Raw genomic sequence first — 72,089 nt, forward strand, 5'->3', positions numbered from 1 at the left:
CAGAGACTTCAAATAGGATTTTAGGGTCAATACACTTCTAGATTTACCATTTCTACCAGAGTGGGCTATCACAAAGGTTCCAAGTGAAATGCAGAGGATGCATAATTGGTACCTGAGGGCATGTAGGCTTGGGCTCGGTACCCTATGCACTCTGTACCATCCGCAAGTATTCGGACTTCAAAGTAATGGCATCTTGGATGTCATGTTCAATTTTAAAGACATCCACAATATTTTCTGCCTCAATGAACTCAACATTGAAATGGTTAGACTCTGGTGCATGTAAGTGCCTCATCGATACTAATGTCTTGTATGCTATGGCCTTAATTACTATATATGCAAATCTAATTAATTGTCATGCATTCAATTCTACAAGATGCAAGCAAATGATGCCATTTTTTTATGTGGAAAGAGGAGATATATTGATCCTACAACTATTTGCGAGACCAAGCACGCTGGGCCAAGTAAGTTAGCGGATGATGATGACATGCTAGATGGGTGTAAAACATCCGAGGAGAAGAATGAGAAATGAATGTCATATCAGAGAGATGCCATGAAGAGGGTTACGGTCTACATAGGGGTTATGATGGTAAACTTGCAAGCCGTGGCCGATACCATATATGTGCCATACCACATCGGGTAAGTCTAATTTTAATGTTTTGTTACAATATATACTTGCTCTGATCAATGGCTAAAAATTGTATACAATAATTTTGCAGGGGTCACTCGATTGCTTTTTTGATACAGCCAAAGCTTGGAAGAGCCCTTGTATTGAACTTCTTGGATTGGCCAAAGTGTAGACACAATGATTTCTTATTCATCCTCAAAACGTTAGCGAATTTCTTATCTTCTATACGTACATCATTCTAATTTTTCCATCAAAGTAAATATTTATAAACTAACTTCTCATTTCTTTCTTTTTAAAACAGGACTTACGGGCACTACATTAAAAAAGAAGGTGCTCATCCCGCAGATAAAGATTCAGCAACGACTCTACGCACAAACTTCCCGTGCCACAAGCAACCTGCAAATTCCGTGTATCGTGGGTATTACATGTGCGAGCATGTGAGGGTGCAAGAGAGATACACAATAGATCCTGAACGTGTAAGGGACTACTCTTTATTAGGGATAGATGTATATGTGTATATTATTTTTGCATCTATCTAACATTTGCTTAATCTTTTCATGGATTCATTAATTGTAGATTCATCCAAGAAGGAATATGGGGGCACTGCATGAGAAATAACTCCTAGAAGTAGTAGCCAATTTATATCGTTTCATTATGCATGAAGTGATCCATCCAGAAGGCATATTTTTTCAAAAAGACCATGAATTAGCAACGGACTCTAAATACATTAGTCTTTGTGACTGGGCGAACCAGCAGCACCGTGCTGCCTCAAGTAGCGTTGGAAAATAGAAGAAAAACATGTATTCAAGTAGCACTTTTATTGATGTGCTCTAATGATGCACTGTAATGATATACATATGCTTTATTACTTTACGATTTAATTTTGTATGTGCAATTATTTATATTCATAAAACACATTCCATGTCGATCACTATGACATTCGATCGTGCACTAGGTTGATAGGTCAAAATTGGCGGGAAACAAAATTTTTAAAGGTGGTGGGAAACAGATTTGAAAAATTTAAATTCAAATTAGTGAAATTTTTGGTGGGAAGGATGTTTCAAGGGGGTGGCTCATGCACTAACCCGCCCCTAGAAATCAGTTTTCAGGGGCGGGTCACAGGTCCAGCCGACCCTGAAACCCATGACCCGTCCATAAAAATCGATTTCCAAGGGCGGGTTAGGGCAGTACGCGCCCCTACAAGGGGTACTTTTAGCTGCGAGAAATAGGAGCGGGTACCGCACCCGCCCCTGTCGGTGTTTTACCGGCTGCCCACCAAGGGGTATACCCGAGGTGGTAAGTTTAGGTGAGGAGACGCCGAGATCAGGAACTCAAAGGTGCAAGAAATACAAGATTTAGACAGGTTCAGGCTGCGAGGTGCGTAATACCCTACATCCTGTATGGTGGTTTGTATTGCCTTGGGTGTTGATGTTGTGTTTTGAAGGGGGTCCCTGCCCCCGTTATATATCCGGGAGGACAGGGTTACATGAATCCTAGTCCAATACTAGCCAAGGAATCGTACTTGAGTACAACTCGAGTAGTTTCCTTCTGTACCGACTAGTCCTACCCTCATACGAGTAGAGAACAACATAAATAAGAGATAAGACAAGCCTTATCTCTTAATCCTGTTTGAACTATGTTATGTACATAGTCCCATAGCCTCGGGTCTGACAAGCCCCCGAGCTCTTCGTAGCTGAGTACTGCAGGCTTCTCGAGTACTTTCGAAGTAGTCTTCGGCTTCTTTTGAAGCTCTGTCTTGAAGTTCTTCTTCGAGTACTTTCTTGGCTGCATCGAAGCTATGAGTGCTCATGCCCCGAATTACTTCTTTGGTATGGTGTGCAATTGAAAAATTGCACTCCATATGGAATAGCCCCCAAGCCTTAGGTTGAATCGGAGAATCAGGCTGAAGGTCACATTAGTCTTGAATCTTTCTTACTTTTCAAATAAATTTAAAAAAATAAGTAGCCGATGCCACGTATCCGCCAGCCCCCGAGCCTTGAATCCAAATCTCTCAGGTTTGGAAATAAGGATCCAAAGGTCGTGTTATACAGTGAAAAAATGTTTCCATGATAAATAACTAGTGCGATGGTACGAATGATGGAAGTTAGACCTGAAACTCGAAAAACCCCTTTTTTCGGGACAATGAACCCTGAAAAAATGATTAATCGAATATTTTATCTAAATAATCCATCAAACGACCCCTAAACTTCTGAAACGACTCTTCAACTTCGAAATAGTAAACCTATACCCGGCTGCTGGTTATTTAACCCTGTGGTAACGCCAGGTAAAATCCGCGCTTCCAATCTGCAATCTGCTAAGAAATTTTCGAATCCCCCAATCAGAGCCGCACTCCGCCTTCACCCCCTTGAAAAAGCCCCAATCTAGCCAAATCTCTCCGCCCCTTTCTCCGTAGCCCCCGAGCAACTCATGGCGAGTGGATCAAGAAATGGCACCCAAAAGATCCAACGAGAAGGATGGGAAGGGGAAGGAGTTGCAGCCGCCGTCTGGGGAATGGACTCACAGTAAGTGCTCCAACAATGATCTCATGAAACTTGTTTCCGAGGGTTTGCTTCAAGAAAAAAGTCTTGTCAACTGGCGCTCCTCTTTTCGCGAACCTCTTCGCATGGAAAATGTAGACGAAATTGTCATATTTTACCATTTTGCCGAACAGGGTTTGGCCCTCCCCTCTTGCTCTTTCTTCCGAGGCCTTCTTTATTTCTACAGGCTTGAGCTCCATCACCTCGACCCGAATTCCATTTGCCACATTGCCATCTTCATCCATTTTTGCGAAGCTTTCCTTGGAATTGAACCCCACTGGGATCTTTTTCGCTTCCTTTTCTAAGTAAAGCCGCAACCCACAGCCAAAAATCCATCCGTCGTAGGGGGCGCCGACATCCAACTTAGGCAACAAGCCGGTGATAGGTACATTTCCTGCAAGTTCCCCTCCAATATTCCCGGATGGAAAAACCATTGGTTCTACATCGGGAACCATGCCCCCAGCTACCTGAAAAATCCGGGAAACCCCCTGTCATTAGGCCAGAGTGGAACACCAAACTCTCCAGAGGAGACCTGGACCAAGTCGACAAGTTGCTAGCCATCATAGCAACTCACAAAGAAATAGGAGTGACCGGAGCATCTACGATGTTTTCCTTCTTCAAACACCGGATCCAGCCAATCCAACAACGCCACACACTAGGCTTCGAGTATATAGGCGCTGAAGATCCCTCTTGGATGTGCGTAGAGGAGTTGACTGACGACGCCGCACTCATCTAGGTCAGGCGAGTGCTGCTAGACATGGACGCAGTTCCCTACATCCCGCAGTTGTTTTCTGCGCAAAATCCTCTGAAACCGGTAAGTATTCGACTACTTTTTAGAACAAGTTATGCTGTTCTGCCACTGCTAACTGAAAATCTTCTGCAGGGACACACAGAGTTGTACTGGAGCTATCCACCACAACCCGACATCCCCCGACCAGACCACCTTCTTTCCAGCGCCGCGGCAGAAGCAAAGAAGGCTCAAGCATCAAAAGCTCAACCAAGCGACGATACAACCGAAAGCGAGAGCCCCCTGGCGGAAAGGGAAGCTGAAGGGAAAGCAAGAAGGAACAACTCCCCCGGACCATCCGTGGAGTTGGCCGAAACTCTGCCTTCGGTCCCGCAGGGTTGTCGGGTTGTGCACAAACGGAAAGTACATGTAGTCGAATCCTCCAGGTATGAAGTTGCTACCTTGTTGAATTGTGAAATATCGGAATTGTTGCATGCTAACACTATCTTTTTTGCAGTCCCTCTGCTTCTTCTCCCGATCCCAAGCGCCAAGAGGTGGCCGAGACCAGACTCGCTGGGAATGATGTCCCAACAGATGAAGCCGCAGAAACTACTGGGACAGACCCGTTGACTACTTCCGCAAGAGTACTAACCATTGCCATGGCGGGCACCATGCAACTAGCTGGTGTGACCCCACTGCCAGCAACGAGGACCGTGGTTGAAATACCACGGGTTTTAAGAGTAAAGAAAGCTGACTTTTTCATGAAGAAATCTTCACTGTAAGAGTAGATCTTTTCTTGCATAATGTAGATCCTATTCTTTTCGACTTGTGTAGTAACATAACTAATTCTGCTTCATCAGGCCTGTAACTAACATGAGGTATAGGCCAAAGCTCACCGCGGCTACTCCAGCCCCCTCGCCGCCGGCTCCTGAGGACCCAGCCCCCGAAGAACCAGCCCCGAAGGACCCAACACTGCCCGACCCAACATCCCCCGAGCCCCAGCAACTCGAAGCCAGAGCTGGTGGTGAAGAACAAGTCGAGGCCACTGATGCCGCTCCTGCAGATGGTACAAGTAAGTGTCTGACCACCCACGGCTAGCTGCTTAGACCACAGACATTAAGTACTGAATGCATCCTGACTTGCAGGTACCCAACAACCATCAACTGAAGATGCTGCAAGGACCACAAGGAGCACTAACAAGCTGCTGGTGTCTGGGAGCGGATACCAGAACATCATCACCATAGATCTAGTGGATGATCCGATCCTGACGGACAACAACATACGATACTTCAAGAAGATCTCCAAAGAGATGTACAATTTTACCCTGGTAAGGCATGATTACTTTGCTGCCAGTATACGTTGTCGAGTTGCTTGTCTTAATCTTCCCCCTTATGCAGGATGTGATCAAACACTCGCAAAAGAAAACCGATAAACTGAAGGCAGTCATGAGTGGCCACCAGGAGCTCGTTGCAAAAGAAAAACGCATATCTGAAGAGCTGATGAAGAACATATATCTTCAGAGAGTGCTCGACAAGCTGAAGCTGGAGTGGACGCGAGAAACGTGGCTCCTCAAGAACAATCTCCATAATCTTGAGAAGGCCAATTCCGAGCTCCAGGAACAACTCAAAGCACAGAAGAAGGCGCACCAAGGCAAGCCCTTTCTTCCCTCGAGTACTTTCAATTGACAATTTATCTTGAATTCTGAAAATATCTTCACCGCAGAGCTTAGGAAAGTCTTAACATATAAAGAAGAGCTGCTTACTGACATGAAGAATATGCTGTATCGCTGTACAGATGATGTCGAGAGGCAGCAGAAGGTAATCACCGATACTGAACAATAGTTCGCCGACTGCCTTCAGCAGATCAAGACGCTGGGCGAAGAGGAGCAGCAGCAAAAGAAGGAGCTGGAGGACCTCAAGGGAGCCGCCCAAAAGCTTGTGGACATGGTGGACCCACAAGAAGACGACGAAGCAGACGAGCGGCCCTTGCTGGAGCGACTTCTCAGAGCGCCGCAGAAGGTCCTCAGTTTCCTCACTAAAGCCCCCATTGCGTGTGTCAGCCATGCTCTGAGCTTTGTAAAATCCTTTTAGCCAGAGGCTCGGCTAGAGGCGTTCACGCAGGGTGTGGCTGCGGAGTGCTCTGAACAACAATTCAACGAGTACCTCCAAGAAGCCCAACCTGTAGCAGAAATGATAGTAGAAAGTGTACTACAGGATTGAGATGTAAAAACAAGTACTCGTTTCCTTGTAAATATTTTTCTTTGATGTCTCCACTTGTATGTGCCTTATGACTGAATTGTCATCCAAGTTCAAAGGCTAAGTAGTAGACACTACCCCGGGTGCAGCGACCCTGAAAGTAGTCAAAGTAGCTCCGAGTAGGAACCCATCCAACAAGTTAGGTATAACCTGAACGAGCAGGTCTAACCAGTTAGGAAAGAATGCAAGCATCATCGCGTGACTGCCGTGCTTATGGCAAGAAATCGAGACTACCCTGAGTGCAACGACACTGGGCGTAGTTGAAATAGCTCCTGATGTGAGCCCGTCCAACAAGTTAGGTATAAACCGATCGAACGGATCTAACTTGTTGGGAAAAATGTGATCGTCATCACGAACGACCATCAAAGTTCATGGCAAGAAGTCGATTCTTATAAAGCATGGACGTAGCCGCAGCCTCCATCATAACTCATGACAAGAAGTCGATTTATGTGGCAGAACCGCCTGAATTAATCCGGCTCAAGTGCGCTAGTCATCGCTATACAGCTGATACTACTCAACGCACTTCAAACGGAACAACTCATTGGTCTGTCGAGTCTCCGCCCGATGCAACCACGGTTCAATAGAATCGAAGCAGGTTTACCTCGCAGAAGGTGAGTTTACAGTCGCACAATAGCTCATCAACTTTTAATTCACAGAGTATTAAACATTATTACAAACCGGTTCAAACTTAAGTAATAGACAAACATTGTTTAAAATGATAAGCTAAACATGCTTGTCAAGTTTACAGTGGAAGAGAAATCAACACGCGACTACACACGTCGCGAAGGTTAAAACCACACTCAGCTCGAAGTATGGCATCACTCAGGAGGGTCATTGCCAGCTCGGGGCGGATCCCACTCCACGGACTAGCCAAACGGAACAGAGGTTGGCCATGCAGGACTATCCGTTAACCATTCTAGGTAAGCACCTATTCTAGACAAAACAAGGTAGAGATTAACATCCATCCAGAGTATTTCATAACGGTTACTGTTCTTACTCTATGTGGCAGAAGGAATAAGCAGTCTCAATCTCCGCGAGAAACGAACGATTCTGAATCGTATTTTCAAACCTTGCAAGGGTAAACCTAACTCACACGCTTGGAACATCCAAAGGTCGTTCTGAAGCAACCGTTTCCCTCATATTCCGGGTTATGGATCAGGGCCACCACAAGCGACTGCAGGACCGTATGCACACCAATTGTGCAGGACATACGTCTGTAGCGCGACTACATGATCGTACTCCTGTCTGCTATGCAGAACATACTCCCACATGTCAGTGCGTGTGTACAACAGAAACCAAATAATCGAGTGGTGGAGACATGTCCATTTGCCGGGCCAATCAGGTACTAGGCTTACCGCTTTACCATATTTCGCGGCATGTGGCTAGTACTTTCAAATGCTTAGCCACCACTACCACACACTGCGACCTTATCAACTTTTATCAACACAGACGGGGTAACCTTCCGAGTCATGATACTGCACATGATCCCGTCCATGATCCTTATAGTGACTGCAGAATAGTAAACATTCAACTCCTATATCGCGCGAGTGACAGGAAATCACCCGACTTCTACTGGTCCTATTAGCAAAGAATTTATGCGATAAGGACTCAGGTACAATACATAGGTTTCTAGTATCAATGCATCTAGGGTTTCATTTCAACTCCTAAACTTAATGCAAGGTAACATATACATATAAGATTGCATAAATGTAGTAATTTGAAATACTGGGTTAAGCACCGGGGCTTGCCTTCTTGAGCGGGGCTAGGGTCAGGGGTGTCAGAGATTTCCGAACTTTGGTTCGAGGCTTCAGTTATAGTCTCGACGACGTTTGCAGGATCTTCAGAAGATCCTAGCTCGTTCTCCGGGACTAGCTTGTAGTCTCCGTCGTCGAGTGTCGTTGATTCTACATGATATGCAAGGATTTGATTAGTTGGTTCTTGAGTTAAGGATTTTACTTCACAATAAAGTTGCAATCCAATAAATTAAGAAACATAAACTCATGAAATAAGGGGGTGGATCCAATTCTATTATTTGTATTTAATTCCCTATCATAATAATGGAATTACTTTGAAGTAATTAGACAAGTTTGATTTTTATTTCGAAAACCATCAAGGTTCTGACTTTGAAATTTTGTGGATAAGCTTATTTTCAACAAATAAGCTTATTGTGAATTTTTCATTATTTTTCTGAAATAGAAACCAAAGCATTTGAATTTGAATTCAAATTTCAAGTTTAAATTCAAATCCTAAGTAAACAGAACTATAAATTCTTGAAAATTTAATTATGAACTAATTATCAACCAATGAGGTTATGGTAAAAAGATCTAAACAGAAAACCTTAGGAATATGTTCAAATAAATTTAAACCACTCCCAATTTGATTTGCAAAACTTTAAAGGAACTTATACTGCAAAGTAGTGCTAAGCATGAAATTTTTACACAAGTTTAGTCTTGACCTAACTAGGCTACACACCAAAAATCACAAGAAAATAAGCTTGGATGCAAAAGTTATGCATAAGATACCCTTTTACTTAAGTTTAAAATAAATCAAAAAGTATTTAGTTTCAAACCAGACTTTATTAAAAAAGGTTGTAGAGTTATATTTCTAGATTCCAACAAAACTGGTTTGGTAATTTGTGGATTTTTCTACTCATTCCTATGGATTTTACAAGTTGACAGCTAACACTATCTAAGAGTCTTGCAGAGAGGTCCTTGGGTTCTTGCACATGGGACCTTAAAACAGAAAGTTAAATCGCAATTGGGTCCTTGACAGCCCACGACGGCGGTCGGCGTGTCTGTACGAGGTGTTCTCGCTGGCAGTGAGGTTCTTGGCAGGGAGGAATAGGTCCTATACGGCCTACAGGACCTGCCGATCTCAATGGTAGGTGATGTGCACTAGGAGAAGTGGTGGAGCATGGCCGGCGGCGAGGAATGGCGGCGGTTGTGGCGGCGTGCACTTGTTCCCGGCGAGGGGCCGGCGAACGTGGATAGATAAAACATGCATGAGTACCATGGGGATGTGGGGATGCGATTACAGTACCTAATTTGGTCGGAGATGGGGCGAAAGGGGGTCATCGACGGTGGGGCGGCTCGGGTTTTCACCGGCGGCGATGGCGGCACGGTGTTATGCTGGCTGGGGTGTTGGAGGTTAGTGAAGAAGCTGCTAGGAAGCTTCTACGGGTTGATGTGGTGCTGCTGGTGCCCTTGGCTGGGTTGAAAAGGCTCTGTATCGGTGGGTCGACAGCGAGGCCGAGTGGCGGCGGAGCGTTGAGCTCACCGGCGCTGCGGAAGACGATGTTTGGGTGCGGGAGAATGAAATTGGATGGGATGGGAAGCACCAGTGGGTCACGGCGGTGCTCTAACAGCACTGGATCAGGGCTCGGAGGCGGTGTGGGCGGCTAACGACGGCGACCCGAGGCTGTGGTAGAGGTCCGGCGAGGGGTGGTGCTCGGGAGAGGAAAAGGTCGTGGAAATGTAGTCGCGTGAAGGCAAGAAGGGATGCGTGGGTAGCTCCAGGCGGTGCTCGGGGTCCAGAAGAAGGCGTGGTCGCGCGGAAGCAGGAGCTGGCGGCCGGCAGGAGTCATGGCGGCTCGGGCGACGGCGGCGCGACGTGGAGAGGGCAGGAGCGTCCAGCGCGAGCCGGGGAAGCGGCGGCGCGGGCGCCAGGGCGGCACGTGGCACGGTTTAGAGCGGCGCGGGGCGGCCGGTGCTCGGCGCATGGCCGGCAAAGCGGTGGCGGCACGTTGGGCAGAGTGAAATAGGGCAGAGCAGAGCGGGGGGGGGGGGGGGCTGGAGGTAGACGAAGGGACTGACTCGTAATTTCCAATAATGCAGGGACTCCACTGTAAAGTCTAGCTAACTTTCGAACCATAGCTCAAATGAAAATATGCCCAAAAGCAAAAGTGTAGAATTCGTCAAGATCTACAACTTTGCTTTAAGGCCCAATTGCAAAAGAGCTAAGGATTTGAAGCTAAAATAAAACTTGGCAAAGCTTTAAACTTTAAGTAAATCCCCTTTAAATTTCTACACCACACTTACATCCTAGGTGTAATTTCATTTCCACTTGGGTTTAAAAGTAAGTTCTTGCTTTCTACACATCTACCTTCATATATATTTTTGATTTCACCTCCCATTCTCACCCATTTATCACTAAAGGACCTATATTTTTCAGAATTACATAAATGTCCTTTTCCCTTTTGCATTTAAATTTTAAACACACATACACATGATCAACATGCACACTTTATACTAGAATTTAGTGGGTTTATAATTCTAATACCTGAATGTCACAGCCTTCCCCCCTAAAAAGAATCTAGTCCCGAGATTCTGGAACAGAATGGAATTGGGCGATTGGATTTAGGAATTGGCTTGAAGGAAGTCTGGGAAATTTCGTTGAAGATAGGATTCGGTTTCCCAAGTCGCTTCTTCTTCAGTGTGATGAGCCCATTGAATTTTGAACATCTTGATAGTTTCTCTTCTAGTGCTTCTCTCTTTACTGTCTAGCACTCTGATTGGATGTTCTGCATAGGTTAGATCAGATTCGATTTTGATGGCTTGGGGATCAATGATCTCGGTAGGAACTTTAACACATTTCCTAAGTTGAGATACATGGAAGATATCATGGATGGCCGCTAATTGTGGAGGAAGTTGGAGACGGTAGGCTACGGGTCCACAGATTTTGAGAACTTCAAAGGGTCCGATGTATCGAGGAGCAAGCTTTCCTTTTACGCCGAACCGTTGAATACCTCGGGTGGGAGATACTCGAAGATATACGAAGTCTCCAATCTGGAATTGTAATGGTCTTCTTCGTATGTTAGCGTAGCTCTTCTGTCGAGATTGGGCGGCCTTGAGATTATTTTGAATAGTCTTCACCTTTTCTTCGGCTTCAGTGACAAGGTTCGGTCCAAAGATTTTACGTTCACCGGTTTGCGACCAACTCAAAGGAGTTCAGCATCGAAGCCCGTACAATGCTTCGAACGGGGCCATTTTGAGACTTGTCTGATAGCTGTTGTTGTACGAAAATTCTGCCAATGACAAACATTTGTTCCAATTCTTGTCGTACTGAAGTACACAGGCTCTAAGCATATCTTCCAGAATCTGATTTATCCTTTCTGTTTGTCCGTCTGTCTGTGGGTGATATGTGGAGCTTCGGATTAACTTAGTTCCAAGAACATATTGAAGTTGCTCCCAGAACCGAGCGATGAATTATGCTCCATGATCAAAAATGATCGTCTTGGGCACTCCATGAAGACGGATGATTTGATCCAGATAGATCTCGGCATACTTTTTGGCATTATATGTATTATGCACGGGAAGGAAATGGGCGATCTTGGTTAATCGATCAACGATTACCCAGATGCAGTCATGTCTTTGAGAGGTGTTGGGTAAGCCGACGATAAAGTCCATACTGATATCCTCCCACTTCTAAGAAGGAATGGGTAAAGGTTGAAGAATACCAGCAATTTTGAGATGACTGGCTTTAACCCTTTGACAGATGTCACACTCCGAGACATACTTTGCAATTTCTCGTTTCATACGAGTCCACCAAAAGTTTCGTTTCAGATCCTGGTACATCTTAGTACTACCAGGGTGCATGGAGAATTTGGACAAGTGGGCCTCATCCAATATTTGCTTATGGAGCTTATGGTCCTTAGGTACAACGACACGTTCGTTGAACCATAGAACTCCTTCGTGATCTATTCGGAAGCATTTGTACTTTCCTTCTCCTTTGGCTAACTTCTATTTAATGATTCTGGCCCCTTTGTTACGCTGTTGTGCCAGAATGATGTTATCCCAAAGTGTGGCTTCAATTGAAAGATGATTTAGGTTGCCTTGAGGAATGATCTCAAGATTGAGTTTTCTCATCTCCCAACAAAGTGTCTCATTGAAAGCCTTTACTGATAAGCAAGAGCAATGTGCCTTGCGACTAAGTGCATCCGCAACGATGTTGGCCTTACCTGGATGATAGTGTACTTCTAGATCATAGTCCTTGATAAGCTCTAGCCAGCGTATTTGCCTCATATTTAGATCTGCTTGTGTAAAGATGTACTTGAGGCTTTTGTGATCAGTATAGATATGGCACTTTGTACCCATCAGATGATGTCTTCAAATTTTGAGTGCATGGATGATAGCTGCGAGTTCAAGATCATGGGTAGGATAGTTCTGTTCATGAGTCCTGAGTGCTCGCGATACATAAGCAATCACTCGGTTGTCCTGCATAAGTACACAACCAAGCCCGATTCTCGAAGCATCACAATAGATGTCGAAGGGTTTTGAGACATCAGGTTGAGCTAGAACTGGGGCAGTGGTAAGATATGCTCTAAGGGTATGAAATGCATCTTCGCATTTCTGATTCCAGGAGAATTTAACTACTTTCTTTAATCTTTCAGTCATAGGCTTGGCTATTTTTGAGAAGTCAGGAATGAAACGACGATAATAGCTAGCGAGACCAAGAAAACTTCGGATTTGATGGACTGATGTTGGAGGTTTCCAATCCATCATTTCTTGTATTTTATTAGGGTCAACGGATATACCGTCACTAGAAATGGTATGGCCCAGAAATTTCACGGTATCCAGCCAAAACTCACATTTAGAGAATTTGGTGTACAGGTGGTGATCTCTCAATTTTTGAAGAACCACATGGAGATGTTTCGCATGATCTTCCGAATTCTTGGAGTAGATCAGAATGTTATCGATGAAGACCACAACAAATTTGTCGAGTTCTTGCATGAAGACAGAGTTCATGAGATACATGAAATATGCTGGGGCATTGGTAAGACCAAATGACATAACCAGATATTCGTAGAGTCCATATCTGGTGGAAAAGGCTGTTTTTGGAATGTCACTTGACCTGATCTTGATTTGATGATAGCTGGAACGAAGATCAATCTTAGAGAATACCTTGGCTCCGGCTAACTGATCGAATAGAATGTCAATGCGGGGCAGAGGATACTTGTTTTTGATGGTTACCGCATTGAGGGGACGATAATCTACACATAGCCTTAGACTATTATCTTTCTTCTTCATGAATAGGGCTGGACAACCCCATGGTGAAGCACTTGGACGAATGTAACCCTTATCAAGAAGGTCCTGGAGTTGGATTTTTAACTCGGCCAGTTCATTGGGTGGCATACGATAGGGCCTCTTAGATATGGGGGCTGTGCCGGGTTGTAGTTCTATGACAAATTCAATATCCCGGTCCGGGGGCATTCTAGGCAAATCATCTGGAAAGACGTCTGGATATTCGCAGATAATAGGGATGTCCTTTAACTTGATTCCCTCTATGGCATAGGCATAAGGGTTACTGCATTCCGGTGGTGGAAGATAGAGAATAGTAGGCTCATGATCGGGTGAATCTATTTCCACAGCTCGGGAAGGGATATCTAATGATACTCGGTGCCTAGTCATCCAATCCATGCCTAGGAGAACATCCATTCCTTCTAGGTCTAATAACAGTAAATCTGTTCTCACCAGATTTCCACCCATTTGAATTGGCACGCTTCTACAAACTTGGTTTGAGGAAATTTTACCGCAGGAGTTGCTATCATATAGGCCCCACTAGTGGAATAAAGATCCAAGCCTAATTTTGTTCCACATTTTGAACTGATAAAACTATGGGTGGCACCGGAATCAAAAAGTATAATTACGGGTTGATGATTGATAGAGAAAGTACCCGTCATTATTGGCGCACCCTTAGGGAGTTCGGAGAGAGTGGTGAGGTTCACCCTTCCCTGGCGGACTTGTACCATCTGCTTCTTGCCCTTGCCCTTGCTGTTCGGGTTGGAGGTTTGCCCTTGGAAGGATCTTCTTGGTTGAGGGCAGTCCTTAATGAAATGGGACGGGCTACCGCAATTGAAACAATGATAATTGTTGTTTCCTTGGTTGGATGGCGGGAAGCTCGGCCGCGGGCCTTGCTGCTGTTGCTGCTGGGGTTGCGGTGTCGGTGATCGATTGAATCGAGCCTGCTGGGGCGGTCTGGCTGCCCATCTGCCTGGTTGATTGTTACGGGGTGGGACTCGGGTAGCAGTGTTTTGGACTAACCGATACCTTGGCGGTTGCGCCGTTGAGGGTCCTGTGGGTGTCTTCCTTTTCTTTTCTGCCCTGTGGGCTGAGATGCAGTCTTCTTGAGTGATGGCCATATTGACCAATTCATTGAAGTTATCGGCCCTTACCAAATTCAGTCGTTCTTTAAGTTTGGTGTTCAGGCCTCGATGAAAACGATCTTGTTTGCGGGCATCAGTGTCTGCATGATAACTCGCGTACTGGCACAAGTGGTTGAAGACTTGTGCATATTGCATGACGGTGCGGTTTCCCTGAACCAAATTCGGAAATTCATTGAGCTTCTGCTCAATGAGTCCTTCGGGAATGTGATGCACTCTGAAAGCAGTCCGGAACTCATCCCAGGTGACGACATGACCAGCCGGCTGCATGGCATGGTAATGGTCCCACCATATGCGGGCAGTGCCGCGAAGTTGTTGGGCTGCGAAGAGTGCCTTGTTCTCATCTGAACATGGGGCAGATAACAGTGCAAACTTAGACTCGACAGTGCGGAGCCAAGCATCAGCATCGAGGGGCTCGTCTGCCTTATAGAACAATAGAGGCTGGGTGCTGAGAAAGTCTTGATAATTAGCCGATGGGTGTTCATCATGACCTCGGGATTGGTGATGAAATTGGCCCATCTGAGCCTGCACTAGCTGGTTGAGGAGTTCTGTCTGCCGGGCCATGACCTCTGCTAGATTTGGCGGGGATGGTGGCGGTTGTTGGGAACCGCTAGCTTGCTCTGGCCGGAAACCTTCCGGGGTTCCACGAGTAGCTTGAACCATATGAAACAAAGGAGATATCCATTATCAACCACATTCTTACTCCTATTTCCAGATGATTACTGTTGCTAAACAGATATGTAGTTTACATGTTCCATTCAACCAACTCATTTCAGATGCAAAGATATTAATCAAGATAACAGAACACGAGGCTTAGATTACATCACAGTGGTCCTTAATGTCTTACATCAAGGTGGTTCAACTACCACGGGTCAAACTATATGTACACATGCCGCATATATTACAACAAGCGACTCTAAGTCTAGGTAATCTACTCACGACCTATATCACACCACTATTTAAAACTAAGATATCGATGATTTGGATATACTAAAAATCGTCGAGGTTGCCCAAGGAGGATTGGCTGCTAGAAGAGGAATGATCTGGCTGAGGATTGGGTTCTGGGTCTCCATGCTCGGAGTCGAGATTGGAAACTCCTTCGATTTCCTCCGGGTCTTCTTCTCCACCTTCCAAGGCTACAAGTAGAGCAGGAGGTACTAGCTGCTCCTGGAGTTCGTCAGTGTGAGCATGGGCATTATCGACCTCAAAGATAAGGTCATGAATTTGCTCCTGGAGGAACTCAATGATCATGTTGCGCTGAGTGATGATTGCATCACTCTCATTGATCTGATCCTCCCGGTGAAGAATAGCCTCCTCCCGTGGTGTGATAATCTCCTCCTTCTCCGTGACCAAGGCTTGAAGCTCCACTATCTGGGTGACCTGTCGATCGGCATTTCGATAGTGACCTTGAGCTATGCCAATCAACTGACCCACACCACGGCGTAGCAGAATCTGATAGTGGTGCTGAACATTCATAAACCTGATAAGAACACGGAGCATTTCTTCGGCTGGATCTCCCAACAAGTGGCCATAATGGCCTATCCTGAAATTCCACTCAGGATCACCAGAATCTATTGCAGGGAATAGGCTGATAGGATACCCTGCAACTTCCATGGGATGCTGGTTGCAAAAGAGATGGATAGCTTCCAGAGATGCAGTCTCAATGGTGTCAACTAGACGGTAGCCCACCACATCAACCTCGATGGGCTGCCACTGGGAGCGGAAAGGATGTTGAGGGATAGTCATCTTGACTCGGCATCGACGGACACCTTCTTCCCGATACTCCACTCCGTCGTACTGTGGAGGCTCGGTATAGAAGAACAAACTTAGTGATTCCCATAGAAGACGGGGAAAACCCTCCCAGTGCAAGGCATCGATATGGAGGTGCCCTGCATGATCCCAATAGAGGTTTGATGGAGCCGCCATCTGAAACAAGAATTCAGATGGTGAAATTTGGAAGAATACTGAAAATCCAATTAAGGCTGTCACAAGAATTCTATTAGAACATACTAAAGGTAAACAACACTCTACTTGTCCTTAAAAGAACAACATATTCAAGCATTCCTTTTGTTTATTAATAGATTATGCATGCACGTACTATTTGACCTCACAACCAAAACAACTGCCGAATATCTTCGGACTTACGGGGTTAATTTCGGTGGCATAACACATACATCTCTCTCTAATAACTAGTCGATAAATCCTATCCGTCCTAGCTTCCTAATCGTGGTTAGTGTACCTGCAAAAGACCATATATATATATATATATATAACATGAACCTTTCATGGCAGCATGACATGAAAGCGTCACCAAACAGTACTGTTCACTATAGAAACAGCATCCGTACCATTACCGCCCTACAGACGACGTTAACATACGTTATCGAAACAACGTATTCACGGGGTACCACAAAATGCGGGGGTATGAACAGCGATCGCTATTACCCTGCGCCGAACCATATACTCCCAACATAATCGACTAAAGTTGGTATATTGGCAGCATTTCAAGTAGGCCACTGCTTGAGAAACAGCATTCGGTTCGCATCACCGACGGGAAGGCTAACTCCCCAGTTAGCTGAGGATCCTTACCTTCTTACCTCACCATCGATGGCGTCGTTACAACTAGTAAAGTTGGGTTATGCATGAATTTAAGTTTTGACCGAAAGTAGTGCTGCGACTTAGAGCGGGACTATATATATATTTATATTAGCAGCCACCTGATAATTCCCATATAATTCCCTAGGGCTTTGCGTTCCAAGCACCAACCTTAACTTATCCAACGTACTTCATAAATTCATTTGTTAAGCAAGTTTTTATCTTAAAAACATTTTTAAGAGCTGCAGCAGTTGTAAAAGTAAACCTACAGCTCTGATACCAGCTCTAGCAGAACCGCCCCAATTGTTTCGGCTCAAGTGCGCTAGTCATCACTATACAGCTGATACTACTCAACGCACTTCAAACAGAACAACTCATTGGTCTGTCGGGTCTCCGCCCGATGCAACCACGGTTCAACAGGATCGAAGCAGGTTTACCTCGCACAAAGGCGAGTTTACAGTCGCACAACAGCTCATCAACTTTTAATTCACAGAGTATTAAACATTATTACAAACCGGTTCAAACTTGAGTAATAGACAAACATTGTTTAAAACAACAAGCTAAACATGCTTGTCAAGTTTACAGTGGAAGAGAAATCAACACGCGACTACACACGTCGCCAAGGTTAACACCACACTTAGCCCGAAGTATGGCATCATTCAGGAGGGTCATTGCCAGCCGGGGATGGATCCCACTCCATGGACCAGCCAAACGGAACAGAGGTCGGCCATGCAGGACTATCCGTGGGGTTCTCAAGGGTCATACCTGAAAAATTCACTAGCAATACTGAGTATGCTAATACTCAGCAAGGCTTACCCGGGATTAGGGTATACTTTGCCCATAACTAAATCATGAAGGCTTGAAATGGTTCTGGGTTTAACTTCAGCTGAAAAGTAATAAATAGTATGATCTACTTTCATATTTTAGCTTTCAGATTCTAGTCTCATTAACCATTCTAGGTAAGCACCTATTCTAGACAAACAAGGTAGAGATTAACATTCATCCAGAGTATTCCATAACGGTTAGTGTTCTTACTCTATGTGGCAGAAGGAATAAGCAGTCTCAATCTCCGCGAGAAAAGGACGATTCTGAATCGTATTTCCAAACCTTGCAAGGGTAGACCTAACTCACACGCTTGGAACATCCAAAGGTCGTTCCGAAGCAACCGTTTCCCTCATATTCCGGGTTATGGATCAAGGCCACCACAAGCGACTGTAGGACCGTACGCACACCAATTGTGCAGGACATACGTCTGTAGCACGACTACATGATCGTACTCCTGTCTGCTATGTAGAATGTACTCCCACACGTTGGTGCGTGTGTACAACAGAAACCAAATAATCGAGTGGTGGAGACATGTCCATTTGCCGGGCCAATCAGGTATTAGGCTTACCGCTTTACCATATTTCGTGGCATGTGGCTTGTACTTTCAAATGCTTAGCCACCACTACCACACACTGCGACCTTATCAACTTTTATCAACACAGACGGGGTAACCTTCCGAGTCATGATACTGCACATGATCCCGTCCATGATCCTTATAGTGACTGCAGAATAGTAAACATTCAACTACTATATCGCGCGAGTGACAGGAAATCACCCGACTTCTACCAGTCCTATTAGCAGAGCATTTATGCGATAAGGACTCAGGTACAATATATAGATTCCTAGTATCAATGCATCTAGGGTTTCATTTCAACTCCTAAACTTAATGCAAGGTAACATATAAATATAAGATTGCGTAAATGTAGTAATTTGAAATACTTGGTTATGCACCGGGGCTTGCCTTCTTGAGCGAGGCTAGGGTCAGGGGTGTCAGAGATTTCCGAACTTTAGTTTCGGGCTTCAGTTATAGTCTCGACGACGTTCGTAGGATCTTCAGAAGATCCTAGCTCGTTCTCCGGGATTAGCTCGTAGTCTCCGTCGTCGAGTGTCGTTGATTCTACATGATATGCAAGGATTTGATTAGTTGGTTCTTGAGTTAAGGATTTTACTTCACAATAAAGTTGCAATCCAATAAATTAAGAAACATAAACTCATGAAACAAGGGGGTGGATCCAATTCTATTATTTGTATTTAATTCCCTGTCATAATAATGGAATTACTTTGAAGTAATTAGACAAGTTTGATTTTTATTTTGAAAACCATCAAGGTTCTGACTATGAACTTTTGTGGATAAGCTTATTTTCAACAAATAAGCTTATTGTGAATTTTTCATAATTTTTCTAAAATAGAAACCAAAGCATTTGAATTTGAATTCAAATTTCAAGTTTAAATTCAAATCCTGAGTAAACAGAACTATAAATTCTTGAAAATTTAATTATGAACTAATTATCAACCAATGAGGTTATGGTAAAAAGATCTAAACAGAAAACCGTAGGAATATGTTCAAATAAATTTAAACCACTCCCAATTTGATTTGCAAAAGTTTAAAGGAACTTATACTACAAAGCAGTGCTAAGTATGAAATTTTTACACAAGTTTACTCATGACCTAAACAGGCTACACACCAAAAATCACAAGAAAATAAGCTTGGATGCAAAAGTTATGCATAAGATACCCTTTTACTTAAGTTCAAAATAAATAAAAACGTATTTAGTTTCAAACCAGACTTTATTAACAAACATTGTAGAGTTATATTTCTAGATTCCAACAAAACTAGTTTGGTAATTTTTGGATTTTTCTACTCATTCCTATGGATTTTACAAATTGACAGCTAACACTATCTAAGAGTCTTGCACAGAGGTCCTCTGGTTCATGCACATGGGACCTTAAAACAGAAAGTTAAATCGCAGTTGGGTCCTTGACAGCCCACGACGGCGGCCGGCGTGTCTGTCCGAGGTGTTCTCGCCGGCGGCGAGGTTCTTGGCAGGGAGGAATAGGTCCTATATGGCCTACAGGACCTGCCGATCTCAATGGTAGGTGATGTGCACTAGGAGAAGTGGTGGAGCATGGCCGGCGGCGAGGAATGGCGGCGGCCGTGGCGGCGTGCACATGTTCCCGGCGAGGGTCCGGCGAACGTGGATAGATAAAACGCGCATGAGCACCGTGGGGATGTGGGGATGCGATTACAGTACCTAATTTGGCTGGAGATGGGGCGAAAGGGGGTCGTCGACGGTGGGGCGGCTCGGGTTTTCACCGGCGGTGATGGCGGCACGGCGTTCTGCAGGCTGGGGTGTCGGAGGGTAGTGAAGAAGCTGCTAGGAAGCTTCTACGGGTTGATATGGTGCTGTTGGTGCCCTTGGCTTGGGTGAAAAGGCTCTGTATCGGCAGGTCGACGGCGAGGCCGAGTGGCGGCGGAGCGTTGAGCTCACCTGCGCTGCGGAAGACGATGTTTGGGTGCAGGAGAATGAAATTGGATGGGCTAGGGAGCACCAGTTGGTCGTAGCGGTGCTCTAACAGCACTGGATCAAGGCTCGAAGGCGGTGTGGGCGGCTGATGATGGCGACCCGAGGCTGTGGCGGAGGTCTGGTGAGGGGTGGTGCTCGGGAGAGGAAAAGGTCGTGGAAATGTAGTCGCGTGAAGGCAAGAAAGGATGCGTGGGTAGCTCCAGGAGGTGCTCGGGGTCCAGAAGAAGGCGTGGTCACGCAGAAGCAGGAGCTGGCGGCCGGCGGGAGTCGTGGCGGCTCGGGCGACGGCGGCGCGACGTGGAGAGGGCAAGAGCGGCCAGCGCAGCCGGGGAAGCGGCGGCGTAGGCGCCAGGGCGGCACGTGGCACGGTTTAGAGCGGCGCGGGGCGGCCGGTGCTTGGCACATGGCCGGTTAAGCGGCGGCGGCGCGTCGGGCAGAGCGAAACAGGGCAGAGCAGAGCAGGGGGGGCTGGAGGTAGATGAAGGGACTGACTCGTAATTTCCAAAAATGCAGGAACTCCACTGTAAAGTCCAGCTAACTTTCAACCCATAGCTCAAATGAAAATGTGCCCAAAAGCAAAAGTGTAGAATTCGTCAAGATTTACAACTTTGCTTTAAGGCCCAATTGCAAAAGAGCTAAGGATTTGAAACTGAAATAAAACTTGTCAAAGCTTTAAACTTTAAGTAAATCCCCTTTAAATTTCTACACCACACTTACATCCTAGGTGTAATTTCATTTCCACTTGGGTTTAAAAGTAAGTTCTTGCTTTCTACACATCTACCTTCATATATATTTTTGATTTCACCTCCCATTCTCACCCATTTATCACTAAAGCACCTATACTTTTCAGAATTACATAAATGTCCTTTTCCCTTTTGCATTTAAATTTTAAACACGCATACACATGATCAACATGCACACTTTATACTAGAATTTAGTGGATTTATAATTCTAATACCTGAATGTCACAATTTATATAAAACATGAACATGGCTACAGCCTCCGTATGTTAACAGAAGAAATTTACATTCCAAATTTTATGACACGAAGCCTCCAAATTGATTCGGAAGAAAAAGGCCGCCTGGACGCCCGGAGAACAGCTGTCCCCGCACATTTTCTCATGGGTAGAACTTGCGCAGGTTCTGAACGTTCCAAGAATTTGGGACATCATGGCCCTCGGGGTATTGTAGCCGATATGACCCCAGTCTTGTAATCTGCTTGACGATGAACGGCCCTTCCCACCTCGAGTTGAGCTTGTGTAAGCCGGATTCGTCTTGGATGCGGCGTACGACCAAATCGCCTATATTGAACAACCGTTCCCTCATGTTACGATCGTGATATCGCCGGATCCCCTGCAGGTATCGTGGTGACTGAACAAGAGCGGTGCAGCAAGCCTCTTCGACAGAGTCGAGCTCTAACTGCCTTGCTTCGTCCGCCTCGCCTTCATTGTACATTTCAACCCTTAGGGATTTCCACATGATGTCGGCCGGTAAGATAGCTTCGGAGCCGTAGACAAGAAAAGAACGGTGTTTGTCCTGTGGCTTTGGATGGATGAGTCCTGAGCCCCCAGACAACATGTGGCAACTCGTGTATCCACTTTCCTTCTTTCTTGCTGTTTTCATCATAGATTCTTTTCTTGAGGCCATCAATTATCATGCCGTTCACCCTCTCGACTTGACCATTGGCCCTTGGGTGTGCAATAGAGACATATTTGACCTCGATGCATGTATTTTCACAGAACTCCCAGAACTGGTTGTCCGTGAAGTTTGATCCCAGGTCTATGATGATGGCATTTGGGAAGCCGAAGCAATGCAAGATATCGGAGATGAAATCAACAACTCGATCTGGTGTGAGCTTGGCTATCAGCTTGTACTCGATCCACTTGGTAAACTTGTCGATAGCCACCAATACATGGGTGAAACCGCGTGGCGCCGTTGTGAAGGGCCTAATCATATCAAGGCTCCAGCAAGCAAACGGCCAGGATGGCGGTATGGTGATGAGAGTGTGAGCTGGGACGTGAGATTGCTTTCCAAAGAATTGGCAATTTTGGCATCTCTGCAGGAGGTCCTCAGCATCGGACACTGCGGTGGGCCACCAGAAACCAGCTCTGTATGCTTTCCCCACCAGCGTTCTTGAAGCTGCGTGGTTGCCGCAAATGCCCTCATGTATCTCCCGCAGTATGTCATAGCCGTCTTCTATCGTGACGCACTTCATGAGCACACCTGATCGTGCGCCACGCCGGTAGAGCTTATTGTTGAGTAGAACGAAACCTTTGCTTCTGCGTATGACACGAGCTGCCTCTGCGCTTCTTGCGTCCACCCCCGCTGGTAGTCTTTGATCCCGGATGAAGTCGATATAAGCCCCTCTCTAGTCCTTTCCAAGCGTCATAACCTCCCGATCAGGCTGATGAAGGCCAGCATCAGTGGTTACCTGAGGTGAGGACTTGATGGATGGCTGTTTCAGCTCCTGGACAAAAACTCCTGCTGGAACCTGTGCGCGGGTGGATCCTAACTTGGACAGTATATCTGCACCAACATTATGCTCCCGTACCACATGATGAACCTCCAGGCTGGAAAATTTATTTTCCAGCTTGCGCACTTCTTGTACACAAGCGTCCATCGTCTCCTTATTGCAGTCCCACTCTTTGTTGACTTGCTAAACGATAAGAAGTGAATCGCCATATACAAGTAGTCGCTTGATGCCTAGTGATATCGCCAAACGTAGCCCGTGAAGCAATGCTTCATACTCGGCTTCATTATTGGATACCTCCCAAAGGATCTGGAGGACATACTTCAGTTGTTCGCCTCTTGGAGAAATAAATAGGACTCCAGCGCTGCCGCCGTCGAGCTTGAGAGATCCATCGAAGTACATGGTCCAGTGCTCTGGCTTGACGACTGGACTTGGAATTTGTCACACCCGATTTATAAGAACATAAATCGAGCAATCATATATGCGCCAGGATCAAGTCACGCATATATACAACAGAATCATCAAGATATCACAACACGTATCTCGAAATAAAAGCGTATAAATTATAAACAAATATCTTTATTACAACTGAATCAAGAATCAGTTCAAGGAATGCGGAAGCGTAAAAATAAATACATGAAGAATAGGGCGCCACAGAGACGTCGGCTGGGAGACAAACGCCTAGAAATAGTCAAGTCCGCTGATGTAGTTCTCCACGTCGCCTGGTACTGAGCAGCAGTCGAAGATATCCCAAGAGAACAGAAGAGCAGAGAAGGCAAGTGTGAGTACACAACTTGTACTCAACAAGTATAACACGAATTATGAGGCTCTAAGGTTAGCTGACTCAACTGCATTAGCTTTTAATCTTGGCAAATTTTATTGAAGCTATTTACTACAAGTGGATGAATTACCATAGCCCAAGTTACATAATAATTAACCAAAATTTACCATGAGTCTACTAAGAACCAAGCCAAACCACCCAAGGTAAACTCCCACTAATCAGACGGAGGATCTGGGCCACTCATGACCGTGAGCACGGCTAGTATACCAGTTTTACACTCTCGAGAGGTTGCACAACTTTACCCACAAGTCGTGAGCTACGCTAGTTGCTCATCGCACTTCCTTAGGTGAGATGACTAGCAAGCGCACTACGAGACCGTTACAAAGGATCACGTTAGTAAGGTGTAACCACTAAGGTTTCTGGATCAGCAACGATGGGGCCCACCTCACGGGGGTACAAGCACACAGCACAGACCAAGCCGGAGGAGCAGGGACCATTGAAGCTTACCACCCCTCTTGCCCCGCAGGTAAGTCACTCCCGAACCAAAATGACCTAATTAGTAAGTCAAGACCGTCCCATTCCAGTCTTGTGGTTGCGCGGTTGTCCCAGTTTGTCACTCTATGAACCGGTCCTTATGGAGAGTGACCAACCAAGCACTAAGCACCGTGCTGCCCCCCTAAACCATGTTTCTATCAAGAACATATTTTAAGAAGACGTGAGCCACTCAAGCACACAGCACAGAGGGCCACTCTCAGAATTAAGTTACATATAACCATTAATCAAACTTAACTAAAAAGGGACCGAGGTGTGTGAGAGCGCAGCACCTAGCACAACTAACCAAAATGCAACCCAAGGTATTTACAAAGGATAAAAGTGGCTAGGAAATCCTTATAGGCATACAGAATTAAAATGCAGTATGAAAAATGTATTTAAAAGTGATAGGAGGTTCATGTTATACTTGCCTTCCTCAAAGTTCTCCTGCTGCTGCTCAAACTGCTCTACAGAAAGGGGCTCCTTGTACTCGTCCAAAGGCTCAGCGTCTAGTCACGATCGCAACGCCAAAACATGGTCCAGCACATACGCATACATGCAAATAAGGACAAAAGATAAGAAACAGTACAACATTATATGAAAATAGCACACAAAACTATGGTAGAACTATTCTACGCGTTACAACGATCGCTTGAGTGCGAGAATCACCTAAAACGGAGCTGAGACGCTAAATCTAGGGCTAAACCAAGGTCCAGGGACCTTTCTGCGAGAAATCAGAACTTCCAGGGACGTCCTGTGTAAAAACTAGGGACCTAAACATAATTAAAGGGTGGATCCAGGGTCTAACTCATCTAAACATTGGGCATGGACGGCGGACCCAATTTCCAGAAAGCTCAGGGAGCTCCAGCGCTAAAAACAGGACCTAGATGGAATTTCTTTTGAACGGCGCCAGACTGCGGGTTGATTCCGGGAAAACAGAGGGACTGGTATCTTCTAATCAGGATCATTGGATCGCGATCTGGTGGCTCTGATCTACGGCCCGGGCAAACGGGCGCTCGGAGCGGCGGAGTTGTCGCCGGAGTCCGATCTTCGCGACGGCGCCTCGCCGGCGTAGGCCGATCTCGGTCGTCCGGGGATCAAAACAACTCGAGCCTGGGTCTAGGAGGTTCAGCGCGACATGGGTAAACCACCTACGGCTAAGGCGGGGCTCGGGAAGGCTCGGGGAGAAAGAATCGACGGCGGGGCGGATCTGCACGACGGCGCATCACCGGCGCGCGCGTTCCGGTCTAAGAGGGGGCTAAAGGTCTACGACATCTAGCGCAAAAGGATCAAGGTGACATGCTGAGGCTCACCGAGGGCCTGAACGGATCGGAGGAGCGGGACAAGCTGGTCGGCGACGAGGGCCGAGCGGCGGAAACGGCTGCGCTCGCGGGGAGAGCTGCTGCAGGGGTCTTCCGGGCTTCGGATCTCCACGGATCAGCTCGGGGTGTACCTACGGAGGAGCCATGGGGGTCACGGGGGTTCGGGGATTACCGGCGGCGAGGAATCGTGAGGGCGGAGCATCTCACCGGCGGCGGCTTCGGGTTCAATTCCGGCACGAGCAGGGCTCGGGGTCGAGGCAGAAGCTTCGGAAAGCTTCCTGGAGGCGAGGCGGAGCTACTGCGAGCCTTGGCCGGAGCTGAGATGCACTGGAGCAATGGGTCCACGGCGGAGCAGGAGGTGCGGTGCGGTGGAGCAGGCGGCAGGGGTGCTAGGGGTTCAACGGCGCCGGGGGGTTTAGGGTTAAGGTTCCCAGGGGTTCGGGTGCCTCTATTTGTAGGGCGGCGGAACGGCCTCGGCGTGCGGGCCAGGCGCGGGGCTCGCCGAGATTCTCGGGCGGCTGGTGTGCGGGGAAGAAGAAAGAGGAAATGGGGAAGGAGGCGCTGACTTGCGGGCCCGGGGCGTCAGCGGGAGAAAGAAAGAGAGGGGAATGGGAGATGGGCCGCCGATGGAAAGCGGGGAGCGACCGATGGGAGGCGGAGGCGGGGGCGGCTGATGCGGGGCGGCCGATGTGGAGCGGCCGATGGAAAGCGGCCGATGTGGACACGCTGGATCGGCGAAGCAGAAGCAGTGCCCGAGGAAAGAGAGGGTTCGGTTCAGGGGAGCGGCCGATGGAAGCAGGGCGCGATCGATGGGGACGAACTGGGAATCGGCCGCAGGGGAAAGGAAAAGAAAAGGGGCTGCAGGTGGGCTGCTGGCTGACTTCTCTTTTCTCTCTCTCCTTTTCTTCTCTTTTTCAAACTAACTCAATTCTATTTGAATTCAAATGAGATTCGAATTCAAACTTAACCATTCAAACAAACAAAAGAGATGCACCAGCATGAATGCACAAACATGTTGACCCTAAAATAAATTTTAGTTACTTGTGGTATAAAATTAATTTAAATGCAAGATAAGTCAAAGAAAACCTTAGAAATTTTATTTAAGCCAAAATAAATTCATTAAAAATTAGGAAATTTACATTAGGGTGTTACAGAATTTGATTCTCTCTCCGCTCAGCCATAAAATCGACTAGAGCTTGAGACTTGATTGAAGTGCGTGGCTTGAAGACGATTGACAAAGCCCCTAGTTCCACTGCCCACTTTGATATACGCCCCGTGGCATCTTGATTGTGAAGAATATCCGCCAACGGAAAATCCGTAATTATAGTGATCGTGTACTCGTCGAAGTAATGGCGCAACTTTCTTGATGTAATCAGTATAGCATATAAAAGTTTTTGAACTGCCGGGTATCGTACCTTAGATTCGGAGAGTACCTCGCTGACGAAGTACACGGGCCTCTGCACTCCAAACGCATGGCCCTCCTCGCTGCGCTCGACTACAATGGCACTGCTGACAACATGAGTTGTCGCTGCAATAAAGAGTAGTAGATCTTCTCCCGACAGTGGAGCTGTAAGGACCGGGGGAGACTGAAGGTGGTGTTTCAGATCTTGCAGGGCCCGCTCGGCCTCCTCCGTCCACTGAAACTTGTCTTGGCATTTCAGGAGCTTGAAGAAGGGTAGTCCTCTCTCTCAAGTCGGGAGATCAATCTGTTCAGGGCTGCCATACATCCTGTTAGTTTCTGCAAATCTTTAATTATGGCCGGAGCCCCCATATCAGTGATGGCCGTAATTCATAGGATTGGCTTCAATTCCCCGGTTGCTGACGATGAACCCGAGCAATTTCCCTGATGGTACTCCAAAAATGCATTTAGTTGGGTTGAGCTTCCACCAAATCCTACGTAGGCTGCTGAACGTCTCTTCCAAGTCTGCAATCAGGTCATCAGGATTCCTGGTCTTGATGACCACATCATCCACGTAGGCTTCAACGTTCCGATGCAGCTGATCAGCAAAGCACATCTGAATCGCGCGCTGATAAGTTGCTCCTACGTTTTTCAACCCGAAAGACATAGTTTTCTAAGCGTATGTCCCGAACGGGGTGATGAACGTGGTTTTGATTTGATCTTTCTCCTTGAGCGCAATCTGGTGATATCCTGACTAGCAATCAAGGAAGCAGAGGAATACACAACCCGCCGTCGAGTCGACAACTTGATCAATGCGTGGCAGACCGAAGTGATCCTTTGGGCAATGCTTGTTGAGATCGGTGTAATCAACGCACATTCTCCATTCATTATTCTTTTTCCTTACAAGGACGGGATTAGCTACCCACTCTGGATGGATTACTTCTTTAATGAAACCAGCCGCGAGGAGTTTAGCTATTTCCCACTTAATTGCCTCATGCTTGTCGTGAGCAAACCTTCGAAGGCGTTGCTTTTTGGGCGCAACCTGTGGGTGTACATTCAGACTATGCTCAATCAGTTCCCTGGGCACCCCTGGCATATCCGCTGGTTGCCACGCGAATGTGCCTCGGTTGGCTCGAAGGAAACTGACGAGCGCGAGTTCCTATTTCTCATCTAAGCCTGCGCCGATGACAGCGGTCTTGGATGAGTCACCCTCCTGGAGCTGGATCGACTTGAGGGCCACATCGCCAGTCAACTGGATGCTCGACCTGCTGGCCTTTCTCGAAGGGATCTCCAGCCCAACCTGGGAGAGCTGCTGCGCAACCGCGAGTACTTCCCTTGAAGCATCTGGCACACGCATAGTTGAAGCGTACTGGATCACCTCCTGGTTGTAGTCATATGACTTTTTCAAGTCACCTCGGAGAGTGAGTACTCCACTTTGTCCTGGCATCTTGAGAAGCAGATAAATATAATGCGGCACTGCCATAAATTTAGCGAGTGCCGGTTAGCCTAGTATGGCATGATAAGAAGATTCCAAGTTAGCAATTTCGAATTTAATGAACTCGATGCGTTAGTTCTCCCTCGTGCCAAAGGTGACTGGAAGAACCACCGTGCTAAGCGGGTGCGCTGCATTACCTGGGACAATGCCATAGAAAGGAGACTTGCTTGGAACCAGCATGTCCATGAAGCTCAGACCCATCTTTCTCAAAGTGCTGGCGAAGATGAGGTTGAGACCACTCCCGCCGTCGATGAGCACCTTGGTGAGCCTGACTTCTGCCACCACTGGATCCAGGACCAGGGGGAACTTATCGGGCTCCAAGAAGCTTGTCCACTGGTCGTTGCAGGAGAACGAGATGGGGACCTCTGACCAACAGAGTGGTCGCAGTGCCGCCAGCTCGACGGACATGATCTCCCGGAGAAGCAGTTTTTGTTCCCGCCTGGAACCGAAGTCTCCATCCCCCCCAAAGATGACGTTGACGGTCTTTGAGGCATCCTGGAACTTCGCGTTGTGCGTTTGGTCCCCTTGGTCGTCGTCTTCAGGTTCTTTGTCCACTGGCTTCTTGTTCTTCTTGCGCTACCTGGATTGCTAAATATCCTCCGGAGGTGGTAGCAACCAATTGCCGCATGATTGGCACCTGGATGTCATGGGCATTTCTTCTGCAGGAGCTTCTCGAACTCTTCCTGCGTTGTTGTCTTCTTGCCTCGCGAGGGATGATCCACAGCCGCGATGAGATCATCTGGCTTGCGCTTTCGGTATGGACCCGAGTAGTCCCGCTGGCTCTTGTCGTTGCGGTTGTCATTTGGACGCCTCGGGTTGCTATCATTGCGCCTTGGGAACCGCTCCCGCATCTTTTCCTCCTGCTCGGACCAGTCGTGCATCATGTCATGAAGCCCCGCAACAGTTTTCGGTCTGTTCCGCCCAAAGTCCCTGTAGATGCCTGGGTCGGTGATGCCGTTGTAGAAGCAGTCGATGATGTCTTCCTCCGAGATATTCACAATAGTAGCACGGACGTCGAAGAAACGGCGTGTATAGGACCGTAGGAGCTCGTTACGTTCCTGTTTACATTGAGCAAGACCGTGACGAGTACTTGCGCGAGTGATCGCCCCCTGGAAGTTATCGATGAAGACCTTCTTGAGCCGCTCCCAGGAGTCGATCGAGTTGTTGCTGAGGCTCTCCAACCACGTGAGCAGCGCAGGGTCCAAAGCCATCGGGAAGTAAACGACCTTGGTGATGTTGGAGCCCACTGCGACTTCAATGGCGGTGGAGTAGCAACGTAGCCATTGCTGAGCAGCTTGCTTGCCATCATACTTGGTGATGCCAATCGGCTTGAAGCCCTCAGGGTACTTGTAACTGCTAAACTGTGTAGAGAAAGCTGGGAAATGGTCGCTGTAGTCAGTACCCTCTATCTTGGCTACTTCGCGCTCTCTGCGCCTGGAATCGATTATGGACCGCGCATCGCGTCCTTCATTGATTCGCTGGCGCAGGTCTTCTGGAGGAGGTCGATGAGTGGCTTGTCGCGCGTTACCCCCTAGAGGTGGCTGCTGCCTCCCGCCAGGGGCTTGAATCCCGCGGGCGTTGTCGTTGTTGTTGCTGCACTGAGGTCGAGGACGGCCGCCTGCTGTTCGACGGTGAGCCTGACTTCGGCTTTCGCCCACGCGTTCCTCCCTAACGGTAGACGCCGGGTTTTATTGATCAAGCTGAATCCAAGCCCTCTGTGCATAACGAAGTGCTTGACGCACGTTTGGGTCATTACTGCGCTCGAGTATAGCAGTTACCCTGGCAATGTTGGCCACCGGAGTCCTGAAGCCCCGCTCGCTTATGGCAACGAATTCGGCGTCTAGCTCGCGATGCATAGATCGCATGCGCTCATTGACCCTCCTTCGACGGGCTGCGCGAGCTCTGCTCCTGACCCTCCGTGCCTCACGATCAGCGTCATTTTTGTCGCCGGTGTTGGCTGTGGCTTCATCTTCAGATACCGCATCAAATTCGACAATGGGCAGGTCGCCATCATCCTCGCCTTCTTCCGCCATCACCACCTGGCGTGAGATGAGCTCATCAGAGCTCGCGTTGACTAGCTCGGTCGACTCCTCTACCACGGTGGCTAATGGCCTGCCCTCCTGAAAAGGCAAGGGCTCAAGGTGTGCCACAAGCTGGTCTTCGGCCTCGAGTAGATCAGAAAGTTCCATACCCTTCCAATGCATGAAATGCCCCTCTGGAGAGGAGGTGATCATCAGGCTGTTGGCACCAAAACAACCCACGGCCCCCCAACGTGCGGTGGCTTCGGGCTTTCCGAGTTGGAGTAAAGAGTCCAAGTCCTTCTCCAATGTGGAGAGGGACTCGGAGATGTTGGCCTCCTGAAGATCAGTGGCCGAATTGTGTAGACCGAGTCGTGATCGGCTACACGAGACCTCAGATTGGAACGAGTCCAACTCAAGCAAGGTTGTTGCAGCGCTGGATGGAGTCGCGCCGAAAGCAGACTCCTCGGTCCTCGTAGCGGATCCATGGATTGACAAGTCATCAAGATTATCGATGAACTTGTCGAGGTCGAAAAACCCGCCGCAGGAGTTTTTGGCTTCATGTCGACGAGGAATCGACGGAAACTGCCCACCATCTGCGATGTAGACCCACGAGCCAAAAACAAATGTCGTGCCCTGAGAGGGTATTGACCTGGTGAACTGGAAAGATGCCATCGAGTTCGCCGGTGGATCTTCGATGCGCTCCCCTACCTGGCGCGCCAGCTGTCGGTGTTTTACCGGCTGCCCACCGAGGGGTATACCCGAGGTGGTAAGTTTAGGTGAGGAGACGCTGAGATCAGGAACTCGAAGGTGCAAGGAACAAGATTTAGATAGGTTCGGGCCGCGAGGTGCGTAATATTCTACGTCCTGTATGGTGGTTTGTATTGCTTTGGGTGTTGATGTTGTGTTTTGAAGGGAGTCCCTGCCCCCCTTATATATCCGGGAGGACAGGGTTACATGAATCCTAGTCCAATACTAGCCAAGGAATCGTACTCGAGTACAACTCGAGTAGTTTCCTTCTGTACCGACTAGTCCTACCCTCATACGAGTAGAGAACAACATAAATAAGAGATAAGGCAAGCCTTATCCCTTAATCCTGTTTGAACTACGTTATGTACACAGTCCCGTAGCCCCGGGTCTGATAGCCCCTGGAAATGCTGTTTTACCTGACCCTAAAAACATTTTCTGTAGTAGTGAAAACCATTTTTTCTATGGCTTGATCATAGGAAATTTGAACTTGACCATGGAAACTATAGTGATATAGAGAAGAGTAGTGATGATAAGGTAAAGTATAAATTTAAAATTTATGACAAAGTCCGGACGATAGAATGGTACATGCACACTTAGATTCTTGATACTAGCCACGTAATTACATGAGTTACCCTGCTAGTTAACTAGTGTAGAGCATCTAATCACTGTTGTTACCTAGGGTTCGTAAATAATGGTTCTCGCGGACCCACCCTTGGCGTGTGCGGCAATATAGTCATCATATATAATCCAGGTTTGTGGACTTGGCGAGGCTGGACAAGTCATCATAGAATATGATCTTTCATGACGACAACCAATTAGGTCATTGAAGCTCAAGTTTTATATAGTGACATAGTGGGAGACTCATAAAATTTGTTAACTAAATTATGTCTTCACCTAGACTTGGATGAAAAAGAGGTGGTCATGAATCTTTTCCTTGAACAACTCTCCTCTCTGATAACAAGCACTTGTTACCAACTCCTAGATAATGTTTTTGCGGACCACCCCTAGGCCTATGGACTTTTATGACAATGTGATCATCATAATCAATATATTTGTAATAATCATAGAGTTGGTAGGGTGTCAAGACTTGGAGAGGCAGGGCAAGTCATCACAGAATATGGTCTTTCATAAAAGAGTGGATATTATGAGCATATGGTCAGCTGCTCACCCTATGGCATGGTGCACTCACACCAGTCCGATCACGGCACCGAAGGGCTGAGATTAAAGGGGTGTTTGGTTTGGAGTGGCTTGTTACAAGCCCATAAGCCCATCATATGGAGGGGCTTATTATAAGCTTAAAGTGGTGTTTGATTGTACCGGCTTATAAAAAGGCTCTGTAGTTGGTAATTTTATTAATACCTCTGTAGGTGAGGGAGACAAGGGTAGTGAGAGGAAAGTGGGGATGTTTTGGTGGGACCCATATAAAATAAGCTCCATAAGTATTTCTTGGAGGGGTTTATGGGGCTTATGAGCATAAGCCTCACTATAAGTCTTCATGTTTGAATAAAAATAGACTTATTAGGAGCTTATTGGTGGGGCTTATAATAAGCCACTCCAAATCAAACACCGCCTAAGCCACATCATATTTTTTCGCTTTATAATGACAACAATATTATCAATTATGTCCCTGAAGCTTAGATTTTATATAATGACCATGCGACGACCCATAAACCTTGCAAACTCAATTATGCCTTTACCTAGACTTAGACGAATTATGAGTCTTTTCTTTGAACAAACATTGAAACAGGCTTCCTAGTAGAAACCACGCAAAATGCATTTTATATTCATGAACAAAATTCCTCCATTATTATTGTGAAAAAAGAGAGAAATCTTATAGAACCTAGGATGTGCTGTAGGCTCTCTTAATCAAACGTGACATGAACTTATCTTTTTTTCAATGGGATCAGATAAGGTTTATATTTTCATTTACGTAGCTTTTGATTAAGTCGCATCTGAGATCACCGGCCATCCTCGGTCGTTACAAGATGGGATGGAGTATTTGAAAATGGTAATCGCCATGTGGCGGGAACAAGTTTATATATATGAAAGACCAGGACTTCTGACTCTCCGCCTCGTTCATCGCTCCGGTCCAATCATCAATCCCAATTCCCGTCTCCTCTCTTCTCCACTCCTCTCTCACTTGCCCACACGACGTAGGCATGGCGACGGCGGCGGCTCAAGGCGACGCACTGCCTCCGTACAAGGACGCGTCGGCTCCGGTGGAGGCGCGGGTGCGTGACCTGCTGGTCCGCATGACCCTGCGGGAGAAGGCGGCGCAGATGGCCCAGATCGAGCGCACGGTCGCGTCGGCGCGCGCCCTCGCGGAGCTCGGCGCGGGAAGCGTCCTCAACGGCGGCGGCAGCGCGCCCGGCAACCGCTCACCCGCGTGCTGGACCGGCATGATCGACGGCATGCAGCGCCTCGCGCTCTTCTCCCGCCTCGGCGTCCCCATCCTCTACGGCACCGACGCCGTCCACGGCCACAACAACGTCTACGGCGCTACCGTCTTTCCCCACAATGTCGGCCTCGGCGCCGCCAGGTGCCGATCGATTGGATCAATGTTTTCACGTCCTGTGACGCTAACAGCTAGACCTTGTGCTTTGCTTTCGTTCACTCATAGCAAGTCAAATCGTGTTGCCGTTTACCTCACAGGGATCCGGAGCTCCTGCGTAAGATCGGCGAGGCGACGGCGCTGGAGGTCCGCGCCACCGGCATCCACTGGACATTCGCACCCTGCGTCGCTGTGAGTGAAGTTCAGAACAGCCATGATTAAACTGGTGTTTTTTCACTTGCGAGGACCTGTATCTGGTTCGCGTTTCGTGCCAGGTCTGCCGGGATCCGAGGTGGGGAAGATGCTACGAGAGCTACAGCGAGGACCCGGAGATGGTGCGCTCGTTGACCACCAGTGTTACCGGCCTGCAGGGGCAGCCACCAGCCGACCACCCTCATGGCTACCCGTTCCTGGCTTCCATTAGGTATACTTTTGTGGCGATATGTTTCACTATGCTTTTCCTGTACCTGAAATGCGAGCTATGTGTGAGGAATGCATGAATGAATGTGATCTTCATCAGGGAGAAGGTACTTGCTTGTGCCAAACATTTCGTAGGAGATGGTGGCACAGACAGTGGAATCAATGAGGGGAACACCATCTGCTCCTACAATGATTTAGAAAACATCCATATGGCACCTTACCTTGACTGCATAGCACAAGGGGTGGCAACGGTGATGGCGTCCCACTCCAAGTGGAACGGGGAGCGATTGCATTCGTGCCGTTATTTGCTGACAGATGTTCTCAAGGGCAAGTTAGGCTTCAAGGTAGCAGCACAGCGTGCCGTCGTCGATCGGTATAACGATTTAAGCTTAAGCTGGGGCAATGAAGTTTTGACGTGTGTGGCCTCTTCTTGTTCAGGGTTTTGTGATTTCAGATTGGGAGGGCATTGACAAGCTCTGTGAGCCTCGAGTTGCTCAAGGGTCCGATTATCGGTATTGCATTAAGCAGTCGGTTAATGCTGGAATGGACATGGTATATATGGTTGTTGAGTGTTCACATAAATACATTTTGCCTAGACTGAACAATCTACAGATTATGATACCTTACAGATTTGAGGAGTTTCTGGAGAATCTAGTGTTCTTGGTGGAGACAGGGGAGATACCTATGTCTCGGATTGATGACGCAGTCGAGCGGATTCTGAGGGTCAAGTTCATTTCTGGAGTGTTTGAGCATCCATTTTCAGACCCGTCTCTGCTGGACATGGTTGGTTGTAAGGTAAGGTGTTCTACTTCTATCGTTCTGTCTTTTCTTCAATTATTCTCCATATTTTTATGTTGAATTGCTCCACAATTGACATCACCAACCATATACAATAATAGATTAAGTCGTTAATATTTTTCAGGAACATCGGTTGTTGGCGCGTGAGGCTGTTCGCAAGTCTATGGTACTTCTAAAAAATGGCAAAAATCAGAAGGAACCATTCCTTCCATTGGCCACAAATGTAAAAAGGATACTGGTTACCGGAACACATGCAGACGATATTGGACTTCAGTGTGGTGGATGGACAATAGGATGGAATGGAGAAAGTGGAAAAATAACTCCTGGTAAGAAGAAACTCACAACTTTGCATAAATAAAATATTTTTGTTTTGCTTGCTTCATTTTTTTTTGTACTATCAAACAGTTGTGCATGTATAAACTTTGTGTGCTTCTGATGATAAAAATAGAAGAGGCATTCCCCTTGCCATGTGTAGAAAACATACCAATTATGGGGTCCAGAAGATATATGTTTATAATTCTTTAGTGTGGAGGCCCCTAATACTTTAAGGTAGTGCGAAAGGACACATCATATGTTATCAAGTCGGAATTAGGATTACTACCCTCTTTCACAAAGAAATGGTAATTATTAAATTTGAGGTGAAGTGGCCTCAATCTTGAAGGGATAATTTCTTCTTGGAAATGTCTGTTATCAGTGGTGGACATATGACGGATTGCTATTATATATATATCAACTTCGATTATTTTATTTTTTTAAAAAATGAAATTTATAGTTTCACTAGATGACAGGAGTATAAACGTCTGCTATTTTTTTAATTTTCGAAAAAAGGTTATTTATTTATGCTATCTGAACTAACAGGAACAAGCATACTGGAGGCCATAAAAGAATCAGTGGGAGTGCAAACTGAGGTTGTGTATGAGGCATGTGCAACAGAAGCTACAATTGCAACTGGGCAGTTTTCCTACGCTGTTGTTGTGGTTGGAGAGGTTCCATACGCTGAAACTGTAGGAGACAGAACTGACCTTAGTATTCCGTTTAATGGGTCTGACCTTATCACCCATGTTGCAAGTAGAATCCCTACCCTGGTGATTGTTGTATCTGGAAGGCCCTTGGATATTGAAACACAAGTTCTGGCGACGATTGATGCTCTAGTTGCTGCCTGGCTACCTGGAACAGAGGGCATGGGGATTGCCGATTGCCTATTTGGACATCATGATTTTGTTGGCACGTTGCCTGTGACGTGGCATAGGTCCGTTGATCAGTTGCCTCTAAATGCTGGAGATGCTAACTATGACCCTTTATTCCCTGTTGGTTATGGGTTGAAAATGTTTGAAAAATGAAGACAATTCAACATAACCAGGTCACTGGTTTTGCTATACATTTGCATCACTGTGATAGTTTTCAAATAGTAATCTCTGTATCCATTGACAGTTGGAAACTCTTTTGAGAAATAATATCATGTGGCAGTGTGCATTGCTATGCGTTAAAATCATTATATTCCTCCCGTACATTGCTACTCTTAAAATCACCTATCAACATTAGTACACTTGATTTCCCTTGACCAGGTATTGCTTTGTTCATCATATATTAGTCCATCCTTTATTCAGTATAATATCGGCGCAGATGATGGTAAGAATTAATATGGTAAACACACAACAGTTGTTCATGTAGTCACTCTTTATGACGTTTTCGGGGACTTGGGATTATTGTAGGCAAGCTATATAGTACAAGAAAAATGTGTTTTTACCTGGTACATATACATATATAGGCACCCTATGCCATCAGATGCAATGCAATATAATAACTTGACTCGACTAAAGAGTACTCTAATATCCTGATATCCTGACTCTACTAATATGTGTTGACTTGATTAATGATTAGTCTCATTCTATCCAGACTCAACTTAAAATCTTTCAGAGATAATTTTAATATTAGCATTCCTTTTCTCTCAACACATTCGTCACTGAAAAGGTGACCCGCCCATGCCAAGTCTAAACTCAAAGCCGGATAGGTAGGATTCCATAATCCCATATCAGGATCCTAATAAGTTACGCTCAATTCTCTTAATTATTAAGTAAGTGACTCACAATGTTCAAATTTTAGGCAACTCATGAGTCTTATAAACTATTTATTTTTAGTCTGTTGACTCCATAATAAGGATTTGTTTGGTAGGACTCGGACTTCTTTTAAAACGGCTGCAGTTGTGACTCATCCGGTGAAGCAGCTCCGCTAACGCAGCTCTGCCCCAGCTTCAGTACCGAAGCCATTTTCAGATGTACCGTTTGGCACTGCTTCACCTGAAGCTCCTGCATAAGCCCCCTCAAGGAGCCCTGGCTAAGGTGGCCTAAATAGTAATCCTGGCCGGAGGCAACTCCAGTGCCCGTGCTTCTTTTCTCCTCCCCACCACTCTCGCCGTCGTGCCGCTGCTGGACGCAGCTCCAAAACCCTTGCTGCCCCCAGTGGCGGTAGTTTACTAACGCCTTCTCTAGCCTTGCTGCCACTGGAGGGCGCCAACGGAAGCCTGCTTGGTCGCTATTAGGGTAGCAGTAGGGCATTCCTCAAGAGATTCCGCTGGTCTTAGCACGAGGCGGCCAGAACGGGGCCTTTTCGTGGGCGACCTGCACCTGCGGTTCGGGGATGTCCAGAAGCAGGGAGGTGCCGAATATGCTGGGAGGAAGTTCTCCTAGGGTCGTGCTTACCCCCCGCACCCTCCAGCTCACCGTACGCCGGCCAAATGGATGAATACCATGACTTCGGGGGACCTTGCTCAGGCTATCTCCAGCGATATCCTCCAAATCCTATCCCCTATATCCATCCTTCGTATCAACTTCATTCTCTATACCAAATTTAACTCCAACAACATCCTCTATTTCCATCTTCTATACCCCACAATCTCAATTTTTTATATTTCTTCCAACTGCCCTTTCCCCTGCTCCCGCGCCCCTCCGCCCTCCGCGCCCGCCGCCCCTGCTCCCGCGCCCGCCGCCCTCCGCGCCCACCGCCCCTGCTCCCGCGCCCGCCGCCCTTGCTCCCGCGCCCCTCCGCCCCTCCGCGCCCGCCGCCCCTCCGCCCCTCCGCGCCCGCCGCCCCTGCTCCCGCCGCCCTCCGGCGCCCTCCGCCCCGCGCCCCGCTGCCCCTCTGCCCGCCGCCCCTCCGCGCCCGCGGCCCTCCCGCGCCCTCCGCCCCGCCGCCCTCCGCCCTTCGCCCCTGCTCCCGCGCTCGCCGCCCCTCCGCCCTCCCGCGCCCGCCGCCCCTCCGCCCTCCCGCGCCCGCCGCCCCTCCGCCTCGCCCCTGCTCCCGCGCCCCTCCGCCTCGCCCCTCCGCTTCGCCCTTGCTCCCGCGCCCCTCCGCCTCGCCCCTCCCGCGCCCGCGCGGAAGCTGGTGAAGATACGGGCGTGGGCGACGGGATGGAGCACGCTTCCTCTGTGCGGGACGGAGAGGTCGTGCTCCATTTTACCGCACGGGATAGCGGTTACCGCTGGAGCACTACCGGATGCTACAGTGTCCGTCAAAATAGAGAACAGGCCCTTTTACCGGATGCCGGTGGAGATAGCCTCAGGGCGGAGATGGCAAATCCAGTGCTGCTGAAGTTTGATTCGTCGTTATTGCAGTTACTACTAGCAGCAGCTCAGCAACCCCGCCTCCCATCTCCTACTCATCCACAACTTTCCAAAAACCATACACCCAAAATTAAAAGCTTCTAGATTTGCATATGCTGCGACTCTCTAGGTTCAATTCAAAGACAATTCTGATTTCCCCGACAGTGAGCAGCCGACGGTGATGGTTCGAATTCTCCTAACGGGTAAAAACCATCAGGAAAGGTTCCTCTGACGGTAACCAGAGCATTGACGCGCAAGGGCGTCTGTGACAATTCAAACTGTCACGGATTGGTCCCTAATGGCTATCTATCAGGGAAGGTTAACTTTCCTTGATAGTAAGTCCCTGCCAGCCCTTTCCTGATGGTTATCGTTGGAGAACATCATCCATGATGGTTTAGGGTACTTTCCCTGACAGAATATCCCGTCAAAGAAAAACCTGTCCTTGGTAGTGGATAAGTAATGCTCAATTTTGTTTAAGCAAGTCACTATGTTCATATTTCAGACTACTCATCAGTCTTATAATCTATTTTTTTCAGCCTATAGACCATAATAAATAGTAATCCTGGTGCTGGAGGTGGGGTTTTTTTTTTAATTTCTATTAGGGGATGTTATATGTGACATATACCACTCGAAGTCACCTTGTCTCACACTTGTAGTAAGACCTGAAGATTCTTTCTGCTGATACGACTTTTTTTTCCATCCCGTGGTATATTTCTTGCCTTGATATATGATCATAAGGAAAATTGTTCCAGTTAGAAAGAAAACTTATCTTAAGGAGAAGGAAAATAAATGTTCATTTGAAGAGAAAAATGGTTGGTTCTCGCAATGTGTGTGCAATAAGACAACTTTCATTCACAGCTGGCGCGGCCTTGCTGTGCCGACGTCCGAGTGGGCCAGTATTACTTCACTCGTTGGCCCAATAGGGTGTTGTCCGTGGAGATCACACAATATATTTCCAGCGGTAATGCTTGCCATGGGTCGTCCGGACGCTCGGACGCTCCATCAGGCCCGCTCCTCTAATCCACTTATTTGCTCACATCCACTACTAGCACCTTCAAGGGTCAACTAATATAACATCCTAGGGTCAGCCGTGCCTTCGAGCCCGCGCTGCGGGTGCTTCGTCGGGAGTCACTCCCGTGCCTGCTCCGCGCGCTCCCGACGCTCGAGCGGCTCAACCTCTCCACCTGCGCCTCACTCGACGACGCTTCGCTCGCCACGGCCGTGCCGGCGCAAGAGGAGGCCTCACGGGGGCGCCGCCAAATCCACCGCCTCCGGTGAGCCACTCTTCAATCCCCTCTCATCCTCCTTGGCTGATTTGAGCCCTCACCCCACCGTTTCGCCACCGTGCAGGCCCTACCCGGTGATGAGCTCCGCTCGCCGCTGTCACCGTCCGTGGAACATCCTTATCGCCGAGTCTCCCCACACCTGTGACCCCCCTGTGAGTCTCGCCGTGCCCCCGCGTAGCCCCTGCGTGCGCCCCTTGCCGTTCCGCAGCCGGCAAGGCCACGGCCGCCCCTACGCGCCGTGCGCGGGGTGGCCACACCCCGAGCTGAGATGTTGTAAACTTTCTTTTTGGATGTTGCAAGAGATGATTTATGTTGTTGCAATGGGTGATCGGTTTTTATTCGATGTTTTCAATTTGTGATTTTCTGATGTTGCAACATATAATTTTGGATATCTCAAAAGGTAAGCGTCAATGAAGCATGTTATCATTTTGAGTGGATGTTGCACAAAACATGATGTACATGTTGTGGTGAAAATTTTATCTCTCGAAATCAAATGTCATAGTCAATTTTATATAAGATTTCTTATGTTGCAAAAGGTGATATCCGATGTTATCTTAGTAAATTCTCAATATTGCAACAGAGAGTCCGATGAAAAATTTTCTACCGGACGTCCGGGCGCTAGCAGTGCCATATTTTCAGCCTAGTTTCGGCCATTAGGCGTAACAACATGTATTACAACTACACTTTGAGGAACTTCTCCAGCTTGGACCGAGGATAATAGTTCATACTCCCTCTATTCCAAATTATTAGTCATTTTGGCTTTTCTAGATACATGAATTTTACTATACATTTAGACATAACATGTATCTAGATGCATAACAGAAACTATGTATCTAGAAAAGCTAAAATGACTAATAATTTGGGACAGAGGGAGTATTTGACAAAGATTTTGAAGGATTGAAGCATGGCAATAGCTACACAAAAATAAGTATTATGAGAAAATAATGCAACAATTAAGTGTTTGAAAAGTAGTAACGATAGACAATACGGTGATCTGAAAAAAAAGGTAACTCCTAATTCTGGGTAGCTCATCAGTCATCCCAAGGAAACCACTGAATATGGTTAATTGTTGCTAGACTGCTGGTTTAACTTACCTTATTGAGAAAGCATGCTCTGACCCCTGTCAAGCTAATAATGTGTCCCTTATTACTCCGACTGTTCCAAATTATAGGTCAAACTTACACAACTAAAGTGATCTATCATTAATCTGGAATGGATGAATACTGATCACTATTAAGCTAATACGAAATGTAAACATGGGTCCAGTTGCACAAAATCAACAGAAAAGTTTGCTTGTGGAAATGCCAAACAGATCGATGTGGTAGAAAATGCTCATATTGACAAACAGATGTCTTCTCTACTGCTAGTACTTCCATTCGGCAACATGTTGAATCAGATCCTGTCCCATGCTGATGGTCAGATGCACTCCACATTTACAGCTACAAGCTTAATGCATTCATATCTGTCTCAGTAACTAACAAAATCATTCTGGCAACTACCTTCAACAAAGTATAAGGAGAGGAGGAAACCCTGGTTGTTTTGAATTTAGGAAAAGAAAAGCACCAAATCATTGATGACCATAACCATCTAAAAGCATGCGTTAGAACTGTAGAAGACTAGGAGTTGCATTGACCATCTGTAGAAATGATCCTGCCATCACTTACAGAGGACCTTAGCATGCCCCTTGAGATACAGAGGTCCAATTACCAAATATGCATTCAGGGCACTAGCAGGTAGCAAAATTCTGCCATCATATAGGCTGCAATGGAAAAAAAGGAATAAGTCCTAATTTGCAATCAATTGACTAAAGAAAAATGCAGCAGTAACTACAGAAAAGTGCAGGTGCAATTCGTGCTTGAGGGACTACTTAAATTGGGTTTGTCGTCCTAACCAAGAGTCGTTTGGGAGAGCTCCGGCCGGCTCCGGTTCCTCCTGACAAAAAAACTGTTCACTAGAGCCAGTTTTCTCTTTTCTCTCCTCTCCCTCTCCCAAACGGGCCCTAAATCCAGTCACTATTATCTGACTAATAGAGTGTGCCACACGTGTTTTAAAAAAATATAATAAATAATAAGTTTATATAATAAAAATGATTTGTGCATAATTGATAAGGTTACTTAAATAATTAATGGATCAGACATTAATCATAATTGATCCCTTCAAGATAGCAATAGAAAATAGTCAAAGGAAAGAGGATGGCACCGGCCCCGGGGTCAGTGGCGTCATGCTGCCTAGGCAACAAGGGTACACCTGATTTGGCGAGGCTCACATCAATGGAATGCCATCGCATGGGGAATCCAATTTTGCTGATGGCGCTAGTAATTGGAAGCTAGGAATCCGGTGATTGCGCTGGTTATTATCGCTAGTAAGAATGGGGTAGAAAGGCTAAAATAGTCGTACAAAACATACGCCCCACACCCCTCCAAGGTTTAAGTTACAAACGCGCCCATGCTAAACATGAAACGGCCACCCTACCATCATACGCTGCTAACCCCAGGTTGAGCAGCGACCAGACCGGTAAGACCCTTGACGCCTGCAAGCATCCGGAGATCGGTCTCATCCTGCGCCAGGAGAAGAGCCTGGTCAATCCTAGGTGAGCCTGATCAAGAGGGACTTCCTGCTCGTGCAGCTCGCGCCCTCCGTCAAATCACTATCGCTGTCTCGCTCTTGCATCGCTTTGCCTTCCCGGCCGCAGCGGTGGCTTCTCCTTGCGGATGTGCGGTGGAAACCGCGACGCGGACGGACAAGGAAGGCCTGAGGCAGCCTCCGTTGTCGTCTTCGTCGGGGACGTGGGAGAAGGGGACGAGATGGGGGCCCAATACGCCAGTGAAGCAGAGTGGCGACACGGACGAAGGGTGGTGGTGGCGAGCCTTCCGGAAGACGCTTAGCTCCGTCGGGTAAGTTTGGAACAATGACCGCCGTCCCTAGCAGATCCAACGGTTGGCAGTTCACAGGGCCCTCCCGGACGGCTACGACGTCAGTGTGACGTGGAGCCATGAGCGGAGAGAAATCCTGCTAGGCCAGGTTTCGTTCTTTAGAGAAGAGATATGCCACATATATTATTTTCTGTAATCTATCTATTACGAGGAGGCATGGAGGATGAGTATCGAGCAGTCATCGAAGTAACAATAGCATCGTGACACACTGAACTCGGCACACTTGATAACGTAAGGAAGAAAATGACGTAGACACAGTAGTAAACTTGATTCGGGTACTATTTTTTCTCCAAAATTAGATGGACTTACATTACATTGCATTTGAAGTATTGCATGGTGCTTTATCTCCTTCCTTTTTATGTGTGGCCTCATCAATAATGTAGGGATGGCACGGCCTCTACACAACAAAGCACGCGCTTGAGTGTGGCGCTCTGGCTGGTTTTTCTAGCTCTTGGTGCATATATATGCTGACGTGCTGTTGTGCTAAACTCATGCTTTGAAATGGTAGTGAAGAATAAGTCGTTGTGTTTGTTAGGTAATGAAGCTTTGCATGTGGTGGTCAGCCGTGCTGTGATCCCTTTTCTTGGATTGGAACTTGAAAGAGGACGAGAGAGGGAGAGGTCTCTTGCACGGCCGGCTTTGAATCCCGAATAAAGCCAGCGGATGGTGCCTTCTGATGTGCTGTTAGTCTTGCTTGGAAGTTTGGACTTGCTACAAAAAAATAAAGTTACCAGCACTTTCATTCCCATCATATATCATGACATTTGTGGATTGGATTGGAGGATGGGGTTTTCCATTTGATGGAAAAGGTTGATTTCGACGAGCTGTGGGGTTGGAGGCCGTTGCATTAGTTGGTTGGATTGGATGATGTGGATGCACGCAAATTTGGCACTAGCTTGTGGACAAGGATCTTTTGTGGGTCTATTGGGGTGAGTGGCATAAGATTAGGGCTGGACCCCAAGCAGCTTGGCTCGGCTAAGTCTGGCTGATAAGTCTAACAAGCTAGCTCGGCTTGGCTCGTTAACAAAAGAAGCAAAAATTGCGGTTCGGCTCAACTAATTAATGGGATTACCACCTTAGCATAGGTGGAATATAAAAGATATAACAATTATAAAGTTCCAAACTTCCAAATCCACCGTACATCGAGCATGCACAAACCGGAATGGATCAACAGTTTTATGATTACATTAATTCTAATCATCAGACTTCAATGATATAACGATAAACTCATAGAACAGTATCCAACATTAAAGATTTGAGTTTTAATTTAGAACTTTAGACGGACGGTACTTTGAAGTCCGAGTGGATTGGGTCATTTCAGCTCGACTCCTGAATACATCTAACTCGGTTAGCTAACCGAGCTGAACAACCTTGCGAGTTTTGAGCTCGGTGTCCAGCCCTAGTTAAGATTCAGCATGCTGCAGTTGCCTATGATAAACTATCACTTCTTTTTATACATCTTGAGACATTTTATCTTGATTCTACTCCTGTGGTTTTCTTCAGAATGTTGGCCAATACAAAAAAAATATACTTGAGGCCGGTCACATGCCACTGAACAATCCACAAGAGGTTTCTCTTACATAGCTAGATTGTGAGTTTTGCTTGTGTCATGCATAATGCATGGAGTTTCCATAATCTACTTGAAGAGTGTCACCGTAGGAGTTAGGTGAGTTAACTTTATTTTTAATGGTAATTAAGTCTAGGATCGTGTATTTTATCTTCTTGAATCTCTTTTATTTAACATATGAGTTGTAGCGAAGAGATCGATTTAGGGGTGGTAAAGGGTCTAAAAATTATCCTACAAAATTTAAAGATCATTCTCATATTTTATATAATTTTAAGCTAAAAATAATTAAGAATTTAGTTGGATTGTGCGGAGACATTAGTACTCTGACCTATTACCACCCCTAGAACGATCCCCATATTCCCATTATCAGTTACAGCATGCGAGTTCCAGCAAGAAAACTGGAAGTAATCGAAGAATTGGACAAGGTGGTTGGTACACCGCGCAAATCTTTTATACGGCGCTTGGCTCTCATCACGTCATGATCTGGCACGCGCCAGGTGGACGGCGCCGCAGAAGATCCTGGCCGCTCGAAAATAGCGCGGACTGGACTTGATGAGCGCCTCGCCTCGCCACGGTGTATAACCGGTGGGCGCGGTGGATTTCGCGACCCGCGAGCTTCAAGACTAGCCAACCGAACCAACCGCCACCGAGACGGGCGACCCGAGCCAGTTCCATTTCCTTCCAGGCCCAGCGGGTACAGAGCAGAGCAGCCGGCATCCGCCGCCATGGCCGACGTCGAGAAGGGCGCCCCCGTGCCCGCCGCCACCCCGGTCGAGGGCGGCGAGGCCGCGGACGGCGGGAGGAGCGCCGGCGTGGTGGGCGCCGCGCTGCGGCGGTGGCGGGCGCAGGACCTCCTGGAGCGGTCGGGGTCCGCGCTGCGCGCCGGGGCGTGGGCGCTCTCCCTGCTGGCGTTCCTCGTCATGGCCTGCAACGAGCACGGCGACTGGAAGCAGTTCGACCGCTACGAGGAGTACAGGTGAGTCTCGATCTCCCTCGGCGGCGCGCCCGCTCGCCGCCCGCCCGGACGTCTGACCTGACGAAACTGCCCGCCTGCCTGCCTTGTCTTGTCAGGTACATCGTGGCCGTCGGGCTGCTGGCCTTCGTTTACACGACGCTGCAGCTGCTCCGGCACGCCGTCCGCCTCACCGGCGGCCAGGACCTGCAGCCCAAGTCCGGCCTCCTCGTCGACTTCGCCGGGGACCAGGTCAGCCACACCCCATGTGATTCTTTTCCCGCCGACTCAGCCTGCTCTGAGTTCTGCTTCGGCGATTCCTGCTCCATTTCTTGTTCCCCATCGCGTGGCATTCGTCTCTGACGTGCCTTGTGACTTGGGGTTTTTGCAATTCGCATCGAACTCGCATCGCATTGCCAAGCCCCGTCGCGGATTTCATCATCAGAATCACGGGTTTCTTGAACCGTAGGCAAAAGCCGCTGCCGCTGCGGTGGAACTTTTGGTTTTCCACAAATTTATCCTGCATCGGTTATCGGTAGCAAGCAGGGGTATGCAATGCTCATCCATCTCTCGGATGATGCATCGCTGCTCGTGAGGACAACCGTTGGGGCCGTATGGCAACCGCCAACAATTATTTCGCAAGGTGTCATGCGCTGGAATTCCAAAGCATTTCGGCTAGTATCACAGTACTGCTTGATTAATTATTGCGCAGGCTGTTGCGACGCGTTTCAGAAGTCCAAATGGCACTATCACAACTTAATTGCATATACATGTCGTGCTAGTGCCTCTGAAGCAGAGGAACCAGTTTTTTAATTTAAAAAATCGAAGTGAAGGATATGAAGAAACAGCAAACGGACTGATGCATCAGCCGTTTCAAGATGCCGAATTCCTATTGTATTTGTTCGATGGCTATCTGATGCTTTTATAGACATCAGAATCAGAAAGCATGAACTTGTCATGTAAGTTTCCCTAGACGAAGCAAAGCCTCATGACATTTTATATGAAAGGCACCATAGGAAATCATAGTTCAAAAAGAGGCTTCACCTGAGGGCCAATAAACTTGCCTAGACACTCTGAACCTGAGATCGTTGAGTGGATGACTGGGATTTCTCTTTTGATTTGTTCCCCATTTTGATCATTCAACAACGCACGTCAAGGCACATAAACAGCCAGAATCATGTCTTCTTGCACCACACGGAATGTGAAAGATCCTTGAAGCTGGCTGAAAGAAACATTTTGTATTCCAGAATCTCCATCACCAGCAGCGATGCTTTGGTCATTCAGCTCTGAGAAAAATTCTGTGGTGCATAGCACGCCGTCAGGACAACTGTTTTGGGCGAGATGCATCCCGGTCTCCCGGATTCCATCATAGGAATAGTTGCACTGGGAAGCGTCCGGGTAAAATTAGCACCTAATTCCGTTGGCTTATAATGGAGCAAGCTGTTAGTATGAGACGCACTCTTTCACAATTCCACACGGAACTTCCGGCTCTTCATTGGATTACTGCAAATAAGTATCATCATAAGAAGGCGTCAGCCGTTGGAATTCTTTTCTTCGTTTGGCATCCAATGTTCGCCAATAGGAATGTTCTAGATCAGATGGACTGACAGAGACACATAGATGTCAGGAAACATGAACTTGATGCAAGATTTTCTTTTCCTGGTCCAGACAGAAAGGCACGTTATTGAACTTTTATAATCTGATTATCTGAACCTGAAAATGACCCCGTGGCCCGAGAATATTAATAGCAGAGGTCTGACCCAGGGCCGAGCCGGGGAAATTGGTGGCCCTGTACAAGAAATGAGGCCTTTCCTCTAGTTAAACAATAGAATTATTGATGCTTTTCCTCTGCACCGGGCCGGAGCTGGATTACAGAAGGCCGCCGCACGATCAATTGAATGACCAGCGATCAGCGATGAGATTAGTGGAGCGTGTTGTGGGGAGTTTTGGGATGAGAGGCAAGAGCGATTAGTGAGATCCGCCGTCCGCGTCGCCGAGTAACAAGCAAACAAGAAGACGAAACGATGGCTGCGGCGTGAGACGTCTTCTGAACTTCTAATCTCCTACTTTAGAACTCTAATACACCTAGCCACCTAGGCCTCAAACAAACCTGCTGGGCCTTAATACATGGACGTGGGCTGTTGCTATATTTTTTACTAAAAAATATTGTATATAAACTACTAATACATATATATTTTGGGGCCTTTTAAAATTGAAGGCCCTGTACCATCGCACAGGTTGCACTCCCACAGGCTCGGGCCTGGTCTGACCTTGCATATACAGAATCTGAAAGCTATTCTTATGGAATAGGAATTCAGTCCTTTTTCTTTTCATTTGCATACGCGTATTCTGATATGTTCTGAACAACACTTTGCAATTCTCTTCGTTTCTCCAGGTTACAGCCTACCTGATGATGTCGGCGCTTTCGGCCGCGATCCCGATCACCAACCGCATGCGCGAGGGCGCGGACAACGTGTTCACCGACTCGTCGGCGGCGTCCATCAGCATGGCCTTCTTCGCCTTCGTCTGCCTCGCGGTCTCCGCCATCATCTCCGGCTTCAAGCTTGCCAAGCAGACATACATCTGAGGCTCATCGCACGGACACTCTGCATATACACTTCATTCGTGGGTTTGTTAATTTGGCCAATCGTGTACAGTAGTCTGAATTGCGTGTGTCATTGCCACTGGCTGTATATAGCCGATTATTTCTATAACCACCTGATTGTGTAGTATAAACTAGATAGGTTTGGTTCCATTGTGACTTGAGGCCTGGTTTGGAATGGAAGAGATTTTTAAAGCAATTCTAAAGGAATCAGATTCGTAAAGTTTTAGCTACTGTAGTACTGTTTGGAATGAAGGATTCAACGATTCCTTTCTAGAGGAGTCAAGGTCTGTACAAACAGGCTACCTCGTCTAGGTTTCTCACCAATTAGAGATCTTCCCTAGCGCAATGGTCACAGCCAGCATGATTTTTTCATGTTTGTGTGCCACACCATCGCTGTTAAAAACATAGTACTGACATTGTTCAACGTTAGCAATAGATAATATGTCTGACTACTAGTTCCGAATAAATGTACGATGCCCTTTCTCATATTATTAGAGTGTTGATTACTAATTTAGGGCATGTTTGATAGTAACTATCCAATTAGACGGTCCAACCTAACTAATTCTAACTAGTCAGTTAATGAATAATAAAAATTTCCAGCAAACAAATTTTGCTACAAATCACGCGCACCATAAATCCATGCCTAATTTTGTCCATTGCACAATGTCGCTAAGATAGAAATATACCATCAGATGAACGTGTGACAGAGATGCCGAGGAAGTGACGTAGCTCGCCAAGGTCCGTCACAGCGAACTCGGAGTGTAGATGCTCGGCGATGAGTAGCAGAACATCCGAGGAGGAAGCCGTAAGGATGATGTTATTGACATACAGGAGCAGACAACATTATCTCGATCACAACAAAACAAAGAAAGACGTGTCAGATGTCGAGGTGACAAACCCAAGCTGACGAAGATAAGTTGACGAAGATAAGTCGCAAACCGCTGGTACCATACCTTGGGAGAGCCTGCTTCAAACCATACAGTAATTTCTGCAACAGACAGACAACATCAGGTGAAATCAGGTGAAGATGGATCAACAAAACTAGGCCAGATGGCTACGAAGAAAGGTATTCTTCAAATCCAACTGATGTATAGGACAAGAATGAGAGACGTCGATGCTGAGGATGACATGAATCGTTGCTAGTTTGACAACTGGGTTGAATGTCTTGTTGTAGTCCACGCCATGCTGCCGCGAGACGGCTCGGACCACCCAATGGACCTTGTGGCAAGCTTGTGTGCCATCGGAACTTATGCTTGAAGATCCGCTTGCCTGTGATGACGTTAGCTTCCGGAGGATGAGAAACAAGACGCCATGTGCCGTTGTCGATCGAAGCTTGAAACTTGCACAGATACTCATCGACCATCGCTGCACGCCAGTTAGGATCAGCTAGTGCACCACGATAATTCGTCAGGATCGGACATGGCGACGACGAGGTGGCGATGAGGTTCAGTCGTTGAACCGTATGGATGGAGCCCGAACATTACCGCGTCACCATGGGGTGCGGTACTGGCGAAGCTCGCAATACACGCACACGAGGTGGCACAGGAACTGGACAGGCGCCTGGAAGTGCACTGGTGGTCGGACTTGCGGTGCGTTCTTCAGTGCGGCGGATGGGGATCAGCGCATGAAGATGTGCTGGCGGAGGCCGATGACTCTAGACAAACCGAAGAGGGTGGGAGGCCAGTGCTGTGCCAGGGGTAGGACCGGCGTTGCTAGCTCCTGGGAGTGGTGTGGGGGACACGCTCTGACCAGGAGCGGGGAGGCTGTCGGGAGGGGGCGCCGTCTTGACAAGAGGTGGTGGAGCAGATGCAATACCGATGGGCAGGGAAGGGGCGCACAACTGCTCGACATCGGTTGTGGGTGGAGCGGTCGTCAGAGGTCGCGGTTGCTCGGCGTCCCGCATGGACGGAGCGGCCGCAGCAGGGGTCGAGGTCACGATGGGAAGTACCTGTACTCCTTCACTATCGTCAATCGAAAAACGGTAATGCTAGTAGTTAGACGTCTGACGGAAGCAAATTATCGGACGGCATGTACACCACGTGACCGGTTCCACACCACACGTATTTATCTCCTTTATACTTCCATTAATTTTCTTTTCTCAGCTGGTTGGTTCTCCATCACTCGGCTTGCTCTTTTGCTCCCGCGCATCACCTCCATACGTTGTAGCCCCATGCCTTTCTTTCATTGTGCCCTCGTCGTTGTCGCCGGCGGTGCCCTCAAATAACCCCTCCCCCTACCCACGTATTGCATCCATCTGCTGTGAGAACCGTCCAATTTAACATCATTTTAAGCGAACAGCTGGTCATTATTATGAAGATGAGAGCTAACACGCGCTTGCTCTAAGGACGTGCCACGGGTTAACCCACATCTAGATTATAAATAACCAACCCGTCATTTGTCAAAAATGATATCAAATCCGGTAGTCCCGGTACGTGCTCCACAGTATGCCCAAGATCATGCATATATACATACCGTCACAAGCCCATATATCACCGATGATCCACAAAGAGCAAGTTTTAATACAAAGTTAAACACTAGTCATTACAAGATTAATGTAAAGGAAGGTTTCAAATCTGAAAATTAAAGGTTCAAAACCAAGATACAAGCCTTGGGCTCACAATTAACATTAAGAAGGGACATAAACCATAAAGTTTAATGTTCAGAGTGGCATTCCCGAACAAGATAGCGCAGCGGATAGAAATAAAGAGATAAAATAATAGCGTCTTGCTCAAGGACACCATCATGACCGTATCGGCCTACTACTCACCTGCGTCGGTATCGGCAGGGTAGAAGTGGCCAAACACCACTTCCGGCTTACCTGCAACTTAGGCCACGTTTAGATTGCAAATTTGTATAACATTTGGAACTTTTTGCTACTGTAGCGTTTTCGTTTGTATTTGACAAATTTTATCTAATCATGGTCAAACTAGGCTTAAAAGATTCGTCTCGTGATGTACAATTAAACTGTGCAATTAGTTATTTTTTACATACATTTACTGCTCCATGCATGTGTCCCAAAATTGATGTGATGGAGAGAGAGTGTAAAAATTATAACATTTGGAAGCGATCTAAACGGGGCCTTAGTTAATAAAGCAACATGAGTACAAAAGGTACTCGCAAGACTTACGCGAATAAATAATAACCAAGGATTATGCACATGAAGGCTCACAAAAAATAAGGCTTTAAGGTTAAGTAATTTACATAAGCATGAGCTCCCTAATTCCACCACCTAGCTTCCTAGCATTTTAATTAACTTGCCCAACCCATCTTAAGTTTTAGTTAATTGAATTATCCAACCACTAAGCATCTATATGAGGTGACAAATACACGTCCAACAAAAATCGATACTTCTTCGAGGAATTCACAGGATAAAGAGCTTGCTCATGACCGAGAGCGCGGCAATTCGAATTGATTCAATAACCTTGCAAGGGTATACTTCTTTACCCACACGACACAAGGACCATGCGACTCGCTCAACCGATCACGTTGAGCAAGGGGGTACTCGCATCAACCTTTCCTGAAAAGTTTCAATTGTTGAACATCACGCCTAACTTGCGCGGAGAGTTACGTAGGTCCACCGGGGACACCCCTAAGCCTATCTACAAAGCCCGATGGCCATGCATTTAGGACCGTGCATCAAAGATTAGAACTAGAAAGTAATCGGTTTATCCACCCCATGAATGGATATGTGGTAGTACGATAAGTGCTCAAAACCGAGGTTATCCACGGACTGTCCTTAACCGATTCAAGCGGACTATGCCTCCGAGACTCCTTTCTCTAGGCCCTACCTTCCGCTCGAATCATGACATAACTTCCCAACTAGACCTTTCCGAACTTCCAACATTTAAACCGAATAAGCGCGAATATAGCTAAAAGTGGTGTAGTGAGCAAGGTGACCCTATTCCAATATTTCATACAAGCTAAAAACCAACTCTAAGCATGGCTAAGCATTCGCTTAATCAATTAGTTGCTAACTAAGTGCCAAGGATATGAAAGTAAGGCAAGGGAAGTCATTGTATGCAATTAGGATCGACGATGCAATAGATAAACATATAGCATACACATATATACCCAATTGAGATAACTAATTCTAATCAAGTTAAGCGGGTCAAGGGATCATGCTTAGCTGCTTGCCTTGGTTATCTTCCGGCTCAACGATAAACTCGGCTCCCGGCTCAGCTTCGACGGCTTCGGCGGGCTCGACGGGGTCGTCCTCCAGCGTTTCAGTCACTATAATGCATGAATGAGATGTGTGCATTAGAATGATACCAATGATATGAAAATGAGATGGCATGATATGAAATGAAAATAGAGTATCACTCAACACAAGGAAGCAATGCAAACAATGGCACAACGAAGCTCGATTACTAATTTTAATTCTAAGACCGAAGGCGACCTTGCTCACACAACAACTTAGCAAGCATAACCATGATTTTATTTCTGCACACAGGGGATCTCAAAAGGAAATCATGACAGGTGAATTTGCAGCCAAATTAATTTTGTGGAATTACTTTTGCTATTTACAATTTCAGCTACTAGAATCAAGTTAAATCTTAAAAGGTATTCAAAGCATTTTCATAAATCCTTAGAGAATTACCAGAGACAAAAGACATGACAACTAGGTTAAAAAAGGTGGTTTTGCCATTTTACCATTTTTCAAACAAAAGTTATAAGGTAAAAAAGCTTGCAGGCAGGAGATACAAAAACATGCTAAAACTCTAACAAACATCCTGGAAACAATTGCACAAGCTGCACCAACAAATATTTAGCATGGAGTCTAACAAAGTTTAATTTAACATTTTTAGAGCATCACACAAATAGTTAAGCATTTAACTAAATTTGGAAAGGACAAAATTTAACTAATTGTACAGAGCTTTAACATGCTCAATCTTAATTTTCCTACGTAGATCTATTACAGAGGAATCAAATAAATCTAGTTTCACAATTTTTGGGTACCTATAATATTTTCTATGCATTTTATATATTCACAGCATATTTGAAATAAATCAAAAAGCCCTAAAAATGCTACGGGCACCCGGATCTGGCGCTTCCGGGCGCCGACAGGTGGGCCCGGAAGGCCAGCGAGGCCCGGGCCGAGTCAAGGCCGGGGCGCAAGCCTTGACTCGCCACGGGCGCGGCCGCGGTGTGCCCACGACGCCGCCCGCGTGCGAACGCGCGCGCGGCGCGACGTCGTGGCGGCCGACGGGCGGCGTCACTGCAGGGGCGCGAACGGGGCAGGGAAGCGCGCGCATGAGGAGCGGGGCGCGACGGGGAGGCTCACCCATGGCACGGACGGGCGATGCAAGGCGGCGGGCAGCGGCGTGGCGGAGAGCGGCGGCGGCGGACGGGGGCGCGCGTCGGGGAGCGGCTGCGAGGGAGGAGGGAGGCAGTTAAGGGCCGGGGCCGAGCGAGGAGTAGGAGATGCTACCCGCGCGGGGGATTGGGCGGAGGCTCACCGGCGGCGGCGGATTGCAGCGGCCGGTGGAGCGGGAGAGGAAGGGGGCGACGACAGGCTAGGGTTCGGCCGAGGGAAGGAGAAGGGGCGCGTTTAAATAGGCGGGGGAGGCGAACGGGCGCGGCGCGGGGGAGGTCAAGGGCCGGGCGGTCCACGCAGGCGTGCCAGCGGCCGCTGACGTGCGCCGCTGCGCGGGCGCCCAACGAGCGTGTGTCGGTGTTTTACCGTTTGCCCACCGAGGGATATGCCCAAGGTGGTAAGTTTAGGTGAGGAGACGCCGAGATCAGGAACTTGAAGGTGCAAGGAACACAAGACTTAGACAGGTTCAGACCGCAAGGAGCGTAATACCCTACGTCCTGTATGGTGACTTGTATTGCCTTTAGTATAGAATGATCTGGAGATCTTCTTTTGAGAGGGTCTCTGTCCCCCCTTATATATACGGGAGGCCAGGATTACAAAGATACTAACCAACACCAGTCAAGGAATCGCATCAGAACATATCTCGGGTAGATTCCTTCTGTATCGGTTAGCTTTATCTCTTATTTAAACGGGATAAATAAGAGATAAATAAGATGAATAAAAGATAAGACAGACTTAATCTCTTAAACCTTTTTAAACTACGTTATGTACATAGTCCCGTGGCCCCAGGTCTGACAAGCCCCCGAGCTCTTCGTAGCTGAGTATTGCAGGCTTATCGAGTACCTTCAAAATAGTCTTCGTCTTCTTTTGGAGCTCCGTCTTGAAGTCCTTCTTCGAGTACTTACTCAGCTGCGTCGAAGCTATGAGGTGCTCATGCCCCGAATTTCATTTTGATATGGTGTGCGATTGAAAAATTGCACTCCATATGGAGTAGCCCCCGAGCCTCAGGTTGAATTGGAGAATCAGGCTGAGGGTCGCATTAGTCTTGAATATTCCTTACTTACTTTTTCAAATAAATTTGAAAAAAATAAGTAGTCGATGCCACGTATCCCGCAGTCCCCGAGCTTTGAATCCAAATCTTTCGAAGGGAGGGACTGATGCGCGGGCCCGGGGGCACGGGGCGAGGCTGGCGCGCGGCTGGCAGGTGGGTCCGGGCAAAAGAAATTAAATGAAAAACGGTTACCCGACTACAAAATTCAAAAACTGACACTTCCCGGGCTCCAAAAATTGCTAAAAATTTATTGGAGCAAGATTAAATTGCCAAGAACACAATGTAATAACAAGAATTCAAAAAGCTATTAAGGATTGCTCACCAGAATTCAAACAAAATCGCAGTTTTCAAAACCTTCAAGAATTTTATGGCTTGGGATAAGCATCAATAAATTGAGGGAAAATATTTACATTTCACCACTTGAAATCTAGTATTTGAATAAACTATTTGGGGGCACAGTTACTGATGAGGACATCACTCCTATGGATATACAAGAGGTTCCTCCGCTGGATATTCAAACCATTCAAGGTCCAATCACAAGAGCTCGCGCGCGATAATTAAATTTAGAGGTGAGCTCGCTCCTAAGCGTTTCTATTAATAATTGTGAGAATGGCTTGCTACCTAATTTTTATAATGTGATTAGGAACCAAGGAGAGGTCCAGGGAACACATGGAGAGGAGCATGGAGGTGTGGAGGAACAGTAAGGGCCGCCAAGCCACATGGAGGCCCAATCTAATTTAACTTCGAGTCCACCTCGGAGTCCAGGAGCAGCCTGACGTAAATTGGACGCCCAGGCCACATCCGAAGTCCGAATTCGACAATCCACATATGGACGGAAAGCTAATTTCATGGAGGTTCTATTGGCATTGGTTTCAGGCCCAAACTCATTCTGAGTCGTTGGAAATTGTCTGAGGATGTTGGTGTCCAGAATCTGTCCCGGTGCTGCGACAGCGTAATTTGGCCTTTGGGCCGTGTATCTTCGTTGAGCCCATTAGGGGCGCGTCCAGGGGGAAGCCACGTCCCTATTCCCTATATCTCAGTAGCTGCCGCCCTCATTAGGGTTCGGGTTTTGCTTTAGATCAATCTGTCTTTGAACAGTCGCCGTCTTTCGGTTTGTAGAACCCCAACTGTCGAGCATAATCATTCATCTGCAGTTGTCACTTCAATTTGAGTGCTGCGTTTCTTTCGAGTTCTTGCTTGTGTTCTTCATTTTGTAGGCAGGGATTAGCCTTCTCGGTGAGGTCAACCGGATTGTGACTACGGTTGATAACCAGAGGAGTTGTGGTGCTAAGATTGCGGGGTTTGAGTTGCTGACTTGAAGCCGGATCGGTGTGTCGCATTCCGACCAAAATGAGTTATCCTTCACCTGACGGAAGATCGGGCACCCCCGTTCATATCAAGTGGTAATCAGAGACTCAGGTATTACCGTCAGGCTTACCCTAGTTTAGTTTGTTCCATCATCCTATAACTCCAGAAAATTGCCATACAAAAAAAATTCCGCTGTCCTAGAACCCTTGTTTAGCCTTTGCAATTTCGTTTTCAGACTCGCTTTGTTCAGTTTGTGTCCGTGGTCGAGTCGTGTTGCTGGTTTAGGGTTTGTCTTCATCGTAGTTCAACTGCACTGTTGCTGTGTTTTTGTTTCCGCCGCTATCCCATCCACCATTACCCAGATCCCAAGTCGATCCACCCCATTAATCGACTTGCCCTCGCTAGCCGCCTTGTGTGAACTCTCGCCGCGCCAGCCCTAGATAGGTTGCGAGCCGCCTTGTGCCCTCCGCCTTGCATCGCAGCCCCCCTTGGATCCATCTGGCGATTACCCATTGCGCATACCAGGGAGAATTTGTGCCCTAACTGCTGCTGATCTATCTGCCGAGTTGTGCCTTCGAAAAAAAAACATAACTTGAGATACCTTTCATAAAACAGGCATAACTTTTCGCTCGGTTCTCCATTTTGGCTGAAATTGTTATAGGAGCTTGGCAACGAAAAGTTGCACATATGACTCACCGGACTTCGCCGGTCAGGCCGATCTCAAAAAATTCAAAAAACAATCAGGAAGATAATTAAAGAATTCAGTTTCTGTCCAGCACGCTTTTCAGCATACCTGTTTGATTTTCTGTAGACCACATCTGCTCTCTGTTTCAGATGAAACTTGATGTAGTTCCTATTCTGGTGTTGCTTGTGCTGAGAAAAATATCAAAAAAAGCATTGCAAAAAGAAAATCGAAATCAACTAGATTTTGCACTAGTGCCTTTTGGCATTGCTAGTACAATATTTACGGTACTGCCATTCTGATTGTTCTGTGAGTTTTTTTTTTCCATTGTTCTTTGTTCCAACTTGTTGTGCTACACCTAGGACACGTCTTAGCCAGCAATTGTGACTTGTACTTTGGATAGTTATTAAACTTTGCTCATCTGCACTCGATTTTGTTCCACATACACATACATATTGTGCCTGTCCTACAGCTCCATATATATACACTTCATCTCAGTGCAGCGAAGGACCCTTGCAATCTTGGTACCCTCTTCTCACAGGTTTTCACCATCCACCGGTTGTACCATCCCACTGCTTGTATTGGTAAGAACTTGGTAAGAACTTGGTAAGACGCGTGTGAGGGTGTCATTCCACCAACAAACCCACCTATTTCATAGGGTCTTTTTGTTTCACTAACCATGCCGGACGACAAGCCTGTTTTGTCTAGTGAATTGCAGGCCATGAAGGACGAACTCAAGGAGTTTTTCGCTAAGGAGATAAACAAGGTGGCGCAAGACGTCCAAGGGGCCAATCATACGATTGAGGGTGTGAACAAACGCCTCTCTACACTGACCGACAGGGTTCAACATCTTGAAGTCAACCCTTCCAAGAACAAAGACGACGATGATGACTGGCTAGATGACGATGATGAAATCATTTTTGGGTCTGATGGCGAGCCTGATATGGCTAAGACTCATGCGGAGAAGGTCCATCGTCAACGTCTTCGCAAGAATAAAATAGGTATGGGAGAAACCAAACATCGGCGCACTATAGGTAATGATGATCCTTATGCCAAAGTCAAATTTACCATACCTTCTTTCCATGGTCGTTATGATGCAGAGGAATACTTAGATTGGGAGATGACTGTTGAACAAATATTTGCTTCCCATCTTGTTCCTGACCAACATAGGGTTGACAAGCCACTAGTGAATTTAAAGATTTTGCTATAATCTGGTGGCAAGAATGTGCTCAATTAAATATACAACCTGATTCATGGGACGCGCTTAAGATAGCAATGCGTGATTGTTTTGTTCCTGCATCTTATAAGCGTGATATGCGTAAGAAATTACAATGTTTAGATCAGGGTGATATGTCTGTTCAGGAGTATTATGCAGAGCTTCAAAAGGGCATGGTTTGATGTGGTGTAGTTGAGGATGCTGAGGATAAAGTGTGTCGTTTTTATGGTGGTTTGAAACGTGAAATTTAGGACATTGTTGACTATAAATCTTTTACTACCACCAACCAGTTGTTCCAGCTTGCTATGCTTGCAGAAAAAGAATTGCAGGGACGACAACAACAGCAGCAGCAACCACCTCAGAGCAGGAGCACCTCCAACAGATCCTACATGCCCAAGTCTTTTACTCTCAAAGGTGCTTCCACGGCGGTGTCACTAGCTCCAGCAACCACGCCCGCCGATGGTAAGTCTCGTGTGCAGGAACCGACCAAGAGTGCCTCACCAGCAGCGCGCTCTTCCTCTGGCATTCAGTGCCATCGTTGTCAGGGCTTTGGCCATGTGATTCGAGAATGCCCAAGCAAGCGGACATACATTGCCACTGATGATGGTGGCTACATCAGTACTTCGGATGCTGAAGACGACACTGAGGATGACCCACCTTCTAATGAGGGTCTTTCATTGAGTGCGGGTGATGCGGGCTCTCAGCGGATTTGTATTGTCCACCGTGTCCTCAGTACACAATTGGGACAAGCAGATAAGATGCAACACCATAATTTGTTCCAGACTTTATTTGTGATCCACGATCGTCCTGCACGTGTCATCATTGATGGAGGCAGCTGCAACAACCTGGTTAGTGCTGATTTGGTCCAGAAGTTGGGTTTAGCCACACGTCGTCATAAACATCCTTACCATGTTCAGTGGCTAAACGACTCGGGTAAGGTTAAGGTAAATCAAACTGCACGGGTGCATTTTTCTCTTGGTCCATATTCTGATTATGCTGATTATGATGTGGTACCCATGGACGCATGTTCGCTTTTGTTGGGTCGTCCATAGGAATTTGATAATGATGCTGTCCACCATGGTAGAAGTAACACATACTCACTTATGTATAAGGGCTAGAAAATCACTTTGCACCCAATGACCCCTGCTGAAATTGTACAAGCTGATAAAGAACGACTTGCTTCACCTGCTATTGCTGCCCTAGTTGCAACCCAGGCCGCTATTAAATTGAAAAATCATAATATGCTTGTAACCAAATCTGATCTATATGATATGGATGTTTCTACTGTGTGCTATGCTTTGATATGTAAGGATGCTTTATTTCCTATTCGTGATATAGCTAGCACTTTGCCTCCTGCGGTCGCTGACATTTTGCAGGCGTATGAGGATGTGTTTCCAAATGAGCTCCCACCGGGGTTGCCACCTTTGAGAGGTATTGAGCACCAAATTGATTTGATTCTGGGAGCGTCTTTGCCCAACTGAGCAGCATACAGGACCAATCCCGAGGAGACTAAAGAGATTCAGCGACAAGTCCAAGAGCTTTTGGACTGCGGGTATGTGTGTGAGAGCCTTAGTCCTTGTTCTGTACCTGTGCTTTTGGTTCCTAAGAAAGATGGTACATGGCGCATGTGTGTAGATTGTAGAGCCACTAACAACATAACTATTCGATACCGTCATCCTATACCTCGGTTAGATGATATGCTTGATGAGTTAAGTGGCGCTATAATTTTTACAAAGATTGATTTGCGTAGTGGATACCACCAGATTCACATGAAGTTGGATGATGAATGGAAAACTGCTTTTAAGACAAAATTTGGTTTATATGAGTGGTTAGTGATGCCTTTTGGTTTAACTAATGCACCTAGCACTTTCATGCGTTTGATGAATGAGGTTTTACGTGCTTTCATTGGTAAATTTGTGGTGGTTTATTTTGATGATATCTTGATATATAGCAAGTCACATGAGGAACATTTGGATCATCTACGTGCTGTTTTTGACGCCTTGAGAGCGGCAAGCTTGTATGCTAACCTTGAGAAGTGCATTTTTTGCACCGATCGAGTTGCTTTTCTTGGTTATGTTGTGACTCCTCAGGGCGTTGAAGTGGATGGTGCAAAGATTGATGCCATTAGGAGCTGGCCTACTCCTCAGACTATTATACAGGTGAGAAGCTTTCTTGGTCTTGCAGGGTTCTATCAGCGTTTTGTGAGAGATTTCAGCACCATTGCCGCCCCACTACATGAGTTGACGAAGAAAGGTGTTTCTTTCCATTGGGGCCCAGCACAAGATCAAGCTTTTGATACTTTGAAAGCGCGGCTTACTTCGGCGCCTTTGCTGCAACTTCCTGGCTTTGATAAGACTTTTGAGCTTGAATGTGATGCCAGTGGCGTTGGCATTGGTGGCTTGTTGATGCAAGGAGGTAAACCTGTTGCTTATTTTAGTGAGAAATTGAATGGGCCTACTCTGAATTATTCCACGTATGATAAAGAATTTTATGCTCCTGTTCGTTCTCTAGAGACATGGCAACATTATTTATGGCCTAAGGAATTCATTATTCATTCTGATCATGAATCACTTAAGTACCTTCGCATGCAAAATAAACTGAACCGTAGACATGCCAAGTGGGTTGAATTTATTGAATCTTTTCTATACATCATTAAACACAAGAAAGGGAAAGATAATATTTTTGCTGATGCCTTGTCTCGTCGTTACACCATGTTGTCTCAACTTGATTGTCGCATTTTTGGACTTGAGTCGATTAAGGGATAGTATGAACTTGATGCTGCTTTTAAAGATGTGATCCTGAATTGTAAAGAGGGTCGTGCTTGGAATAAATATGTGCTGAATGATGGTCATTTGTTTAGAGCTAACCGCCTATGCATTTCAGTTGGATCTGTTCGTCTTCTCTTGTTGCAGGAAGCACATGGTGGAGGTTTGATGGGCCACTTTGGGGCCACAAAGACGTTGGATGTGTTGGCCAACCATTTCTTTTGGCCACAGATGAGGTGAGATGTTCTGAGGTTCGTGAGTCGCTGCACTACATGTCAAAAGGCTAAGTCACACTTGAATCCACATGGTTTGTATATGCCTCTTCTTGTTCCTTCTATTCCTTGGGCGAATATTTCTATGGATTTTATGTTAGGATTGCCTAGGACTAAGAGGGGCAGAGATAGCATTTTTGTTGTGGTGGATCGGTTTTCTAAAATGGCACATTTTATACCATGTCATAAAAGTGATGATGCTGTTCGCTGTGGCAGAACCGCTTGAATTATTCCGGCTGAAGTGCGCTAATGATCGCTATGCAGCTATCATTAACTCAACCCACTTCAAACGGAACAATACATTGGTCTGTCGGGTCTCCGCCCGATACAACCACGGTTCAACAGGATCGAAGCAGGCTTACCTCGCACGAAGGCGAGCTTACAATCACAGAACAGCTCATTAACTTTTAATTTATAGATATTCAAACATTATTACAAACCAGGTTCAAACTCAAGTAAACTTATACAAACCATGTTTAAACTGACAAGCAGAACAGCTTGTCCAACTCACAGCGGAAAGAAAAGGTTACGTGACTACACACGTCGCGAAAGTGGACACCATGCTCAGCCCAAGGCCTGGTGTCACTCAGGAGGGTCACTGCCAGCCGGGACGGGTCCCATTCCACGGACCAGCCAAAAGGAACAGTTGTTGGCCATGCAAGGTTGTCCGTGGGATTCTCGAAAGTTAAACCTAAAACAGATACTAGCAAGGCTGAGCATTCTAATACTCAGCAAGGCTTACCCGGGTTTGGGTATATTTTAGCTCGTAACTAGACTCATGCAGGCATTGTAAAGGCTCTGGGTTTATTTTCAGCTGAAAAGCAACAGAGAGTATAACTTACTTTCAAGTTTTAGCTTTCAAATTCTAGTTTGATTAGCTATTCTAGGTAAGCACCTGTACTAAGCAAGCAAGATAGAGATTATCATCCATCAAGATTATTCCATCAATAATTACACTTTTTACTCTATGTGGTAGAAGGAATAAGCAGTCTCAATCTCCACGAGAGATGGACGATTCCTGAATCGAATTTCAACCTTGCAAGGTAAACCTAACACACACGCTTGGAAGATCCAAAGATCGTTCCGAAGCAACCGTTTCCTTCATACTCCGGGTTATGGATCAGGGCCATCACAAGCGACTGCAGGACCGTACGCACACCAATTGTGCAGGACATATGTCTGTAGCGCGACTACAAAACCCGTATTCCTGTCTGCCATGCAGAACGTACTCCCACACGTCGGTGCGTGTAAACATAAATTAAAAGTCGAGTGGTGGAGACATGTCCATTTGCCGGGCCATTCGGGTACTAGGCTTACCGCTTACCATATTTCGCGGCATGTGGCTAGTACTTTCAAATGCTTAGCCACCACTACCACACATTTCGACCTTAACCACTTTCAACAAAATAGACAGGGTTTACCTCCAGGTCATGATACAGCACATGACCCTGTCCATCATCCTTATAGTGGTTGCAAAATTGTAAACAATCAATTCCTATATCGCGCGAGTGACAGGGAATCACCCGACTTTTACCGGTCCTATTTAGCAGAGCATCTAAGCGATAAGGACTCGGGTACAATACATTGGATTCCTAAGATCTTATGCAACTAGGGTTTCATCTCAACTCCTAGACGTAATGCAAGATATGTAATATAATAATGGAATTGTAATACACTAAATTACTGGGGTATGCAGCGGGGCTTGCCTTCTTGAGTGGGGTTGGGGGTAGAAGTGTCAGAGGCTTCCGAACTTTGGTTCGGGGCTTTAGTTAGTTCCTCGAGGGCTTGTGTTGGGTCTTCAGAAAACCCTTGGTCTTGTCCTAAGACCAACTCGTAATCTCCGTCGTCGAGCGTCATTGATTCTATATGATATGCAATAGTTTAAGTAAGATGAGATTTGAATTTAGAAACTTACATTACAACAAGGTGGCAACCCAGCAGAGTCAACACACACGAGTTCATGGAATAAAAGGGTTTAAGCTTGAATTATCATCCATAATTGAGCCATGATTATAATACTAAATTTATTGCAAACAGGAATTAAAACATTTGAATGTGAATTTTAATTCCAAGTTTAAATTCAAAACTTAAGTAAATAGGATCATAAAGTTTTGTAAATTTAATTATCACTAATCATTAACACATTAGAGGATGATACAAAGATCTTAACTAATTAGGTTTAAAGAACATGCTTAGCTAACATTTCAAATTTGAATTGCCCAAACTCAAAAGAACTTATATTACCAAACAAGTTAAGTGTAAAACTTCAACATAAGATCACATAGGACTCATAGCAATTACATACCAAAAATCATAAGCAACAAAGTAAAGGTGTAGAAGTTACACACAAAAATACCTCTCAACTTTAGATTCAAAATAGATACAAAAGCATTTAGTTTCATACTAAACTTTATTAACAAAGGTTGTAGGGTTTAAAACCTAGTTTCTAATGAAACTAGTTTTGCAATTTTTGGATTTTTCTACAATTTATACCGAATTAAACATGTTTCAGCCCTTGGAAATAAAACTAGCTACAGCTATTTGCAGAAAACCCCTCAGGATCTCTCTTTTCTTTACACATCCACCCCTCCCTCTCTGTTCTTCTCTTACAGGTGGGGTCTCCTATTTCTTCTCCCCCTCCCCCCTTTGCTCACGGCCAAGGCCGAGACGCCAGAACGGCGGCGCCACAAGCCTGGCCGGCAGCGAGGCTCCCCGGCTCCCAGCCTTGGGTCAACGGCTCGCTTGGCGACACAAGGTAGCTCCCTCCTCTCCTTTTCCCCCCCTCGCAGGGCAGCCCACCGGCGCAGGACCTGGCCGCCCACAGCTGCAGCTGCCCGGTCACGGCGGCGCCCCCGTTTCGGCGATCCCCGCGCTTCCCTTACACCGAGATCAGTGCAAAGAGCATCCACATCCCCCCAGGAACATGCTCAAGCAAGTGGCTACGCCCCGCAGCGGCCGGACCCAAGGTCCCCGCGGTGGCGCCATGGTACTACGGCGCACGGCGGCGCAAGCCATGTTCCTGCCCAAGCCACGACGTCCCAGCCCAACCCTTGAGCCCCGAAGCACTACAAGCCCACGAATCGCTAGGAACAAAACACACCTAGGGCTAATCCCGCTCCTACAGCAGGGCTCACCGGAGGGGGTCGGTGGTGGCGCACAGAACCCAGTCACGGTTTGAAAATTCGGCAAGAGGAGCTGCTGGTTTAGCTTGAGGAGTGAGGGAAAGGTTTGGGGAAAGGCTTCACACGGCTCTGGGCAGGGGAATTTGAAGGGGAAAGGATGGACGGCGACGGGAGCTTGTCGGACTTGCGTGGCCGTCGCGCGGGTGTGTCTGCCCGACGTGGAGAGACGAGGGATGGCCAGCGAGGGGGAATGCAGGCACCGGGAGAAGGGCCGGGCGACGCGTGGAGAGGGCGAGCAGGAGGTGGAGGGCGGCACTCTGCACGGCGGCGGCTGGGGGAAGGAACTACAGCGGTGGCAGAAACAGAGCAGGGGAACAGGAGGGCTCAGAGGAAGAAGATGAGAGGGGGAAACGTCTAAGGACTCATATGTAAAACTAAAAAGATCCAAGGACCTCTCTGTAAAGCAAAATTCCCCGCTGATTTAAAGCTCAAATGAAAAAGTGCCCAACATCAAAGTTGTAGAGTTTTTCAAGCTCTACAAAAATGCTTTAGGGCTCAAGTTCAAAAGCTCAAAGTTTGCAGCTTTACAAGATAGGTTTTGAATAAAAGTGGAATTTGAATTACCTTGGTCCTTACCAAGGTGAATTTGATCAAATTTTAAAAATATTTGCAAAAGTTCATGGAAGGTCATGATGACTTGTACTCTTACATATTAGTCCTCAAGTAAACATAAAATTTACTTTTATACATCAATTATTTACATAAAGACCCTATAGTTTTTGTTTTAATTACACATAGTCCCTATCTTTACCCCACAAACCCATTGTTCTTAAGAGTTAACCTCCCTTTTATACTTTCCTTCCTATAAAGATACAAATTTAGCACTTGGTATTATTTTTCTCCTAGGTTCTAGTGCTACCTTCTATTTGACCCAAATAACACTTAAGAGCCTATATTTTATAGAAAATATAGATATACCCCTAGCCTTTTTGTACTTCCCACATATACCATGGTAAACATACATATATCATACATATATCATACCAAAACCTAGTGTCCCTGTTTTCCAATTACCTGAATGTTACAGCCTTCCCCCCTAAAAAGAAACTCGTCCCGAGATTTCGGAGCAGAGGAATTTGGATGATTACTTTCGGAAGTTGGCTTGGAAGAAATTCGGAAATTTATGCTGAAGATAAGATTCGGTTTCCCAGGTCGCTTCTTCTTTAGTGTGATGATTCCATTGAATTTTGAACATCCTAATAGTTTCTCTCCTAGTGCTTCTTTCTTTGGTGTCCAACACTTTGAGTGGATGTTCTATATAGGTCAAATCAGGTTCGATTTCGATGGTTTGGGAATCGATGACTTCGGTAGGAAGCTTAACACACTTCTGAAGTTGAGATACATGAAAGATGTTATGGATGGCCGCTAGTTGAGAAGGAAGTTGAAGACGATAAGCTACGGGTCCACAGATTTCAAGGATTTCAAAGGGTCCGATGTATCGAGGAGCAAGTTTCCCTTTTACGCCGAACCTTTGAATACCTCGGGTAGGAGAGACTCGAAGATATACGAAGTCTCCGACTTGAAACCGTAATGGTCTTCTTCGTATATCAGCGTAGCTTTTCTATCGAGATTGTGCTGCCTTCAGATTCGCCTGTATAATCCTTACTTTCTCTTCTACCTCATTGACAAGGTCTGGTCCAAAGATTTTCGCTCGCCGGTTTGTGACCAACTCAAAGGAGTTCTGCAACGGTGACCGTACAATGCTTCAAATGGGGCCATCTTGAGACTGGCTTGATAGCTGTTATTATATGAGAATTCTGCCAGTGGTAGGCATTTATCCCAATGTTTATCATATTGGAGGATACAAGCTCTAAGCATATCTTCTAAGATCTGATTTACTCTTTCAGTCTGTCCATCTGTCTGAGGATGATACGCCGAGCTTCGAATTAACTTAGTTCCAAGAGCATCTTGAAGTTGCTCCCAGAACCGAGCGACGAATTGTGCTCCACAATCGGAAATAATTGTTTTGGGTATACCATGAAGACGAACAATTTGATCCAAATAGATCTCGGTATACTTTTTAGCAACATACGTAGTATGCACGGGAATGAAATGGGCAGTTTTGGTTAATCGATCCACGATTACCCAAATAGAGTCATGCCTCAGAGAAGTATGAGGTAGAGCAACAATAAAATCCATACTGATATCCTCCCATTTCCAAGAGGGAATGGGTAGAGGTTGAAGGATACCAGTAGTCTTTAAATGACTGGCTTTAAATCTTTGGCAGATATCACATTCTGAGACATACTTGGCAATTTCCCGCCTCATGCGAGTCCACCAAAAGCTTTGTTTCAAATCTTGGTACATCTTCGTACTACCAGGGTGTATAGAAAACTTAGATAGGTGGGCTTCGTCCATTATCTGTTTACGGAGTTTATGGTCCTTGGGTACAACAAGACGTTCGTTGAACCACAAAACTCCTTTGGGATCCACTTGGAAACATTTATACTTTTTCTCTCCTTGTGTTATCCTTTGCTTAATGATTCCAATTCCCTTACTGCACTGCTGAGCTAGAACAATGTCATCCCTAAGCGTGGCTTCAACTGAAAGATGGTTCAAGTCACCTTGGGGAATGATTTCTAGATTAAGCTTTCTCATTTCCCAACTAAGAGTTTCGTTGAAAGCTTCAACAGATAAGCAAGAACAATGTGCTTTGCGACTGAGGGCATCTGCAACGACATTGGCCTTGCCTGGATGATAATGTACCTCTAGATCATAATCTTTGATCAGTTCTAACCAGCGTCTTTGCCTCATATTTAGATCTGCTTGGGTAAAGATATATTTGAGGCTTTTGTGGTCGGTATATATATGACACTTTGCACCCATTAAATGATGCCTCCAAATTTTTAAGGCATGAATGACAGCCGCTAACTCGAGATCATGAGTAGGATAGTTCTGTTCATGAACTCTGAGTACCCGTGATGCATATGCAATTACTCGGTGGTCTTGCATAAGTACACAACCAAGCCCAGTTCCTGATGCATCACAATAGATGTCAAATGGTTTTGATACATCTGGTTGCGCCAAGACTGGAGCAGTAGTGAGATGATCTCTGAGAATATGGAATGCATCATCGCATTTTCGATCCCAAGAGAATTTAACACCCTTCTTCAGTAATTCGGTCATAGGTTTGGCTATCCTGGAAAAATCAGGAATGAACGACGATAATAGCCAGCTAGACCAAGGAAGCTTCTGATTTGATGGACTGTTGCAGGAGGTTTCCAATCCATCACTTCCTGTACTTTACTGGGATCGACGGATATTCCGTCACCAGAAATGGTATGGCCTAGAAATTTTACCGTATCCAGCCAAAACTCGCACTTGGAGAATTTGGCGTACAGGTGGTGGTCTCTTAATCGCTGAAGGATGACATGGAGATGCTTGACATGATCTTCTAGCGTTTTGGAATAGATCAGGATGTCATCAATGAAAACTACAACAAATTTGTCGAGTTCTTGCATGAAGACAGAATTCATGAGGTACATGAAATAGGCTGGAGCATTAGTGAGACCAAACGACATGACTAGATACTCGTATAGACCATATCGAGTGGAGAAAGCTGTTTTTGGAACATCACTGGGTCGAATATTAATTTGAAGATAGCCGGAACGAAGATCAATCTTAGAGAATACCTTAGCTCCGGCTAATTGATCAAAAAGAATATCAATGCGGGGTAAGGGATACTTATTTTTGATAGTTACCGCATTGAGAGGACGGTAATCAACGCACAGCCTTAGGCTATTGTCTTTCTTTTTCACAAACAGGGCTGGACAACCCCATGGTGATGCACTTGGACGAATAAAACCTTTGTCTAAGAGGTCTTGGAGTTGGATTTTTAACTCAGCCAACTCGTTAGGAGGCATGCGATAGGATTTCTTAGAGATAGGGGCTGTGCCAGGTTGGAGTTCTATGATGAACTCGATATCTCTATCTGGGGGCATTCCAGGTAAATCGTCCGGGAAGACATCTGGATACTCACAGACGATTGGAATATCCTTTAGCTTGATCCCAGATACAGCATAGGTGCAAGAGTTGAAGTATTTTGGTTGTGGAAGATAAAGAATGGTTGATTCATGTTCAGGTGAATCTATCTCCACAGTTCGAGAAGAGGTATCTAAAGACACATGGTGTTGGATCATCCAATTCATTCCTAAAAGAACATCCATTCCTTTTAGGTCTAGTAATAGTAAATCTGTCTTCATCAAATTGTTACCCATTTGAATTGGTACACTTCTACAAACTTGGTTTGAGGAGATGCTACCACCAGGAGTTGTTATCATATATACCCCATTAACAGGATAAACATCTGTCAGACCCGGGGCCACGGGGCTGCGTACATTAGGGAGTCCGTACTGGACTAGGGGATAGGATATGTCCTACACCTTATCTATAATGTATTCTACCCGCATGTGGAGTAGAACTAGTCGATACAGAAGGAAGTTACTCGAGTTGTATTCGAGTACGATTCCTAAGCTAGTATCAGGCTAGGATTAATGTAACCCTGTCCTCCCGGATATATAAGGGCGGGCAGGGACCCCCCTCAAAACAGAGGAACACCAAGGCAATACAAACCATCATACAGGACGTAGGGCATCACGTATATTGCGGCCCGAACCTGACTAAATCTTGTGTTGATTGCACCTTCGAGTTCCTGATTTCGACACATCCCAACCCAAAATCTACCACCTTGGGGATACCCCTCGGTGGGCAGCCGGATAAACCTCGACAGCTGGCGCGCCAGGTAGGGGAGCGCATCGAAGATCCACTAGAGAACTCGATGGCTCTTTTCAAGTTCCCCAACCCTATGCTCCTTGAGGGCACAACTTTCGTCTTTGGCTCATGGGCCTGCGTCGCTGATGGCGCAGGAAATTTTTGTCGGCACATCGTTGACGACGCCGTCAAGCTGAAGGCATCTACCGCAAGACTCGACAACTTCGTGGATAATCTCGACGAGTTGCCATTTTTTGATTCTGCCAGGGAAACCGAGGCAGAGTCTGTCACTACTGTCTCTCTCTCCGCATTGGAGAAGGACTTGGACTCTTTGCTCCAGGCTGGGAGCTCCGATGCCACCGCATGTTGGGCGGCTGAGGACCACCTGGCCACTTGTGGGCTGATGATCACCACCACCTCTGAGGGATGAATTGTTCATTGGTGGGGGATGGATTTGTCCGATCTACTCGGGCACGAAGACCGCTTGGTAGCCCATCTTGAACCTTTACCTTTTCAGGAAGGCAGGGCGTTGGCTACCATCACCGAAGGCTCAACTGAACTAGTCGAAGCCTCCTCTGAAGAACTTGCAACTTGCCAGGTGCTGATGGTGGAGGAGGGGGACGACGATGCACTCATCCCCATCGGTGCACTTGACGGAATTTCCGAAGATGAAGACACAGCCGGTGGTGTCGACGAGAACGACGCCGAACACAATGCGCGATGTGCCAGGAATAGAGCTCGTGCAGTCCGCAGGAGAAGGGCCGACGAGCGCATACATTCTGCACAACGCGAACTCGACGCCGAGTTCACCGTCGCAAGTGAATAAGGTTTCAGGACTCCTGTGGCCAATATTGCTCGGGTAACGGCACTACTCGAGCGAAGCAACGATCCCAATGTTCGACAGGCGCTCCGCTACGCTCAACGAGCGTGGATCCAGTTGGACCAGCAGGCCCCGGCATCACTCGTCGGGGACGAGCGCGTAGGCGAAAGCCGAAGCCAAGCCCTTAGTCGAACAACAGGTGGTCATCTACGACCCCAACGGAGCCACGACGACGGTGCTGGTGGGAGCCAGGCCACCGAAGGGAGGCGGCGGCCACCTCTGGGGCACAATCCGAGGCAACCCAGCCGCCCACATCACCAACCGGACCTCCGCCAGAAGATCAATGAGGGGCGTGATATCCGGTCTGTGGCAGAACCAACCTGAATTATACCGACTCAAGTACGCGAGTCCTCGCCGAAGGGCTACCTCGTACTTCAAACGGTATAATACTATTGGTCTGTCGGGTAACGTCCCGATAAACCACCGAACGCAGGATCCAACAAGGTACCTCACACGAAGGTGAGTCCAGAGATACAATGCCAAAATATTTTACACCACAGGCGGTTATATTACAAAAATGTACAAAGCATCATTAGCTCTCACGAAGGAGAGATTATTACAAGACAGGTTTTAGTTTCCAATCAAAGCAGCGGAGTTTGGAGAACGTAGCCATTGTACACGTCGTTATTATAGATATCATGCTAGCCCTTGCATGATATCACTCGGCGGAATCTGTGTTGGCCGGGGACGGATCCCATTCCACGGACCAACCATCAGGCAAGGGGTAGGGCCACGGTGTAATGAACGCTGGCTCATCAGGAGGATTACCTGGATTAAATCAACAAAAGCAAGGCTGAGTATACTAATACTCAGCAAGACTTACCCGGAGTTGGGTATACCTTAGCCCATAACTAAACTCATGATGGCTTTTAGCTTTGGATAGGGTTTTCAGCTGAAAAGCAACAAAGAGTAGATCCTTAATTTCAACTTTTAGCTTTCAGGTTCTAGTTGATTAACCATTCTAGGTAAGCACCTATAACTATTCAAATATGGTAGAATCTTTACTCAAACATCATTTTTGATAATCACATAATTACTCTTATTACTCTATGTGATAAAGGGGGTAAGCAGTCTCATACATCGTGAGAGGCGGACGATTCTGAATCGAGATTCAACCTTTGCAAGGTAAACCTAACACACACGCTTGGAACACCACAGGGTCGTTCCGAAGCAACCGTTTGCCTTTCATTCCGACTCGTGGATCAGGGCCACCACAAGCGACTGCAGGTCATACGCACTTCCAAAGTGCAGGATGTACGTCTGTAGCGCGACTACAAAACCCGTACTCCTGGTTGCCCAGCAACATGTATGCCTACACGTCGAACAAAGTAACCAAAAGAAGCAAATACATGTGGTGGGGGGTATGTCCACTCCTCGGGCCGATCGGTTACTAAGCTTACCGCTTACCATATTTCACGGCATGTGGCTAGTACTTTCAAACGCTTAACCACCGCTACCACACACTGCGACCTTATCAAATTCATCAAACAGACGGGGTATCATCTTGACCATGATAACTCATAAAACTCCCATCCAGCATCCTTATAGTGATAACAAGAATGTAAACATTACAACTCCTATATCGCGCGAGTGACAGGACATCACCCGACTTTTACCGGTCCTATTAGCTTAGCATCTAGTCGATATGACCTCAGGTGCAATACATTGGTTCCTAGGATTTATGCATCTAGGGTTTCAAGCAATTCCTAAGAACTTAATGCATAGAATACGTAAATAGATATAGATTGCAGTGTAATAAAATAGTAGGTTATGTCCGGGGCTTGCCTTCGCTGGTAGGGTTGGGGTTAGTCAAATTATTTTCTTCCGAACCTTGGTTCGGGGCTTCAGAGAAATCCGCGACGAGATTCCCGGGGTCTTCAGAATAAACTTCTTCTTGTTCCGGGATCAGCTGATAATCCCCGTCAGCGAGAGTGGTCGAGTCTATATGAAATGCAAGGTTATAAGTTATGAAACTGCATATATTTTTATATTAATTCACAATAAAGTTGCAATCCAACTTAAGAAAAATCACATTATGACGATAATCTAACTACCCTGCACTGGGCAGTCATTTATCGAGCACTAACTAGTTTACTTAGATACATTATACAACAATCTTAGCTATGCTAAGTATTTAACTAGTGGCATGGGGCAACAAAGTGATGTAGTTCCTAATAATTATCTATATTAAAAAGCTTTATGTATTGATTTCACTAATTTATATGGACTTTAAGTTACTATTATATTGCAAATCTTATATCTAAATTATTTAACACTAAAACTTAATAATATATTGTAATAATACAAAACAGAACCTTAATATATTTTTCATGATTTTTGAACATTTAAAAGTGTATTTATAAATTATACTAAGGAAACTACCTATTATTTCTAATAAAACTTGTACATTAAGAAAATAATACTAGAGTACAAGGTTAATTATTTTTATTCAATTCTACATGTTAAAAGAAAATTATCATCACTGGTTTTATTATTTTATCATTTTTCTATGAATTACTATACATTTCCTAAGCCTACAAGCAACCAAATTTGATATTTAAAACAAACTATCAAACCTTCAGAAACTGCAGTTGATCCTTTAAGTAAAGTTGTAGATATTTATCTAAGGATTCCAACAAAATTTAGTTTACAATTTTATGATTTTTCCTTGAAGAGATATAGCATTTCTAAGTTGGCAGCAATATTTACATAAGGAGGTCCCTCGGCACTATTCAACTGAGTCTACTCCTTTGCACAAAACCCCCTGGACTTCTATTCCTTCTAACCCGAGGTCCTTAGACTGGAAACCGAGGCAGAGCAAGGCGGGGCGGCCGTGTTCCGGCGACGGTGGTCACCGGCGGTAAGGTCCAAGTGCAGGGATAGGCTTAGGAGCTTACGGTGATCCCGTTGCTCCACTTGTCGAGGGTTGGGACGGCCGGAAAGAGGGATCCCGATGAGAACCCGAGGCGGCGGCGGAGGGGTCGAC

General features: G+C 46.5%; 2 protein-coding genes across 2 annotated transcripts; both read left to right on the forward strand.

Annotated features, from left to right (window-relative positions):
* Positions 1-33,249: 33,249 nt before the first annotated feature.
* LOC112887006 (beta-glucosidase BoGH3B-like) lies at positions 33,250-36,236 on the forward strand. The gene is made up of 8 exons (XM_025953078.1): positions 33,250-33,551; positions 33,665-33,755; positions 33,839-33,987; positions 34,084-34,327; positions 34,422-34,535; positions 34,596-34,778; positions 34,906-35,107; positions 35,640-36,236. The coding sequence occupies exons 1-8, from the start codon at positions 33,265-33,267 to the stop codon at positions 36,119-36,121; spliced, it is 1,752 nt and encodes a 583-aa protein (XP_025808863.1). The 5' UTR covers positions 33,250-33,264; the 3' UTR covers positions 36,122-36,236.
* An 8,533-nt stretch (positions 36,237-44,769) lies between these two features.
* On the forward strand, positions 44,770-47,953 carry LOC112884114 (CASP-like protein 4B4). Its single transcript, XM_025949444.1, has 3 exons — positions 44,770-45,142; positions 45,238-45,370; positions 47,514-47,953. The coding sequence occupies exons 1-3, from the start codon at positions 44,892-44,894 to the stop codon at positions 47,703-47,705; spliced, it is 576 nt and encodes a 191-aa protein (XP_025805229.1). The 5' UTR covers positions 44,770-44,891; the 3' UTR covers positions 47,706-47,953.
* Positions 47,954-72,089: the final 24,136 nt, after the last annotated feature.

The sequence above is a fragment of the Panicum hallii genome, chromosome 3, assembly GCF_002211085.1.
Source record: "Panicum hallii strain FIL2 chromosome 3, PHallii_v3.1, whole genome shotgun sequence".
NCBI classification, from domain to species: Eukaryota; Viridiplantae; Streptophyta; class Magnoliopsida; order Poales; family Poaceae; genus Panicum; species Panicum hallii.

Coding starts and splice junctions, on each gene's coding strand:
- LOC112884114 (XM_025949444.1), top strand. CDS start 44,892: ATGGCCGACGTCGAGAAGGGCGCCCCCGTGCCCGCCGCCACCCCGGTC. Junction 45,143..45,237: donor GACCGCTACGAGGAGTACAG/GTGAGTCTCGAT, acceptor TTGTCTTGTCAG/GTACATCGTGGCCGTCGGGC. Junction 45,371..47,513: donor TCGACTTCGCCGGGGACCAG/GTCAGCCACACC, acceptor TCGTTTCTCCAG/GTTACAGCCTACCTGATGAT.
- LOC112887006 (XM_025953078.1), top strand. CDS start 33,265: ATGACCCTGCGGGAGAAGGCGGCGCAGATGGCCCAGATCGAGCGCACG. Junction 33,552..33,664: donor GTCGGCCTCGGCGCCGCCAG/GTGCCGATCGAT, acceptor TTTACCTCACAG/GGATCCGGAGCTCCTGCGTA. Junction 35,108..35,639: donor AAGTGGAAAAATAACTCCTG/GTAAGAAGAAAC, acceptor CTGAACTAACAG/GAACAAGCATACTGGAGGCC.